Source organism: Mustelus asterias, unplaced genomic scaffold (assembly GCF_964213995.1).
Source record: "Mustelus asterias unplaced genomic scaffold, sMusAst1.hap1.1 HAP1_SCAFFOLD_124, whole genome shotgun sequence".
Lineage (NCBI taxonomy): Eukaryota > Metazoa > Chordata > Chondrichthyes > Carcharhiniformes > Triakidae > Mustelus > Mustelus asterias.
In genome coordinates, this window is record NW_027590162.1 from 684880 (window position 1) to 756968 (window position 72089).

At 45.0% G+C, this 72089-nt stretch overlaps 5 non-coding genes across 5 annotated transcripts; all 5 read right to left on the reverse strand.

Moving 5' to 3' along the window:
- Positions 1–20246: 20246 nt before the first annotated feature.
- On the reverse strand, positions 20247–20329 carry trnal-cag (transfer RNA leucine (anticodon CAG)). Its single transcript has one exon. It is a non-coding gene; the product is annotated as a tRNA-Leu (tRNA).
- A 10415-nt stretch (positions 20330–30744) lies between these two features.
- Positions 30745–30833, reverse strand: trnar-ucg (transfer RNA arginine (anticodon UCG)). The gene is given in 2 exon segments: positions 30745–30780; positions 30797–30833. It is a non-coding gene; the product is annotated as a tRNA-Arg (tRNA).
- Positions 30834–32694: 1861 nt separating this feature from the next.
- On the reverse strand, positions 32695–32766 carry trnad-guc (transfer RNA aspartic acid (anticodon GUC)). Its single transcript has one exon. It is a non-coding gene; the product is annotated as a tRNA-Asp (tRNA).
- An 8767-nt stretch (positions 32767–41533) lies between these two features.
- On the reverse strand, positions 41534–41624 carry trnar-ucu (transfer RNA arginine (anticodon UCU)). Its single transcript is given in 2 exon segments — positions 41534–41569; positions 41588–41624. It is a non-coding gene; the product is annotated as a tRNA-Arg (tRNA).
- A 30116-nt stretch (positions 41625–71740) lies between these two features.
- On the reverse strand, positions 71741–71812 carry trnad-guc (transfer RNA aspartic acid (anticodon GUC)). The gene has a single exon. It is a non-coding gene; the product is annotated as a tRNA-Asp (tRNA).
- Positions 71813–72089: the final 277 nt, after the last annotated feature.

Consider the following 72089-nt stretch of genomic DNA (forward strand, 5'->3'; position numbering starts at 1 on the left):
TAAATTTAATTCTCAGAGATGTCGGTATTTCTCCTCCTCCCCCCCATCCACCACCCCCGCCAACAATTCCGCAATATCTGTTTGGTCGGGATACATTATTGATGTTCCTAAGGAGAACATTTTTTTAATTCAATCGGTTGATTGAAATTCTGTGGAGGGAATTATAATCTCCTTCGGAAGAGGTGTAACAATTAGCTGAATGAACTGTTTTTGTTGACAGGGATGAAAGGCTATGTCACTGGGCTGGTAAACCAGAGGACCGCACGAATCTTCGGGGATACGGAGTAAATCCCACGATGGCAGCTGATGAAATTAAATTCACCGATTTCATACATAGAAACATGGATATAAAATAGAAACAGGAGTTATCCATTCGGCCGAAATAAGTCTGCAATTTTAAGCTCGTTTCAATGACGGCGGCATTGAAATTCCCGTCGATTGTTTTTCCACAGAAATCATCTTCACAGAACAACAGAGAACATTTGACACAACAGAAAAGATCGTTCCAGAGCTGAGAGAACTTCCACTCAAGACGGATCATATTTACAAAACGGGGAACACATTAACACAACAGGGAATAATTTGACACAATCACAGTGAAGATCTCTTAACGGCAGAGTCTCAGTTCCACAACAGAGAGAACATTACACAGCAGAGAGCACAGTTACACAGCAGAAAATACATTTTAAAACAGGGCCTGTATTTGCGTAATAGAAAACATCTTTTCACAAATAATCAGTTTTTTCCATCACAGTATCTTGCTGGTTTGTTCGGCACCTTTTCTGTCTGTCATTGTGTGTGTATCCTGATAGTCTCTTACTGCTTTTCTGTGTGTCTTTCTCTGTCTGTTACCTTTTGATCTTGGAGTCAGACGCGCTGTCGTTCCGTCAAAAACTCACGATGCTTACTGCCTTTTACATCTGGGTTATGTTACAACATAGACCACAGAGCAGTACAGCGCAGAACAGGCCCTTCGGCCCACGATGTTGTGCCGAGCTTTATCTGAAAACAAGTTCAAGCTATCCCACTCCCTATCATCCTGGTGTGCTCCATGTGCCTATCCAATAACCGCTTAAATGTTCCTAAAGTGTCTGACTCCATTATCACTGCAGGCAGTCCCTTCCACACCCCAACCACTCTCTGCGTAAAGAACCTACCTCTGATATCCTGCCTATATCTCCCAACACGAACCCTATAGTTATGCCCCCTTGTTATAGCTCCATCCACCCGAGGAAATAGTCTTTGAACGTTCACTCTATCTATCCACTTCATCATTTTATAAACCTCTATTAAGTCTCCCCTCAGCCTCCTCCGCTCCAGAGAGAACAGCCCGAGCTCCCTCAACCTTTCCTTATAAGACCTACCCTCCAAACCAGGCAGCATCCTGGTAAATCTCCTATGCACTCTTTCCAGCGCTTCCACATCCTTCTTATGGTGAGGTGACCAGAACTGCACACAATATTCCAAATGTGGTCTCACCAAGGTCCTGTACAGTTGCAGCATAACCCCAGTGCTCTTAAACTCCAACCCCCTGTTAATAAAAGCTAACACACTATAGGCCTTCTTCACAGCTCTATCCACTTGAGTGGCAACCTTTAGAGATCTGTGGATATGGACCCCAAGATCTCTCTGTTCCTCCACAGTCTTCAGAACCCTACCTTTGACCCTGTAATCCACATTTAAATTAGTCCTACCAAAATGAATCACCTCACATTTATCAGGGTTAAACTCCATTTGCCATTTTTCAGCACAGCTTTGCGTCCTATCTATGTCTCTTTGCAGCCTACAACAGCCCTCCACCTCATCCACTACTCCACCAATCTAGGCGTCATCAGCAAATTTACTGATCCACCCTTCAGCCCCCTCCTCTAAGTCATTAATAAAAATCACAAAGAACAGAGGACCAAGCACTGATCCCTGTGGCACTCCGTTAGCAACCTGACTCCAGTCCGAACACTTTCCATCCACCACCCTCTGTCTTCGATCAGATAGCCAGTTACCTATCCAATCGGCCAACTTTCCCTCTATCCCACAACTCCTTACTTTCATCATAAAACGACCATGGGGGACCTTATCAAACGCCTTACTAAAATCCATGTATATGACATCAACTGCCCTACCTTCATCAACACACTTAGTTACCTCCTCAAGAAATTCAATCAAATTTCTGAGGCACGACTTGCCCTTCACGAATCCGAGCTGACTATCCCGGATTAATCCGCAACTTTCTAATTGGTCATAAATCCCAACCCTAAGGACCTTTTCCATCAATTTACCAACCACCGAAATAAGACTAACCGGTCTATAATTACCAGGGTCATTTCTATTCCCTTTCTTAAACAGAGGAACAATATTCGCCACTCTCCAGTCCTCTCGCACCATCCCCGTGGACAGTGAGGACCCAAAGATCAAAGCCAAAGGCTCTGCAATCTCATCCCTTGCCTCCCAAAGAATCCTAGGATATATTTCATCAGGCCCAGGGGACATATTGACCTTCAGTTTATTCAAAACTGCCAGTACATCCTCCCTCCAAACATCTATTTCCTCCAGCCTATTAGCCTGTAACACCTTCTATTCCTCAAAACCATGGCCCCTCTCCTTGGTGAACACTGAAGAAAAGTTTTCATTCATCACCTCGCCTATCTCTACTGACTCCATACGCAAGTTCCCACTTCTGTCCTTGACCGGCCCTAACCTCACCCTGGTCATTCCTTTATTCCTCACAGAAGAGTAAAAAGCCTTGGGGTTTTCCTTGATCCGACCCGAGAAGGACTTCTCATGTCCCCTCCGAGCTCTCCTCAGCCCCTTTTTCAGCTCATTCCTTGCTAACTTGTAACCCTCAATCGAGCCATATGAACGTTGTTTCCTCATCCCTACATAAGCTTCCCTCTTCCTTTTCACAAGACATTCCACCTCGTTCGTGAACTATGGTTCCCTCACTCGGTCATTTTCTCCATGCCTGACAGGGACATACCTATCAAGGACACCCAGTATTTGTTCCTTGAAAAAGTTCCACTTTTCATTCGTGCCTTTCCCTGACAGTTTCTGTTCCCATCTTATGCCCCCTAATTCTTGCCAAATCGCATCATAATTACCTCTCCCCCCATTCTAAACCTTGCCCTGCCTTACGGCCCTATCCCTCTCCATTGCAATAACAAAAGACACCGAATTGTGGTCACTATCTCCAAAGTGCTCTCCCACAACCAAATCTAACACTTGGCCCGGTTCATTTCCCAGTACCAAATCCAATGTGGCCTCAACTCTTGTCGGCCTATCCACCTATTGTGTCAGGAAACCATCCTGCACGCACTGCACAAAAACTGCCCCATCCGAACTATTTGACCTACAAAGGTTCCAATCAATATTTGGAAAGTTAAAGTCCCCCATGACAACTACCCTGTGACCCCCACACATATCCATAATCTGCTTAGCAATTTCTTCCTCCACATCTCTATTACTATTTGGGGGCCTATAGTAAACTCCTAACAACGTGAACGCTCCTTTCCTATTTCTAACCTCCGCCCATATTACCTCAGTGTGGAGATTCCCCTCGAAGTGCCTTTCCGCAGCCGTTAAACTATCCTTGATTAACAATGCTCCTCCTCCACCTCTTTTACCAGCTTCCCTACACTTACTGAAACATCTATACCCCGGAACGTCCAACACCCATTCCTGTCCTTGTTCTACCCACGTCTCCATAATGGCCACAACATCGTAGTCCCAAGTACCAATCCACGCCCCAAGTTCATTTACCTTGTTCCGGATGCTCCTTGCATTGAAGCAGACACACTTCAACCCACCTTCCTGTCTACCGGTACTCACCGTTGACATTGATACCTTCCCCAATACCTCACCACCCTCAACACTGACTACTGGACGACAACTCCTTTTTCCCACTCCCCTGACAAATTAGTTTAAACCCCCCTGAAGAGCCGTATCAAATTTCCCTCCCAGGATATTGGTGCCCCTCTGGTTCAGGTGCACCCCGTCCTGTTTGTACAGCTCCGACCTTCCCCAGAATGTGTTCCAATTATCCACGTATCTGAAACCCTCCCTCCTACACCATCCCTGCAACCACATGTTTAACTGCACTCTCTCCCTGTTCCTCAACTCGCTATCACGTGGCACCGGTAACGTACCAGAGATGACCACATGTTTTGTTTTGGCTCTCAGCTTCCAGCCCAGCTCCCGAAATTCCTGTTTTAAATCCCCATCCCTTCCTTACCTATGTCGTTGGTACCAATGTGTACCACGACTACCATGTTCAGTGAATTCAAAATCAAACAGGGACCAGAGAGGGGAACTGCCTTTCGCTTTACTTTCTGTGGATTTACATCGAATGGAAGAGTAACAGCGATAGACAGAGATTAACGAGATTGCAGAAACACAGCATTATCCTATTGGAGAAATCTGTTCTTTTTTACGGGTGTTAAAATCACAAATGATGGCGGTCGGTGCATGTCACGAGGTGGCCGAGCCGTTAAAACGATGGACTGCTGACCGATTGTCTTCTGCACAATCCCAACCTCATGCGTGGTGTATTTGCTTTGCCTCCTTATTGAGGGTGAACTGTTGGTTCCTTTAGTGTTTTGAAGTTCACGGGACCAAGATGAAGTATGGACATAAAGTCTTGAGAGATGAGTCGGCCAGCACAATTCCATATTCCCTTAATTCTAATCCCATGAGAAAATCGATGTGACAATCAATTGAAAATTGATATCAGGGTACCAGCTTTGGGCAGGATTTTGTCACTCTGAACACATGTGGTTTCAGAAGCTCCAAAGCAGACACCAGCTTCATTTGCGGCAATCGTGGCAGATTTTGTCTTTCCAGAATCGTCAGCCATGAAAATTATTGCTGTATTAGCTGGATTGGCCATGCTAAATTGGCACGTAGTGTCAGGTGGATTAGTACGGTAAATATGTGACGTTACGGGGATACGGCCTGGGTGGGATTGTTCTCGGTGCAGGCTCGTGGGGCCGAGTGTTCTCCTTCCACACTGTGGGGATTTTATGAAGTTCGAGGCGGCAGTTTCACTTCTCTGAAAACACTGACACAGCAGTTCCTTCTTTCTTCAAATTTTACCCGAAAACCTGACTCCGATGAGGTTCGGACCCACAACCTTTGAACATCTCACAAGACAATGACTAGCAGTCCAACATGTCAATCTTAGCGCCACAGAGACAGAGCTGCAGCATCCATTCCCCATTCCCAGATGGGAATTTCTGACTTCGTCGAACAGATAGTTCAAACGTTCAGCAATTGGACAGTGACTGCATTTCAAAAATACTTTATTAAAATAGTTTGGAACGTCCTGTGGTTGTGAAAAGAGCTACAGAAATTCCAGTCGAACTCTGACAGGGCACAGACAGGTTGGTGGAATGGGAGGTCATGTGGCTGATGAAGAATGAATTGATTCATTTTGGAGGGTAGAACACAAAGTGACAGTATAAAATAAAGGATATCATTCCAAAAATGTGTGTAGCAACAGCGGGAAATGGATGGACATGTGTATAAACCATTGACGGTAATAAGAGCTTTTAATAAAACACACAGTATCCTCGGCTTTATAACCGAAAGCAAGAAGTTAATACAAATTTACTGCAAAGAAAATGCAGATGTGCTATTAGATAGCACATTAGATAATCTCAGCCTGAGGTGTGGCAATCCTGAGGCTAAATCAACACCAGTAAGCTCTGCCTGTTGACATGAGGAACAGCCGATTGTCAGATGGGATTATGGTGACTTTACCTTTATGTCCGTATCGGGTTCAGACTGTGTTTTGCATTATCTGCTGCTGTCTGAGAATTGGGATATTTCCGATTCTATTGGAGGAACTGTGCGTGTACAAAGGATTTGTACTGGCAGTCAGCTCTCGGAACTGTAAATTAGTTTGGAATTCATTCTGCATTTGCAATCTCTGGGATTTTAAACGAGTTGATGGATCTCCTCATTCTGAATCTCCGATATTTTTTTTTCAGCGTCGCTGACTGGGCCAGCAAATTTTTTCTCATTATTTCATGGGACGTGGGTGCCGCTGGGTGACCAGCATTTATTGACCAACTCTAGTTGCCCGCGGGAAATTGAGAGTCAACCACATTGCTGTGGCTCTGGAGTCAGATGTAGACCAGACCGGGAAGAACGGCACATTTCGGTCCCTGGCGGACCAGATAGATTCGGACGACAAGCGACAAAGGTTTCGTGGTCATCAGGAGATTCTTAATTCCAGATTTTATTTTTAATTGAATTCGAATTCTACAAGCTGCCGTGGTGGGATTCGAATCAGGGCCCCCAGAATAATAGCTAAGTTTCAGATTTCAGCGATAATACCACAAGGCCAAGGCCTCCAAATTTCTTCTGAATTGAGTGGCTTGGGAGGCCACCGACGACGGGAGCCACATTGCTGTTGGTCGGGAGTTACATGTAACTCAGGCCAGGTAGGAATTTCTTCCTGAAGAACATTAGTGATGGAACTGGGTTTTTTTTTGCGAAAATCGATTCGAGGTCATTTATTCCAGATGTATTTATTGATTTCGAATTTCGCCTCTGCCGTGGCAGGAGATGTGTGAGTGTTGGTCTGTGAGAGGTTGCATGTGCATGTGTGTCTGTGTGTGTCTGTGTGTATGTGTGTGTGTGTGGGGGGGGGGGGTTGTGGGGTGTGTGTGCGTGATAGAGATTCACACATTTTTATCCTGTGACTGTGAATAAACCCCTTGTATTCATACACTGACACTATGATCCCCTTGCCCTTGTGAATTCCTCAGAAATAATTATGCCACTGAGAGCCTGGTGGGCGGATGGAGGGTGTGCTGAGGGTTGAAGGCAATGCCACAAGGCGCTGAGCGTTAAAATATGTGCAGGAAAGTGAAGAGTGAACTTGTCTGCGAGAAAATCACAGAAAAGCTGTGTCTGGTGCTGTGCACTAGAGGCAAGTTTGTGTTGTCAGTAAATGAAATCCTATTCTGAAAGCACAAAATCAGAAACAGGAAATTCTGGAAGTAGTCAGCAGCTCCAAAAGAAGCTGTGGTGAGATATTGCTGTCTCGTCAATGTAACTCTCCAATTGGATACTTCGCGTTGCTCAGATCTTACACACTCAACATCTTCGTGTAAGGAACAGGTCGGGCTGGAATTGGGTCTTTGTTGATTTGAGCAAACAGAACAATGCAGCACTGAGAAGCGCTTCACCCACCGGCGGTTTGGGGAAGGATGGGACTCAGAGACAGGCATCTGGCTGGGGTTGAAAAATGCAAAAGGACATCGCGATTCAAATGTCATGAACATCAAGCCGCTGGGTTCAGGTCGCAGTCTCCTCTGGAGATGTCGGTTCAAATCCCACTCCTGACACCGATTCTTTTTGGTGCACCAGGCACCATTCAAACCCATGAAATCACTCACCTGGAAGCACAAGGGCAACAGGTGCAGAGAAACAACGACAACCTGCAAACTCCACTCCGAGACACACACTATCCAGACCTGATAATTGTAAACCAGCCGTTTCTGTGGCTGGTTTACAATCCTGGAGCTCCCTCCACAACAAAACTGTGTGTGTACATGAACTGCAGTGATTCAAGAATGAATTGACCGTCAAATTCTCAAAGATGATTAATTTTGGACAATAAATGCTTCCTGGGTCAGTGACAGGCACGTCCCTTATAATTTAAATTCTAAAAAAAACACCTCGTGTCCCAGTAGGAACGCATCTGATATCAGAGCAGAAACAGTGTTTGTGAATCACATCCTGAACACGGCTACTTCTTATACCAGATGTGTGTTTGAATACAGTAAGTGGAACCAGCTCACTATCAACCGCTCAATGTTAAGCTGACGATGTTCACTGAGTGTTGTGTGCGATTCCCGCTGATCTGTTTGTTCAATGTCGGTAAAGGCAGCTTTGAAAGGTTTACAGGGAACTCGCTGCAGTGTCGATTGGCCACTGTAGGGATTCAATTACTTTTCTTTCATGAATATATCCGAGATCCGGATGGAGTGCTAAATTGACCCTAATGTCAGGGGGATTGGCAGGGTAAATATGTGGGGTTGTGGGGATAGAGCCTGGATGGGACTGTAGTCGGTGCAGACTCGATGGGTCGAAGGCCCTCCTTCTGCACTAATGGGATTCTATTATTCTCTGACCCTGCCCCTCACAGTTTCTCCCTCCCTCCCGACAGCACTGTGCATGTACCTACTGACTGCAGCAGCTGACGCAAACAGCGCAGCACCACCTTTCCCAGGGCAATTAAGGATGGGCAATAAATTCTGCCCAAGCCAGTGATGCCCAATCCCATGAATGAACACAACAAAAGTACTGAGCAGAGATTCCTTCTCATCTCCGTCTGAAATGGGACATGTTTATTTTTTATGCTCTGTTCTTCTCGTCACATTGCCGGTGTAATTCTGAGCACAATCGAGATTGTTTGGTCAGTGCAGCCCCGTTGCAGAATTACATTGTGGTGGAATGAGCTGCCTGGCGGTGTACATGGTGGGTTCTGTCCTCATGGTTCACTGCATCCGTTTATGTATGGGCTGCCCAGGACGCAGTCATTGTGGGAATCATTTCAAAGGTTTCTTTCTCTGGTACAATTCTGTGTCTGAATTTGACTGGGGGTAATTCCGAGTGTGGCAATGATATAGATATATCGGTCAGATGCAATTTTAAGAGACCTTCTGCTGTTTGCGGAACTCAAAGTTCATTCTGTACCTGTCAGTGGAATTAATTATCTGTGTAAGTCTATGATGCTGTTTGAAATTATCGGTTTCATTTGATACTTTTCTGTCAAGTCTCACACTCTTATCTTCCATGAGTATGCTTCCCTCTGTGTGTGTCTTTGAACTCTCTCTAAATCCCTCAGTAACAACTGATGCGACAGATTTATTCCCGATCACTCAGACTCAGCTCCTGTGAGTGAGTGCAGCAGACAGTCTGTATTTTTCAGCTCCTGACACTGAACTTGTTTTTGAGAATTATTCTCTCATCTGTCAGTCTCTAAGTCTGTTCTATTGTGGGATTGACACTGTGATTATCTGATCGTGGGTGAGAATCTGGAGTGGGATTTAATGAATGCCCCTGTCAATAGTACTGATTTGGGGGTGACATGGCCCCAACATCTGTCTCTCCTGCTCTGCTTGATTGATGGATTGAAAATTGTCGACTTTGCAACTATTTCGGCTGTCTGAGACTGTGGAACTGATGAGCCGTCTGTGTCTCTGAACTCTGTCAGTGACAATGCACGGACTGTGTTTAAGAAAGAGCAGGCGACACTCTTCCCTGCACCTTCTGGAGGAAGCGTCACATTTATTCTGATTCCGACAAATATTTGTCTGTTGAAACAAAATAAATTTTGTAACTCAAATACAGATTCCGTCAGCTTAATCTCTATTAATAATCATTGTGAGCGGTTTGTGAGGCTACAGCTAAAGTCAGGCTCGGATTGGTCACTCTCATGTCAATCCCACTTTGACGCAATCGGAGAGCCAGAGAGAAGGAATTGGAAGTTTGATTGGCTTATACCTTTAAAACAAGATGTCACTTTCACCTCCCACCACTGGTGTCGCTGTCTCTCCCTCTCTCGCTCTGTCACTCCCGCCTCCCAGGGCAGAAGCCGCAGTCTCTCCCTCTCGATCTGTCACTCTCTCCTCCCGCCACTGGGGAAGCTGCAGCTTTCCCTCTCGCTCCCTCACTCTCTCCTCCCGCCGCTGGTGTCGCTGCCTCTCTGCCTCTCGCTCCGTCACTCTCTCCTCCCACCGCTGGTGTCGCTGCAGCTTTCCATCTCGCTCTCTCACTCTCTCCTCCCACCGCCGGTGTCGCTGTCTCACCCTCTCGCTCCGTCACTCTCCCTTCCCACCGCCGATGTCGCTGCTCCACTCCCTCTCGCTGTCTCGGAGAGTACGTGTGTTTCTGAGTGTGTGCAGAATCACCACAGTGCAGAAGGAGGCCATGCAACCAATTCAGTCTGCACCCAGAATCCCACCGAGGCCCTATCCCCATAAACCCATCTCCTTAACCTACACGCCTATGGACAGTTCGGGACAATTTAGCATGGCCAATCCACCACACCTGCACAGACTTTGAGTGTGGGAGGAAACTGGAGCACCCGGAGGGCACCCACTTAGATACGGGGAGAACGTGCAAACTCCACACAGATAGTGACCCAAGGTTGGAATTGAACCAGGCCCTCTGGTGCTGCGGGGCAGCAGTGTTAACCATTGTGCCACAGTATGTGTGTGAGAGCATGTGTGTGTGTGTGTGTGAGAGAGAGTATGTGTGTGCATTTCCTGTTCTCCAGTTCTTTGGCAGCTCCCCCGTGGTCAGACAGGAATTCAAACTTTGTGTCAGAGACTCTGCAATCCCATAGCATCTTGGGACACAATCATCCAGACCTGGAGACTTGTCTACGCAAGCCTTCCAACATCTCCTAAACCTTATCCCTTCCTTTGTCAATTTGCTGAAGGACCTCACAGTCTCTGTCTCTCTCCCTGCCTCACTCTCTAACTCTCTGCCCCTTTCTGTCTCTCTGCCCCCGCTCTCTCTCTCTGCCCCCTCTCACTTTCTGCACCCTTATCTCTGTTTCCCTCTTTCTCTCTCTGCCCCATCGCTCTCTCTGTCCCCCTCTCTCTCTGCCCCCTCTCTCTCGCAGCCCCCTCTCTCTCTCTGCCCCCTCTTTGCCTCCCTCTCTGCCGGCCTCTCTCTGCATGTCCCCCTGTCTCTCTCTATGCCCCCTATTTCTCTCTATGCCTCCTTTTTCTGCATGCCCCCCTCTCGCTCGGCATGCCCCTCTCTCTGCCCCCCTCTCTCTCTCTCTCTCTGCACCCCCAGCCTCTCTCTCTCTCAGACAGTAAATAGCAGAGCCATGTTGTTAATGCTGGGTGAGTATATTGTGGGATGTGTTGTGTCTCAGTTGGGGACAGGGACAGTTCAGAGGGTGAGGCCGGCTGCTGGAACCTCTCTTGGCCTAGAGGCCGAAGTTGCCGCGTGGTTTGGCACAGCCGAGCTGTGTCCAATTGGTGAGTGTGGAGAAGATGCCCAAATGGGTGTCAATCCTGATGGGCTGCTCCAGCAGTAGGACCCCATTAGCCCTGCCCAGGAGTCACTGCAACTGGTGAGCCTTCTGCACAGCCTCTGTCAAACACAACCAAAAGGTCTGCAGTTGTCAACGAGAGAGAGAGTGAAAAGCTGAGAGTCAGAGAGAGAGATTGTGTGTGTGTGAGAGAGAGAGTCAGAGAGAGTCACAGAGAGAGCACCACACAGAGAGAGTGTGCCAGAGTGTGGTGACTCGGGAGAATTTCATAGTAACTTCATTGCAGTGGCAATGCAAGCCTTACTTGTGACTAATAAATAAACTTTACTTTGCTTTACTTTACTTGAACTTTTTCTGCGACTCGTCTGCCCAGAGGACAGTCATGGAAGCATTCAGTCAGCATCTACAGATTGTTCTGAGCTCCAGTGTCTCTCAGCCTAATTCACTCAGCCTCTCCTCACGGAATAACCTCCTCATTCCCCGTGGCAATCTAGTGAACCTTATCTGTACCGCCTCCAATGCAACTCTATCATTTCTCAAATGTGGAGACAACAGCTGTAAACAGTCTTGCAGATGTGGTCTCAATAAATTCCTGTACAATTGCAGCAGGCCACCTTTCTTCATCTGCTCCAAACCACTTACAATAAAAACAAACGTGCAATTTCCTTTTCTAATTGCTTGAATGTACAATCTCGATTGTGCTCCGAATTCTCTTCAACATTTTAAAATCCGTCACATTTCCACCTCTCTTTAGCTCTGAAGAAGAGTCATACAGACTCGAAGCATTCACTTTGTTTCTCTCTCCATAGATGCTGCCAGACCTGCTGGGGTTTCTATTATTTTCTGTTTATATTTCAGCCTTCTCCCTGTAATCCTGCACATTCTTCCTTTTCAGACAACAGTCGAATCCCTTCAGAACGTTTTAATTGAATCTGTATCCACCACACTCCCCGGCAATGCATTCCACACATTAAGCATTCGCTGTGTGAAAAATGCTTTCCTCGTGTTCTTATCCCTTCCTTTGCTCAGGATGTTCAAAGTGTTCTCTCTCATTCTTCTTCATTCCACGAGTGGGAGCAGTTTGTCCCTATCCATTCTGTCCAGGCGTCCTATAACATTTAATGCCTCTAAGTGGAACCCCTGATGCGGTGGTAAGATTTTTAAACAAGTCGACATTTAGGCACTGATAAAATTAGCAGCATTCAGTGAAATGACTTCGGAAAGCGTTTTTGAGCTAACAAGAAGCAATATGAGATGCAGTAATTGATTCAAATGAGTAATTATGATTGTAAAATACATATGCTGATATTTTGAATGGATCATTATTGACTTTAAAGAAGTTACCAGTTAGCAGTAAACCAGTCCAGATGACCCCTCGAAACATCAGCTCATTTCAAAGAACAAACAAAGAACAATACAGCACAGGAACAGGCCCTTCGGCCCTCCAAGCCCGCGCCGCTCCCCGGTCCAGCATTGAATCCTGAATCCAGGATCCCCGCCCAATTGTCCAGCCTATCGACATCCTAATATCCTATCCACCGAGCTGTCCCTCACAGCTACGATGCTTTGTTCATCACAACCTATTAACTCACCCCCACCACCCCCCCATTCCAGACCATGTGATCTCCAGGAAGAGGCGAAAACCCAGAGTGAAAACCCCAGGGCCAATATGGGGGAAAAAAAATCTGGGAAATTCCTCTCCGAACCCCTGAGGCGATCGAAACGAGTCCAGGAGATCACACTGGCCCTGATCAGAAAATGCTTCCCAACCCTATTCATTTCCACTTCTGCTTTACGAACACCATCTGAATTCCCTGCCCCCGAGACAGGTTCTCAACTATCCGCAGTCTCGCTCTGTACTGGCACCAGCAAGATGATCATAGAATGAAGCCTGCTACGCTCCTTGCATTGAAGTATAAGCACTCCAGACCTCCAGGCCCAGTGAGGTCGTCCTCCCCCAGAGTGCTCTTCTTCTTTGCCAGCTTTGTTCCAGCCCCAAGCTCGTCCCCAGCCTCCACACTTGTAGACCTAATATTTTGATCCCCACCCCCCTGCCATACTAGTTTAAACCCCCCCGAACTGCACTAGCAAAGCTCCCAGCCAGGATATTTGTGCCCTTCCAACTTAGTTGTGACCCCTCCCTCTTGTACAGGTGCCATCCTCTCCTGAAAACTTCCCATTGATCTATGAAAATGAAGCCCTCCCTCCTGGAACAGTCCTTTAGCCAGGCATTCATTTGTACCAACTCCCTATTCTTAGCCTCACTGGCACGAGGCATTGGGAGCAGCCCAGAGATGGCCACCCTAGTGACCCTACTTTTTAACCTATTTCCCAACTCCCTGAATTGCTCTCTTAGGATCCCCCTACTCTTCCTATTTTCGTCATTTCCACCAATGTGTATAATGACATCCGTTTCTTTATCTTCCCCTTTTAATATGCCTCCTATCCGCTCGGAGACGTCCGTGACCCCAGCACCAGGTAGGCAGACTACCATCCTGGAGTCCCGTTCGCACCCACAGAATCGCCTGTCTGTGCCTCTAACTGATGCATCCCCCACCACTATCGCTCTCCGAACCCCTCTCTTCCCTTTCCGGGCCACAGAGCCTGACTGTGTGCCAGTGACCTGGTCACTGTGTCTTACCACTGGAGAGGCACACTCCTCCACACTATCCAAAACAATATACCCAATTTCGCTCCTTACAGATGCTGCCAGACATGCACAGATTTTCCAGCATTTTCTCTTTTGGTTTCAGATGACTGCAGCCGCAGTAATTATTTGCTTTTCTTTAAGAGTTGCAATGTTGCACCTCATTTAGAGTTGTAGGACTGTGAAGCTTCACTAATGAAATGGATTACATACTTTGGAACTGTTTTCCTTTTATTTTTCATTGTCTCTCTATAATCGTCCGACCAGAATGAATCACTTCACCATCCTCAGCTTTGAATTTCATCTATAACTTGTCCATTTCATTTTTGAAGTTTTACCCCATCCTCCTCACAGTTCACAATTCTTCTAAGTTTCACGTTATCGACAAATTCTGAAATTGTGCCCTGTGCAACATTACCTCGGACACTAATCTATCCTGGTGAATGTTCACAGTATCTACAGTTTGTGTGCACATCAAATTGATGTACTGCAGTTTGAGGCTTATAACAGAAAAGAGGAATCAATGCAAATCTCTACATATTACACGTAAATGTTGCAGAATTGCAGTCAACTGGTTTTGTTATCGTTGTTCATAGGAAATAGCAGAGAGTGGTTTCGATCCAGCGATCTCTCAGTTATGGGCACACTTCCACTGCGCCACTCTGCTCCAGTCAATGCAGCCCCAACTGCTGCCTATCAATGTAACTGATCAGATATTGACTTCTACATTGTTGTTTAACACCAGCACCAGTATCAAGAGGCTCAGTCTGGCCAGACAATTCCACTGCAGAACACCAAGAATAAAATGGACAGAGAAAGACACGCACAAGAACAGCAAAATAAACTGTTTGTGCACGTGTAACGGCAGACAAAGGTGCCGGGAAACCGGCAAGTTACGGAATTGATCACTGATGTTTTAACGGAGTTTTCTCGTGTAAATATATTTGTAAATATATTCCCTGCTGTGTAACGGTGCTCTCTGCTGTTCAAAGATGTTCACTGTTGTTGTGCAAAGTGTTTCACTGTTTGTAAATATACTTCCTGCTGTGGTCTGTGATATGGAGGTTTCCAGCATGGAAACAGGCCCATCGGCCCAACTTGTCCATGCCGCCCAGTTTTTTACCAACGGGTTGTTGCCAATTGCCCGTGTTTGTCCCATATTCCTCCAGACCAATCTTACCCATGTAACTGTCTCAATTTTTGTTCAGAGTTATTTTCTGCTGTTGAGTGAAATGCTTCCCAGTTGTCGTAAATGTGTTTCCGGCTTTGTAAATGTTTTTTTTTTCTTCTGTTCTATTCATATATATCGTGCTCTGCAAACGTGTTCCCTGTTGTGTAAGAAGATTCTCCGTGAAGTTGTTTCTGTCAGTAAATTGTTGCATATTGTGTTTACATGTTCCTTGTACTTGTTTAGAACTCTGGTTGCATATAAAAGTGATTTACTGCAGATCGAGGGTTTTGGGGGAAAGGAGAATCGATGTGAATACCTGTCTGCATATTCCACGGAGAAGTCACAAATGTTTTGCGGTTGTTGTCAAGTTGTTTCATGTTCAGTGCAAATAGGAGCAGCAGAGTATGGTTCCGATCGATCAATCTCTCTGTTAAGGGCCCAGCACTCTTCCGCTGCGCCACTCTGCGACGGTAAAAATGATCTCTGCTGCCTATCAATGTAGCCAGGCAGATTTTCGCCCCTGTATCCTTTAACACGAGTAACAGTGTCAGGAGGCTCAGCCACTGCGTCACACCGAGAATACAACAGACAGAGAAAAACAAACAATAGCAGTAATAGAGATTGTCTGGATATATCTAACGACAGACAAAGGTGCTGGGAAACTGGCAAGACACGGAATTGGAGAATCGATCACTGATATTTAAAGGAATTTTCTGTTGCAAATACATATCTGTGAATGTATTTCGTGCTGTGCATTGCCAGAGGAGAGAAGGGTAGATTTTAACGTGCTGAATGTTTAGGACCTGGAATGCACTGCCTGAGAGGGTGGCAGAGGCAGCATTAAATCAGGGTTGTCAAAGGGGAATGGGATCAGCACCTGAAATGAAAGTATTTGCAGGGTTATGAGACAAGGGCTGAGAAAGGGATGTGCCTAGTTGTTCTTTTATAGACCAGCGCACAGACAAAAAACCGAATGGTCTCCCTTTCTTTGTTAGTATCCACTCAGAGATTCTAGATGTATGAGTGTTGGACTCATTCTGTATCGCTCTGTCTCTGGTGCGACATATGTGTGCGACATTCATAATGAATCTATCTGATAGACTTTGCAAATCTGTAACATTCGACCCGGAAGATCCCTAATTGAAACCGGGAAATTTGTTCTAATTAGTACATGATTACACACGATCCTCTACTCAAAATCTTCAATGTAATATCTGCTTATCTCTAAAATTCATTCTCCATTCCCGAGATTTCTCTTTAGTACATCGATGCTAGTCGGCTCAACTGCTCCAGGTATTAGCACATTCCAAGTTATACTGACTGCATGGGAAAGTACATTAATATCGAATTTTCTGTGGGATTTAATGCTGACATCCAATCATTAATTCCTGTTTGATCTGTCTCTGCAACATCGACAGTTTATGTGATTCTTTTCCGCTCTGCTGCAGTTCTGCATTGCGGCCAGTAGATGTCAGCATACTCTGGTAGACTGATTTTTGTAACAGTTTTAACAACACCAGGTCAAAGTCCAACAGGTTTATTTGGTAGCAAATACCATTAGTTTTCGGAGCGCTGCTCCTTCGTCAGATGGAGTGGAAATGTGCTGCATCAGAGAGGGACACAACATACAAGAATTGTTCACATTATATTGAATTGGGACGGAGGAATTTCGAAATACTGAATGTGTTGGCCATATCAATTCGAAATCTACCAGTAAGCTGCTTTCCTCGGCATTCATCATTTAAATACCGATAAATCAGCAAGGCTATGGTTTTAAAGTGAAAGTATTAGCACTGGTATGTATTTTCTTTTGAACAAAGTGGCATTTTGAATCATTGTTACTTAGCATAGTTAGAATTTCAATATGCAACAGTTTCCTTATTAGTACAAACCTAGTAAAGCATGTATTACACAAACTGTTATCTATTTCCGATTGGGGATGGTATATCGAGAGAAACTTGCTTTTCTTGAGATATATTACTGACCTATATCTGGCTGCACAGGTTTCAATCTCAAAATTGGCCAGTGGTACAAAACTTGAAAATATTATGACCTTTAGTGAGAAGGATATTGATAATCTTCAAGAAGATATAGGCAGGCTGGTGAAATGGGCACAGACGTGACAGATGCAATTTAATTAATGTAAGGAAGTGTGAAGTGATGCATTTGGGTCCGAAGATCGAGGAGAGGTGATATGAAATAAAGGGTACACCTTTAGCCTTCCTAATCCCTATGGCACTTTTACCATGCCAAGATTCCACAGTCTATTCACCCATCTCAGAACACATTGAATATCCAGCCTGAAGTCTGCATTTCACCGTCCACTTGTGCAGAGATGATTAAACGTTTAGCACTCCCACTTTCCTATGTACCTTTACTCTGCAACGACCCCTGTTCCGTCTGACAACTCAGTCAACGTCGCACCTTCACTTTGAGAACTGCCCATGGTGGGTTAATCCTGCCCAGTCCCAATTGTGTTTCACTCTGCTCAGTTATATTGCCCAGATTGCATTATTTTCCAACTTTCCTATTCTCAATTAATAATAACTGAATGAATAGAACCATCCTTTGATTAAACACTGTCACCTTTCAATGTTTCGCGGGCGAGTTTAATGAAGTGCTGAAAGTTATCCAAACATATCTGCAATTTGCATTCTCATTGACAAAGAACTGAGCGGGTGATGGATACAGTTTCAATAGTCGCTTTAAAAAATAGAGAATGGATGTACAAATTTAAAATCCAAGGGTGATATCACTGCCTGAAGAGATTTTCAGGCTGTGGCGATTAGAATAACAATGCACATTATCAATTTGAATTGTTGAAAACAATAGAATGGTGCATCCATTGTGGATGAAAGGAAACTTTAAACTGTGCAGCCGTGCTGTGCTTCAGGAGCTGGTTTTACAGAAATCTCCATGAATCAAAAGTGTTGCCTCGCCTGCTGAGCATTTTCAGCATTTTCTGTGTTTGTTTCAGATTTCTAGCTTCCAGCTTTGCGTTGTGTTCTGTGCAGGTGTTTTACTGCAATTGGGAACATGTTCTAATCCGCCCTGTGACAGATGGAGTAGAATGTGTATCGTGACTCTCAAGCCTGCGAGATTCGACTCCAAGCTGTACAAGAGAATGAGGAAGAGAGATAGGGAGGATCATTCTGTGATGGACAGATTTCCTGTATAAAGGGCACAAAAATCTGTATTTCCACAGCTGTTTTAACAGACATAAGATGTCCCAACATGACTTGCAATCAATGAAGTTCCTCTTAACTGTTCCCGATGTTTTAACGATGAGATTGTTGAACTTACCAGAGTTTCTGCATTGTCAAGAATCCATATATGGACCTGTAAAATAAACTTCCAACACGCGCCATGTGGCTCTGTGGCGCAATGGATAGCGCGGTAGACTTCTAAATAATGGTAAGTTAACTACTCAGAGGTTGTTGGTTTAAATCCCACCAGAGTCGAATTTTGGATCAGATTGTTCGCAAACGGTTTGCTGCTTCATTGATGTGATTCAGCTTTGGCACCGACATTTCCTGCTCTGCCATCTCTCCATGCTGTTTCTGTTTACTCGGCTTTCAGGGAAACCACTGACTTGGGAAGAAAATGCAAACCCCAGTGGCTTTCATAAGATTTGACACAACGTTCGCTGATTGCGTTAAAAAATAGTAACATACATTTTCAGTTAGATATTTCGCTTCTTTTGGAAGAGAGCGATGTTAAAGAACGCATACACGCAACAACAACAACAACAACAACAACTTATAAATAACTACAATCAATGAATAGATATCAATGCCCTGCAACTTGGTGGTGTTATCCTGATGTGTCTGCTGCGCTCATCCTTCCAGGCTGTAGTGGTCGTGGGTTTGGAAGGTGCTGGAAAAGGAACCTTGCGGTGTTGCTGCAATGCACCTTGAGCACAGATGGTGCACACTGCTGCCTTGTGTGTCGGTAGTGGAGGGAGTGATTTTTTATTCATGCGAACCAAATGAAGTGGGCTGCTTTGTCCTGGATGGTGCCAAACCTCTGTAGTGTTGTTCAAGCTGCATTTATCCAGGCACGTTTCTCAGGAAACCAGGTGCTCCGGTTGCCTTCCCCAGTCTAAAGATGAGCAGCTTGGGTTGTTTGGCCATGATCGTTTTCCCTTGGTTCCCAAGGTGTTTGTATAGGCAGATTAGTGGGGTGGATGTGTGGCGCCGTGGGGATAGATCCTGTGTGCGATTCTCTGTCGGGGAGTCGGTACAGACTCAATGGACAGAATGGTCTCCTTTTGCACTGTTCGGATTTCATGATTCTAAGGTCATTGGACTGTGTTAGAAATTCCCTGAGAAAAAAAATGGAAAGCTGTGTTTGGAGAACTGACAGCATTGGGTTTATTGTAGATGAAATGTGTTTTACTGCAAGATTATGAAAATACCTGGATCGTGTAAATAAATATTAGAGATATTTGTGGGGATCTCGAAATATGTTTTTGTTTCATTTTGTAGATCATCCACTGTAAAGGGAAAGACAACATTGGTGAGCAAGGAAGGGATGCTGTGACTTACAAATGCCGCCTAATAGAAGTCAAACCTCTGCTGGGATTTGAACGCAGGATCTTATCATACAAGCGCCTTAACCAACTAAACCAGCTTGATGCTTCGGCTTGTACAGCGGAAACTGGAAATGCGTTCCTGATCTGGCGGTATTTGTGCAAAAAGGGACACTACCAGATCTGGAACATATCTCTGCAAATAGAGATAGTTCACATTTCAGATGCAGACCTTTCACGGGAACGACCGCTTCACTCTCCACAGATGCAATGGGATCTCGGATATATTCATGAAAGAAAAATGATTGAATCCCACAGTGGCCCATCGAGACTGCACCGATTTCCCTGAAAGCCTTTGAAACCCGCCTTTCCCGACATTGAACAAGCACATCAGAGGGAATCACAGACATCACTCAGTGCAACTCTTCCGCTAAACATTGAGTGATTTATCGTGAGCTGGTTCGATTTATTGTTTTCAGACACACATCTAGTATAAAAGTAGCCGTGTTCAGGATGTCATTCACAAACACAGCTTTCTGCTCTGACGGCAGACTTTCTCCTTCTGTGGCACAAGGTGATTTTTTTAAAAAAATACTTCATTCATGAGGGCTATGTGTGTCGCTGGCACGGGAATCATTTATTCTCCAAATTAATTATCTTTGTGTAATTGGGGACGAATTTCCTCTGTAGCCACGGCAGTGCGTGTGCACAAACACTGCTGTTCGGGAGGGAGTTCCTGGATTGTGAACCAGCCAGAGGAACGGCGATATCTTCCCAAGTCAGTGTGGTGTGGGTCTCTGAGTGGTCGTTGTTTCTCCGCATCTGCTGCCCGGTGAGAGATTTCTTGGTTTTGGATGGTGCCTCGCGAAGTAAAAACAGCTGTCAGGAGTGGGATTTGAACCCACGCTTCCAGAAAAGACTGCGACCTGAATGCAGCGCCTTAAACCGCTCGGCCATCCTGACGACATTTGCCTAAGTGTAAAATCTCTGCACAAATCGAATTGAATTCCACCTTTATTGTTATTAAATTTAAACCGCGATGCGTTTTTCCATTTTCGAACCCCAGGCAGAGGCCTGTATCTGAGTCCCATCCTTCCCCAAGCCGCCGGGAGGTGAGGAGTTTCTCATTGCTGCATTGTTCTATTTTCTCAAATCAACAAAAACCCAATTCCCGCCCTATCTGTTCCTTGCACGAAGGTGTTGAGAGTGTCAGATCTGAGCAAGGGGAAGTATCCAATTGGAGAGTTACATCCTGGCGACAGGAATATCGCTCCACAGCTACTTTCGGAGCTGCTGAATATTTCCAGCATGTCGTTTGTTCCTTCAGTTCATTCACTGACAACATAATCTTGACTCTTGGGCGCAGCTCCAGACACAGCTTTTCTGTGATCTTCGCACAGACAAGTTCACTCTTCACTTTCCTACATACATGCTTTAAAATCGACTCTTTTCACACTCAGCATCCTGCAGCATTGCCTTCAAACCTCACCCAACCCTCCACCCACCCAGCAGGGTCTCAGAGGTACAAGTGCTTCTTAGGAATTCACAAAAGCAAGGGGATCGCAGTGTTTGTGAGGGAATATAAAGGATTAATCCACACTCACACACACACACACACACACACACAGCCACAGCAGATGGTGAAATTTGACATCAATAAAAACATCTGGTATTAAAAGTCTAACGACAATCAATCGACTGCCTTAAAATAACACAACTGGTTCACTCATGTCCTTTAAGGAATGCATTTTTTTCCTGGTCTGCACCTCCATGTTGCCCCCGACGCTCAGCAACTTTGGTGACTCGAAGTTGTCCTCTGAGGGACCTACCAAGCCGCTCAGGTCAAGGGCAATTTGGGATGAGCAACAATTGCGGGCCCAGTCAACGATGCCCACATCCAAGGAATGAATAAACAAAATAAATAGCTGATTCAAAGTGAGGTGATACAGAAAGTCAGTTGCAGTATCAAAGATTGACAGATACAGAATTAAATTAGAAACTATCTTTCAGTTCTGGAAGCTGACAGTCAGAACAAGTCACTTGTAGAGGCACAGTTCAACAGATAGAATCTGTTGTAGGTAAAAAAAAAAACCTCTGACACTATTAGTGGATCAAAGTGCAGGTTTATTTTCACAATTGTGGGAGAAGTGAGGTTCCTAACAGTGGACCCCCAGCCTTCTCTTCGAACACAAGTAAGAACAGAGTTTATATATGACCCGGGCCCCACCCTCATCACATTGCAATTCTCTGAGATGTCTGTCGTTGTTCGTGGTGAGATTCGTGTTGCATCAGCAGTATCTTCCTCTGGGTAGTTTGTTCGATCTCCAAGGCCACGATTGTTCGTCATTTATATCCTTGAAACAATATCACAGGTTTTGCACAAAAAAGGTAACTAATATACATACAGGTTTGTATAATACTTTATATCAGGATAAGAGGAATAAAGTATAATGAATATATATATATATATATATATATATATATATATATATATATATATATGAATCTATGGTTATACGATCACAGAAGGCATACATGTCAACTCCATCGTGTTAAACAAAGTTACATAAAAATGGAGATTGTTTAGCTGATTTAGAACCATAGAACCATAGAAAATTGCAGCTCAGAAACAGGCCTTTTGGCCCTTCTTGTCTGTGCTGAACCATTTTATGCCTAGTCCCACTGACCTGCACTTGGACCATATCCCTCCACACCCCTCTCATCCATGAACCCGTCCAAGTTTTTCTTAAATGTTAAAAGTGACCCCGCATTTACCACTTTATCCGGCAGCTCATTCCACACTCCCACCACTCTCTGCGTGAAGAAGCCCCCCTAATATTCCCTTTAAACTTTTCTCCTTTCACCCTTAACCCATGCCCTCTGGTTTTTTTCTCCCCCAGCCTCAGCGGAAAAAGCCTGCCTGCATTCACTCTATCTATACCCATCAAAATCTTATACACCTCCATCAAATCTCCCCTCAATCTTCTACGCTCCAGGGAATAAAGACCCAACCTATTCAATCTCTCTCTGTAACTCAGCTTCTCAAGTCCCGGCAACATCCTTGTGAACCTTCTCTGCACTCTTTCAATCTTATTTACATCCTTCCTGTAACTAGGTGACCAAAACTGTTCACAATACTCCAAATTCGGTCTCACCAATGCCTTATATAACCTTACCATAACACTCCAACTTTTATACTCGATACTCCGATTTATAAAGGCCAATGTACCAAAGGCACTCTTTACGACCCTATCCACCTGTGACGTCACTTTTAGGGAATTCTGTACCTGTATTCCCAGATCCCTCTGTTCAACTGCACTCTTCAGAGTCCTACCATTTACCCTGTACGTTCTTCTTTGGTTTGTCCTTCCAAAGTGCAATATCTCACACTTGTCTGCGTTAAATTCCATTTGCCATTTTTCAGCCCATTTTTCTAGTTGGTCCAAATCCCTCTGCAAGCTTTGAAAACCTTCCTCACTGTCCACTACACCTCCAATCTTTGTATCATCAGCAAACTTGCTGATCCAATTTACCACATTATCATCCAGATCATTGATATAGATGACAAACAACAATGGACCCAACACCGATCCCTGCGGCACACCACTAGTCACAGGCCTCCACTCAGAGAAGCAATCCTCCACAACCACTCTCTGGCTTCTTCCATTGAGCCAGTGTCTTATCCAATTTACTCCCTCCCCATGTATACCTAGCGACTGAACCTTCCGAACTAACCTCCCATGAGGAACCTTGTCAAAGGCCTTGCTGAAATCCAGGTAGACAACAGGTAGATTTCGAGCTGCGTTAATCGCATTTCTTGATAACAAGTGGAGACAGCAAGAATAGCTGTTCCTCTTATCTGGCACAGACATGAAAAACACCGAACTCTGACGAAAACATGAACTCTGCAGTGTTCTCAACAAAATCACAGAGTTCGGGTCTTAATGCTGAAGTGTGACAAAGCTCATTAACCCATTCCCGTCTTCAGAATCAGAAAGATCCCTCATTGAGCACCAGATAAGGCAAAGCACAGTCTGAATACAGACAGATGCAGCAGAAAAACCATTCGTTCTGCAGCAGAAAAAGCATTCGCACACGACCAGAAGTACGTGGAGGCTTTAGAGCGAGTGCAGAGGAGGTTTACCAGGATGTTGTCTGGTATGGAAGGGCTTAGTTATGAGGAGAGATTGGGTAAACTGGGGTTGTTCTCACTGGAAAGACGAAGGATGAGGGGTGACCTCATAGAGGTGTATAAAATTATGAAAGGCATAGATAGGGTGAACGGTGGGAAGCTTTTTACCAGGTCGGAAGTGACGTTCACGAGGGGCCATAGGTTCAAGGTGAGGGTGGGGGGGGGGGGGGGGGGGGAGGGCGGGGTGGGGGAGGGGGAGGGCGGGGTGGGGGCGGGGGGGGGGATATCAGAAGGTCGTATTTTACACAGAGGGTTTTGGAGGTGGACACACTGGGAACGTTTAAGACTTATCTAGATAACCACATGAACGGAGTGGGAATGGAGGGATACAAAAGAATGGTCTAGTTTGGTCCAGGGAGCGGCGTGGGCTTGGAGGGCCGAATGGCCTGCTCCTGCGCTGTATTGTTCTTTGTTCTTTATTCTTTGTTACACAACTGGGAACATATTTGCACAACAGGGAAGAAATTGACACAAACGCAGTGAAGATCTGTCAAAGGCAGGGTGATGTGGAGATGCCGGCGTTGGACTGGGGTAAACACAGTAAGAAGTTTAACAACACCAGGTTAAAGTCCAACAGGTTTATTTGGTAGCAAAAGCCACACAAGCTTTCGAGGCTCTAAGCCCCTTCTTCAGGTGAGTGGGAATTCTGTTCACAAACAGAACTTATAAAGACACAGACTCAATTTACATGAATAACGAGTCCCAGTTCCACAACAGGGAACAGTTACACAGCAGGGAATACAATTCAAAACAGGGATTTCTTTGTGTAACAAAAAATAACTTATCATGAATAATCAATTTTTCCACATTAGTCTCTTTCTGGTTTGCTGGGCAACATTTCTTGTTTGAAATAAAAAGAGACAGTGAATAGATTCCTGGCTTCCGCGCAACAGTAATTTTCAGGAAACAACGGACCTGCGAAGCAAAGTGGCGCAGCGGAAGCGTGCTGGCCCCAAAACCCAGTGGTTTATGGATCTAAACCATTCTCTGCTGTTGTGTTTTTGCTCACGTTCAGAAAAAAGGGATATCTGGGTTTTCCCTGCAGCAAATTTGCTTCATTATCTTGCTCGACGTTTGTGAGAATATCACAGTGGCACAGTTCATTTGTCTCAGTTGCCTGGACAATTTATGCAGCCAATATCTCTGGTTCGATTCCTGTTTCGGTTGAGATTATTCATGAAGGCTCTGCCCTCTTCGCTTTGCTCCTCACCTGAGGTATGAATTATTCGGTTAAATCACCAGCAGAAAGTTCCCACTTTGATGAAACATCTGGGATTGGGACCGTTTCTTTAATTTTATAAGCAATGGCAGCATCGCATTTATGCGGCCATTTGTTCAGATATAAACCTGTGCAAAAAAAATACACAAACTGAGCATGTGAACCAGAAGAATCGCCAACAACTTCATTTCTATCGACCACAGTTTTGAAATTCATCATATCGGGGACATTTGCAAACAATCAACTTCACCAAAATACAAACAGAAACTGTGAGCCTGACGTGATTTGAACACGCACCCTGCTGATCTGGAGTCAGACGCGCCACCGTTGCGCCACCGGCTCACGTACTTCCATGATTTTACATCTGTTTTATGTTCGGTGAATTCTAAAGCATCTCGGATACTGATAGGCTAATTGTCCCCCTCTTCATTTTCTGTGGATAAACATTGAATCGAGGAGCAACAACGAACCAAGATTAACAAGAGAGTAGAAACACCACATTATTCTGCGGGAGGAAAATGTTTTTTATTACGGGTGTTAACAACACACGAGATCGATTGGGCAAAAGCCCATGTTTGAGAAGGCTGCCGCATGGTTAAGGCGGTGGACTACTAATGCGTTGTGTTTTGCACGCGTGGGTTCAAATCCCATTCTAATCGTTGATGCGTTTTCTCTGTCTCCATTTTGAACCATTTATGGAAGTTGAACCGATGATTCGTTTCGTGTTTTGCGGTTCACGGAACAAAGATAAAGTAACGACACAGACTTCGACAGGCTTGAGGGGCGAATAGTCCAGCACCATGCCATGTTCCTATCTTCCTAATCCAATGAGAAATTCGAGCTGACAATCGATTCAAATCAGGACACCAGCTTTGGACAGGAGATTGCCTCCATGAAAATATGTGGTTTCAGAAGCTCCAAAGGAAACGTCAGCTTCATTTGCACATTTTTAATTTTCCAGAATCGGCAGGTCAGCCTTGGAAATAAGTGCCGTGTTGGCTGGTTTGGCCGTGCTAAATTGCCCCGTCGTCTCAGGGCGATTAGCACGGTAAATATGGGAGCCATTGGTATCATCAGTTGTTCTTTGACTGTTTTGTGTAGCCTTTCACCAAAATTGCATTTAATCTCTCCTGTGGGAGGAAACTGGAGCATCCAGAGAAAACCCACGCAGACAAGGGGGGGGGGGGAATTCGAACTCCACACAGACTCCCACCCAAGGGCACAACCGAACCCACGTCCCTCGTGCCGTGAGACAGCTGTGCTAATCACTGCGTCACCCTCTAAACCATGGGAGTGGGATGAAGTAAAATGCTCTTTAAATGAGCCAATATGGATTCGATGGGCCAAATGGAGTCCTACTACACCGTAAAAATTCAGTGGTTTGGGAATTTAAAACATTGTTTCATTGAATGTTGGAGCAGGCTTGAGGGGCAATATGGTCTAAAGAGCAAAGAACAAAGCAAATTACAGCACAGGAACAGTCCCTTCGGCCCTCCAAGCCTGCACCGACTGATCTAAAAACCTCTACCCTTCCAGGGACCATATCCCTCTTTTCCCATCCTCGTCATGTATTTGTCCAGACACCCCTTAAAACTCACTATCGTACCTGCTTCCACGACCTCCCCGGTAGCGAGTTCCAGGCACCCACCACCCTCTGTGTAAAACACTTGCCTCGTACAACTCCTTGAAACCTTTAATAGGAACCTGAGGAAGTCTACTCCTGATCTGATACATTGTGCTGCTGTGTCCAGAAAGTAAAACTCATCCAATAATCTATTTCACATATCAGAATTCACTCCACAAACCGTGAACCATCAACTGTATCCTCACTGACAAACACTGACTCGTGGTTAAGCAATGTCTCAATCTTAAAATTCTCATCCGAGTCTTCAAGTCCCTCCATGTCCTCAGCTCTCGCTTTCTGTAATCACCTCAAGCCCATCAACCCTCTGAAACATCTGAGTTACTCTAATTCAGACCTTTTGAGCATCACTGATTCGTTTCGCTCCCCCAGTGTTGGCCCTGCCTTGAGGGCCTCGGGTCTGGAATGCCCTCTCTGCCTCTTTCTTCGTTCGTTCATCCTCCACTTTTATCGCCTTCCCTTCATTGACTTCCTCCTTTTCCCGTGGGATTTATCTTTTTCACACTCTGACTTTCGCCAGTCCTGTTTCCGTTTTAAAGTTGAACGTTTATTTGTAAGTCACAAATAAAGCTTATATGAACACTTCAATGAAGTTACTGTGAAATTACTGTGAAATCAAGTACAATCAAGAGTTATAGTTGTACACCTGTAATTCTCACCGCGATTGCGCTTGAAGATTTGTTTACCCGTCGTCAGCTCTCTGATTTCTCATTGGTTTCAGCCCCGGTTCGAATTATATGACGCAATGACGCTCGGCTGGGGATGACACGGAGGGAGTCGCCGAACAGCGCCGCATGATGAAGGATCAAGGATAAGCCTTGCAGTAACCTGGTTCAATTGGCTGAAGTTGATGTCAATTGTAATGTGGGCGTGTGTAGAGCTGAGCAAATCGCTCTGCTATTTGTCAGAATATGTAGCGTCATTTTCATTGTTCCCTCACATTTCAAACGGGAATCCTGATTGGACAAAGCAGATGTCACTCAGTTAGCGCCGAGTGTCCATTGAATAACAGGGACGTGACTTTGATCAGAGAATAGGCCGATAGAGAAGGCGGGGATTACCCGGGGCCTCTCAGACACCGGGCTGAGCGGCAGCAAATGTCCAGCCAGCGGCCTCTGTATCATAGAATTCCTAGAATACAGAGGAGGCCATTTGATCCATCGACTCTGCACCGACCGCAATCCCACCCAGGCCCTAATCCCGTAACCCCACCAATTCTCCCGATTAACCCACTGACATTCGGGTCAATTTAGCATGGCCAATCAACCTAACCCGCAGACCTTTGCACTGTGGGAGGATACCACAGCATGGGGAGAAAGTGCAAACTCCACACAGACAGTGATCCGAGGCCGGAATTGAATCAGCGTCAACATGAAGGCACTGGTAGAACGAGCAGCATTCAGTTAAATGACTTTTTTAAAAATACGTTTATGAGCTAACAAGGAGCAAGTTACACGTATGAGATTCAATAATTGATTCAAACGAGCGATTATGATTGTTCAACACATATGCGGAAATTTTGAATGGATTGTTATTGCTTTTAAGGACTATTGTTCACTTTGGCTGAAAGCAGTTTCCTGCGAGGCACCGCGGTCAAAAGACTATTATCTCTGACTAATGATGAAGCCGTATTACGAGGGAATAATTGAACCTTGTGATCAGTTAAAGCTTCGGGTGGAAGGAACGTTTCGAACACTTAATCATATTTCAGGTTTGATTGGCTTATTCGCTGCCCGCACGAGATGTTCTGGTGCCCAGCCGTGGTGCCATGAGTTAGTCTGTTTGGACAGTGACCTTTAAGGCAACGCGTGAGAATGTTTATTTGAACTCTGGGCTGAGCATTTTACTCGGCAATCAGGGAGTGGGTTCAGCCAAGATAGGAGTCAAACTCCAGATCATGGATTAGAATCTGGAATATGGATTTGTGTTCGAATATTCACCCCTCAAGCCTGTCCAAACTTCATCTTGTGTCCAAACTTCATCTTGGTTCTGTGAATCTCAAAATAACAACGAAACATCAGTTTCCCTTCAATGAAGGGGCAGAGAAAATGGATCATCAACGAGGAAGGAACTCGAACCCACGCGTGCAGAGCACAATAGATTAGCAGTCCATCGCCTTAACCACTCGGCCATCTCATCATGCAATGATAACCTTTCTGATCACCTCTTGTGATTTTAACACATGGGACAAAGAACACATTTCTCCTGCAGGATAATGTTGTTTCTGTACTTTCCCATTAATTTTGGTTCGCTCTTACTCTTTCATTCGATGTGAATCCCGAGAAAGTATAGAGGGAGGCAGTTCCCTTCACTGGTCCCTGTCCCTCACCGAACTCACCAGATGTAAAATGTCGCCAAATGCTGTGAGCTTGTGGTGCAAAGGTAGCGCGTCTAACTCGATATCAGAATGGTTGTGGGTTTAAATCACGTCAGGCTCGTGGAGCCTTTCTGCATCAGTCTTTGGATTTTGCATTTGTTGATTGTTCCAGAAATGAAAAGTCTCAAAACTGTGATAGGAATGAAATTTTAGGGATACTTCCGGTTCTCATGCTCAGTACTTGTTTGCACACTTTTACATTTGAACAACGTGTCAGGGATTTGCTTCGTACATTGCTTGTAAAGTTAAGGCAAGGTACACAGTTCCAAATGTTTCTCGGTGTCATGAAAGGGGATAGCTAACTGGTGGTAATTTAAACGAAGGAGTCACACCTCAGGCGAGGAGCAAGGCTGAGAAGCCGTGGCCTTCATGAAAAATCCCAATCGATACAAGAATTGACAGCGAGCTTTTGGCTGAATAAGCTGTCCAGCCACATAGAAAGAAAGAACCCCTACAGTGCAGAAAGAAGCCATTCGAGGCCATCGAGTCTGCAGCGACCACAATCCCACCCAGGCCCTACCCCCATATCCCTAATTATTTACCCGCAAACCCCTCTAAGCGAAGCATCTCAGGACATTGAAGGGCAATTTTAGCATGGCCAATCAACCTAACCCGCACATCTTTGGACTGTGGGAGGAAACGCACGCAGACACGAGAAGAATGTGCAAACTCCACACAGACAGTGACCCAAGCTGCGAATTGAACCCAGATCCCAGGAGCTAGGAAGCAGCAGTTCTAACCACTCTGCTACCGTACCGTCCACATGAGGCAAAGAGTAAGGATAATGAGACTGAATTTCATTTATCACAATCTGTTTTCGACCAAGCGGTTGAGGAAATTGGGCAGCAGCCGAATGTTTCTATTTGATGTGAGCGAGAATATGACAGCAAGAGGATGGTTTCAATCCAGCGATCGCTGGGTTATCGGTCCAGTGCCCTTCCGCTTTGCCAGTCTGCTCCGGAATGTCACCCGCGTCCTGCCTATTCCTACTGCGTGGGAGAGAGGAAACTATTCATTGTATTTTTATTTCAAATAAGACTCACGTGTTGGGAGGATCACCCTGGCTGGACAATAACACGTAACATCACGCCGACTGTAACAGACAGAGAAAGACACACAGAAACTCAATAAGAGACTGTCAGGACACACACACAATGACAGACAGAAAATATTCCGAGCAAACCAGCAAGCTACCGAGATGGAAAAAATGATTATGTATGAAACGGGGTTTTTTGTTCCACAAAGATAGGCCCTGTTTTGAAATGCATTTCCTTTTGCGTAACTGTGCTCTCTGCTGTGTCGCTGTTCTCTCTGTTGTGAAACTGGGATCTGCCGTTGACAGATCTTCACTGTGGTTGTATCACATTCTTCCCTGTTGTGTAGGTGTGTTCCTTCTGTGAAGATGTTTTCTGTGGAAAAACAGCCGTCGGGACTTTCAAGGCCGCCATTACAGAGACTTGCTTTCAATTCCAGACATAGATTGGCTGAATGGCCTACTCCTGTTTCAGTTTTCTATCCATGTTTCTATGTATTAAATCAGGGAATTTAAATTTGTTGGGATTTACTCCGTGTCCCCAAACATTAGTACGGGCCTCTGGATTACCAGTCCAGTGGCATGATCTTTCATCCCTGTAAACAAAATCAGTTCATTCAGCTCATTATTAAACCTCTTCCGAGCAGATTAGAATTCCCTCCACAGAATTTCATTAAACCGATTGAAACAAAGCATTTGCTTCGAGTTGAGAAAATCAATAATTTATCCAATTCAAACAGATACTGTGGAATTGTTCGGAGGTAAAATTATTAGCATGAGTCTGAATTTAATTGACAAGATAACAAGGAAATGTATTCTGAGAAAGAGCGCTGCAATGTTTGGAAGCAAAAGTGGACTTCATCTGACACGAAAGAACGAGGTTCCCAGGAAGATGCACCAGATTTCTATATAAAGCAACCGCGACAGGATTCGAACCTGCAATCTTCTGATGCCACCATGAGAAATACCGAAGTCAGACGCCTTATCCATTAGGCCACGCGGTCAACTGATGGTCACCGCCGCTGACGTTAGCATCGTGTGAGTAAGTACAGTGACAATGATATTTTTCATTCGATTCGAAGATGATCCACAGATTCCCAGGTCCCAGAAAATACAAGGGAATGCTCCAGCAACGTACGTAATATTTTTCGACATCGAAATAGCCTTTTACTCTGTGAGTCGTGAAGATACATGGAGCGTGAGGAATGGAGCATTAGTGTATGATTACAAGAGCAGCAAGGCAATGTTGGAGCTGTACAAAAATTTGCTGAGGCCACAATTGAAGTACTGATTGCAGTTCTGGTCAAATCACTATAGGAAGCATATGATTGCACTGGAGAGGGTGAAGAGGCCATTCACCTGGATGTTGACTGGAAGGGAAACTATTTAGGCTCGGGTTGTTTTCTTTAGAGCAAGGAAGGCTGAGGGGAGACTTGATGAGGTGTATAAGATTATGAGGGTTATGGACAAGGTGGATAGGAAGCAGCTGTTCCTCTCAATTTCAGTGTTGATAACAAGGGGTAGTATTTTAAGTTGAGGGACAGGAGGTTTAGAGGGGATTTGAGGGACACATTTTTTTCATCCAATGCTTGGTGAGAGTCTGGATTGCAATGCCTGGGAAGATAGTAGAGGCAGGAAAATGTCACTAAGTTTACAAAGTATGTGGATGAACACTTGAAATGTCATAATTTTCAGGACTATGGGCCACGTATTGGAAAGTAGGATTGGTGTAGATTTAATGTAGGTTTCTCGGTGCAGACTTGATGAGTTGAGGCGCCTCTTCTGTATTGCATGACTCTCGCTATTATCCTCAGACTTGGCTGTTCACTGACATGTGTCACCATCCTCTGCCTACTCCACAATCACATGCAGTCAGTGACCCTCACCAAGTGAAAAACACAAACTCCATTCAGTAAAACCTGCAGCCGAACAAGTTTGTGACTTTGTCCCATTCTCTTTTTCTTTTTCCTCACTGCAATACTGCACCTGTCAACAAGCACCTTACCCACAAGCCTGGAGATAATCAAAGGAAGGACAGGAAATTGTTCGACCTGCCCCAGCTCACTGAGCATTCCTCCTGAGAAGCAGATGAGACTTTGGTTTGTAACATTCAGAAAACTAAAGATCATTTCCAACATTCCTGACTCGGAAACGCCCCTTGAAACAGCTCCATAAAGAACTAACTGAAGGGTTACAAATTAATTGGAAAAGTCAAACCCCTCCCAGCTTCACACAGAACACTGACCATCGGAACACAAAAGTCATTTCCCACGTTGTCTGATCATTGAGGTACAGGTATCTCCTCCTGCCTGTCTACATTCGTTGATGGAACTTTTTTTCAAACAACTGCTGAAATTGCGAGCTCGAGTTTCTCATGGGATTATAAAGGTGGGTATATTGAATGGTGCTGGACTATTCACCCCTCAAGCCTATCAAACGCTGTGTCCAAATACCTTCTCCAATGCCTTCACAACCTTCGTCAAATGTGGTGCCCAGAAGCGGTTGCAGTACTCAAGATCAGGCCTATCTGGGGTATTTAAAAGCTCAACATGACCTCCATACGCATGTATCCAATCGACTATTCAGACAACTTAGGAAAATATTTGCTTCATTAACTGCTCTCTCAAGATGATCTGCCACCTTCAAGGACCCCACCCAAACATTGGTATCGCCACATCAAATGTGAGCCAAAATGCCGATGAATTGAACGAACGTTGATCTCAGGTCACGAAACGTGTCCGTAAAAATGTAAGGATTTGCATTTTTGAGTGCTTCTTTCCTTGACAGTCTTTATTTTATATTTTCAAAGCCAGAGAGCAACACAGGTTGTTCAACAACAACTTGACATAACAAAAATGCGATAAACTCCTCGTCGGGGAATTGAACCCCGGTCTCCCGCGTGACAGGCGGGGATACTAACCACTATACTAACGAGGAAATGATGATTTGCATATTGTACACTTGCCACTTACACCTTCAGAGCGACAACTGAGTTCTGACGAGATCAGTTCTTTTCCGCAATTCGGAGGACCATTGAATGCAGCAAAAAGCGGTTTTAACCAACCGACTTTTGGATTACCAGGAAAGAGAATGAGATGGATGCATGAAAAAAACAAGAATCAGATGGAGACAGAAAGGCGCGTTTGCCGTTCATTTCAAACTGCATGTTCTTATTAATTCTGGAGGAAAGACGGCGTGTCTTGAAACCTGAACATGCTGGACAATCTCAGCTGGTCTCTCTCCACAGATGCTGTCAGACATGCTGAGATATTTGTTGTTTCAGATTCCAGCATCGGAAGTATTTTGCTTTTATCTTGTCTCTAAAAACGTCTTTTTCTTCAACCCGCTGGAACTTCCAAAGTGCTTTACAGCTCAGATGCTTTTCTTTAATTCTATTGTCTTCTGTCTTGCCCGAGGTAGGTGCGGATTGAGCAAAAACGGAAATTATCATCCCCAATCTCACATAATCGTGGAAAGATTATTTCTGTGGCTTTTACCGTCTCATCAGTTGTTTGATATTGTTTCATTTGTTCAAAGCTGCCTCAGTTAAAATCTTATCAGGGCATATCTCTGTGAGCCACTGGAAAATGAATCAAGTTTCCAACCCGATTCTGAACTCATGAAGTTGTAATTAATTATTCTGTGTCTCCGATGATAATTTTAAGAAGCTCAAATAAAGCTCTACTGTCCATGGTTCGGCCACGGATTCGAAAACAAAACAGATTTCCAAGCAGTGTCTGCAACATAGAACCACGTAATCCCTGCAGCGCAAACGCAAGCTTTTCGCCAGAGTCTGATGTGATCTGATCAGTTGTTTCATTTGAATTGATTTGATTTGATTTATTTTTGTCACATGTATCAGCCATACAGTGAAAATTATTGCTTCTTGTGCGCTCTACAGACAAAACATTCCGTTCATAGGGAAGGAAACGAGAGAGTGCAGAATGTAGTGTTACAGTCATAGATAGGGTGTAGAGAAAGATCAACTTAATGCAAGGCAAGTCCATTCAGAAATCTGACAGCAGCAGGGAAGAAGCTGTTCTTGAGTCGGTTGGTACGGGATCTCTGGCTTAGGTATCTTTTTTCCCGACTGAAGAAGGTGGAAGAAAGAATGTCCGAGGTGCGTGGGGTCCTTAATTATGTTGGCTGTTTTGCCGAGGCAGCGATAAGTGTCGACAGAGTCAATTGATGGGAGGCTGTTTTGCGTGATGGATTGGGCTACATTCATAACATGTTGTAGTTCCTTGCGGCATTCGGCAGAGCAGGATCCGTACCAAACTGTGATAGAATCAGAAAAAATGCTTCTTTGTTGCATCTGTAAACGTTGGTGAGAGTCATAGCTGACATGCCTAATTTCTTTTGGGAAGAAGTTCCTTTGTTTTGGGAATGGAAAGTAACTTGCCTGACTGGGAATCGAACACAGGCCACGGCGGTGAAAGTGCCGAATCCTAATCACTGGACCATCGGAAAGTGCGTGCAGCCTCACCAAGCTGCAGTATTGTCTTCCAATCGGGCACCACTTCCGCAGTCAAGGGCACTCAGCCTCCGATCTTCGGTTGTCTTCAGGACACACGACAAAGCAGAATCGCCGAGCAGAAACAGACAGGCAAGTTCCACATGCATGAGGAAAGCCTCAACTGGGATCTTGGATTCAAGCCACAGGACACACAACCCTCACCATACACTCTGAATTTGAAAAATCCTTCATACTCTCCTGATCTGAGAGAATTCACACCTCTTTAACCGGTGATTATCCCTCTCTCCACCCTTGCTCTCTATGTCTTTAACGAATTGATTCCCTGAAAAGTCTCGCATTCTAACCATTGTTCACACTCCAATCTGTAATTATCGTACTATTGTGTTTGTGTCTATCGATGTCGTGTTTGTCAACCTCCCTCAACTCATCTGATGAAAGAGCAGCTCTCCTAAAGCTCGTGATTCCAGCTTTAACCTGGTGTTGTGAGAATTCTTATTGTGTCCACCTTTTCAACGCCGGCACTTCCACATCAACACGAGTGCGAGCAGATCATCTGTTGAGCGAATAGGGAAATAGATCAGAATTGTTGGTGTGATGTGTTCCATTATCCGTCCTCACGCAGTCCAGGTATATACCAACTATCAACGACACGTATGAGAGGGTAAGATACATTATTCTCTGCCCTTCTCTGGTCCATTTTATCGAAATGATATTTTTCAAAATCTTCCAATAATTTAAAGCCCAGCATCAGGCCACCCCTCAGCCTTGTCATTATAAGAAAAGAAAGATGCAAGCAGTCAAAACTTTACCAGGTCTTTCCTTTGTTCTCAGTGACACTACTTTTTATGGGCTATGGGTGTCACTTGCAGGACCAACATTTGTTGCCTTTCCCTAATTGCCCTTCAACTGAGAGTGGCTTACTCGGCCACTTCAGAGGGCAAGTAAGAGTCACCCACATTGCTCTGTGTCTGGAGACAGATGTACGCCAGACCAGGCAAGGCGGGCAGACTTATTTATCTAAAGTGCACTGGTGAACCAGATGAAGTTTTATAACAATCGACGGTAGTTTCAAGGCGGCCATTACTGAGACCAGTTTTTCAATTCCAGATTGATCAAATCAGTGAATTTAAATTTCACCAGCTGCCATGGTAGAATTCACTCCACGTCCGCAAATATTAGTGCTGGCCCCAATTATTGGACGATTTTTAAAAGAAACATCGATTTGTTTGCAAAATTCTCTAATCTCTGAATATATTCCACCAATTTATCGCTCGTGTTTAGAATCCTTGGCAAAGTGGCCATTTAATCCAGAAATTTTGAAATCAATTCTAACTTGGAATTTCCACTGATGTCTTATTGTTCTCAAAAACCTCTTTCACTAACGTTCCAATGACTATTCCTCCCTACGTTTCACCTGCTCCTTCCATTCACAAACTGTTCTCACTAGGAATACCGGACGCCCAGCTTGTTGCAATTTGTTTGAATGAACACGATGTCATATAATCGAAGCAGCATTTTGAAATTCTCATTTATTCAACGTATTCTGGTGACTTGCTTTTCTTATGTTTTATGTGCCATTACATAAGAATCTTACTCTGACATGAGACCACGTTTTGCTCTTTTGCTGCTATGTTTCTTTCCTCTCACGCCATGATTTTTCTCATGGAATTTACAGCACAGAAGCCATTCGGCCCATCTTGTAGATGCTAGGTGAGAACACACTGGTGCCCATTGCAATACCAACTTCCTGCTCCCGGCCCACAGCACAGATCCAGATCTTTATAGAAAAAAGACCACTGAAAATTACGATTCATTCTCATGGGCTGCCCTGGAAGAACTAATTAAACATTTCAAAGGGAACCGCTGCGAACACGTTTCTGCCCTGCGCGTGGAATCCGTACTGGGTGTCGAGATCAACACCTCAACTGCTCGGCCACGACAGAGGTTTGCCTGTTAGAATGATTTACCCAAATCAGAAATATTTGTAGTAACTTCAATAGGCAGCTAGATTATGCAGAGCAGTGTCTGAGCTGAAATCTGTTCGTCTCCCTCTTTTTGGTATCTTTTTCTTTGAAAGTCCCACATGGCAGGTTGGTTAAGAAGGTTAAGGCTCATGGGATACAAGGAGAAGTGTCTAGATGGGTGGAGAACTGGCTTGGCCATAGGAGACAGAGGGTAGTGGTCGAAGGATCTTTTTCCGGCTGGAGGTCGGTGACCAGTGGTGTTCCGCAGGACTCTGTACTGGGACCTCTGCTATTTGTGATATATATAAATGATTTGGAAGAAGGTGTAAATGGTGTAATCAGCAAGTTTGCGGATGACACGAAGATGGCTGGACTTGCGGATAGCGAAGAGCATTGTCGGGCAATACAGCAGGATATAGATAGGCTGGAAAATTGGGCGGAGAGGTGGCAGATGGAGTTTAATCCGGATAAATGTGAAGTGATGCATTTTGGAAGAAATAATGTTGGGATGAGTTATACAATAAATGGCAGAGTCATCAGGAGTATAGAAACACAGAGGGACCTAGGTGTGCAAGTCCACAAATCCTTGAAGGTGGCAACACAGGTGGAGAAGGTGGTGAAGAAGGCATATGGTATGCTTGCCTTTATAGGACGGGGTATAGAGTATAAAAGCTGGAGTCTGATGATGCAGCTGTATAGAACGCTGGTTAGGCCACATTTGGAGTACTGCGTCCAGTTCTGGTCGCCGCACTACCAGAAGGACGTGGAGGCGTTAGAGAAAGTGCAGAGAAGGTTTACCAGGATGTTGCCTGGTATGGAGGGTCTTAGCTATGAGGAGAGATTGGGTAAACTGGGGTTGTTCTCCCTGGAAAGACGGAGAATGAGGGGAGATCTAATAGAGGTGTACAAGATTATGAAGGGGATAGATAGGATGAATGGTGGGAAGCTTTTTCCCCGATCAGAAGTGACGTTCACGAGGGGTCACGGGCCCAGGGTGAGAGGGGCGAAGTATAACTCAGATATTAGAGGGATGTTTTTTACACAGAGGGTGGTGGGGGCCTGGAATGCGCTGCCAAGTAGGGTGGTGGAGGCAGGCACGCTGACATCGTTTAAGACTTACCTTAATAGTCACATGAGCAGCCTGGGAATGGAGGGATACAAACGATTGGTCTAGTTGGACCATGGAGCGGCACAGGCTTGGATGGCCGAAGGGCCTGTTTCCTGTGCTGTACTGTTCTTTGTTATTTGTTCTTTGTTCTTTGATTGAGAATTCATTTATTAGTTGAGAGACTTTTAGTTTATTTCAATATTTTTCTTCAGTATATAGAAATTGAAGCCGAATTTAACGTCCGAAAAAAATAAAATTGAAACATTTAAATCAATTTCATTTCATGAGCGGCAAATATTGAGTCGAACTGTTTGTGCCCACATGCTTTGAAACGCAAGAGACAGTGGATAAAGTTCTTAATAAATGATCAATGCAAAAGACGGGAATCGAACACGGGCCAACTGTTTGGAAGGGAGCTATGCTCACCACTATATCACTATCACTTGCTCTACTGCAGGACTCGTCATTTTCATTAGATATAATTACAGAACTACCTGAGTTGCTGATTTCATCACACACCAGGCGTGTCCATAGCACAGTTTGGAAACTGAACTTGGCTTGCATCGTATTTCCGGACTGTTTAACTTACCTTTTTTACTGTTGTTTCTGACTGAGAACTCATGGATTGAGGCCTGTTGTTGCATTGAAACATTGAAGCAAATTGCAGCTGGATTTTCCGTTCGTAACTCATTGATACTAAGAATATTCAGTGAATTTAGTTTTAGGAGTGACCCGCTTCTGTTCTGAATGCGATTGCTACTTAAATCAGTCACCACTGTGATGGTCAGGAACTGGCACTCGGTCAAATGCTCGCACAGTCACCACTGCACCACCATCGCTCACCTGACTCTGCCACTCCCTCTGTATTTACGGAATGAACAAACAAGCAACGAAGTGGCATAGAAATCAGAGATTATGGAATCCAATAGCCGACATTGCATTTCTGGGAGTCTTACATTTTCCATAGATCGGGGTGAGCAGGATCGCCCAATCAGAAAGCAGATCTCTGGAACATGGAATTTGATTAATATCATGTTTTGCAGTCATTTTCGTCGGCAAGAACCATGTTGATGTGATTTCACTCCAATCCAAAAGGGTTCTGAATGAATCGCGACCTTGTTGCACAACTCGCGTTCAGCCAGAGATGGCAGCAGTGAATAATAAATTGGATTTACTGTTTGCGTCAAGACATCTGGACAGGAATGGAGCTACTGGTGCCGCGGAGCTGGCCAAGCAATATCCTGACCAACTGCACCCGCTCCAAATAGATTCATAAAATTACTGAACAAATCTATGACAGTCTCTAAAAGCATTGTATTAACACCTTTTAAATAATCAATTTGCTGTAACTAATTCAATATGAACCGTTTCAATGTCAGCCCTATTCAAGGCCAGTTCTTAAACAGGCATTAACTGGTTAGAAGTTGTAATGCAATCAGAGAACAGTCATCAATATTCTCAGAGAAGTGAAATTGCGGCCCCGAACTTCACAGAAAATCTACAGTACAGAAGGCCATTCGACCCATCGAGCCTGTGCCAACAACAATCCCATGCAGGCCCTATCCCAGTAACCCCACGTATTTAACACACTAATACTCTTGATACTAATGGACAATTTAACATGACCATTCCACCTAGCCCGGCACTAATTTTCATGGCGGAACGACCGATTCTGGAAAGGCAAAATCTGCCACTAATGCCGCAAATGAAGCTGACGTCTGTTTTGGAGCCTCTGAAACCACATGTTTTCATGGTGGCAAACCACTACCCAAAGCTAGTGTCCTGATTTGAATCGATTGCCAGCTCGAGTTTCTCATTTGTATGAAGAATATTCAGCCCTTAAACCTGTGGAACTCTGAGTCTTACCTTCACCTTGGTCCGTGAACCTTAAAATAAGTGATCAGTTTACCGTCAATCAGTCAATGGGGAGACAGAGTTTTAAATGTCATAACAATAAAGATGGAATTCAAATCGATTTGTGCAGAGATTTTACACTTTGGCCTATAGTCTGGGTGGCCGAGCGGTCTAAGGCGCTGCGTTCACGATTTGTTTCTTCGCGAGGCACCATCCGAACGCAGGGAAATCTCTCACCTTGCAACACAAGGCCAGCAGATGCAGAGAAACAACGACGACCTCGAAGTTCCACTCCGAGACGCACATCATCCTGACTTGGCAACATATTGCCGTTCCGATGGTTCACAATCCGAGAAATCCCTCCCGAACAGCAGTGTGTGCGCGCACACACAACATGAACTGCAGTGGCTCCAGAATGAATTCATCGCCAATTACTCAAAGGTGATTAATTTGGAGAATATATTCTTCCCGGGTCAGCGACAAACATATCTCGTATGAATGAAGTATTTAATGAAAGTCATCTCGCGCCACAGAAGGGGCCTGTCTGCCTTCAGAGCAGAAAACTGTGTGCATGAATCACACCCCGAACACGGCTACTTTTATACCAGATGTGTTTCTGAAAACAGTAAATAGAACCAGCTCACGATAAACCGCTCAATGTTTAGCGGAAGAGTTTCACTGAGTCATGTGTGCGATTCCCGCTGATGTGCTTGTTCACTGTCGGGGAAAGGCAGATTTGAAAGGTTTGCAGGGAAATCTGTGCAGTTTCGATGGGCCGCTGTAGGATTCAATTATTTTTCTTTTAATAATCTATCCGAGATCACATCGCATCTGTGGAGAGAGAAACGGCCGTTCCCGTGTAAGGTCTGCATCTGAAATGTGAACTATCTCTATTTTCCCGGATACTTTCCAGTACTGGTCGTATCTCTTTTTTCACAAATACCACCAGATCTGGAACATATTTCCAGCATTCCGCTGTACCACGGGTAGCAATGTCAGGCTCTGTGGCAAAGTTGGTTAAAGCGCCTGCGTAGTAGCAGGCATATCCTGGTTTCAAATCAGTGTGCATATGCACTGTTAGTATCACTAGTTTTCACAAATACCACAAGATCGAGAAGGTTTTTCCAGCATTTGACCTTACAGAGAGCCTGTGTGGTTTAGTTGTTTAAAGCGCGTTTCTCGTACACAGGTGGTCTGGCCTTCAAATCCCAGTTAAGCCTGGATTTCTTTCACGTGATATTTGCAATTGTGCAAGTCACAATGCCGTTTTCTTCCTCGGCAATATTATCTTCCCTTCACAGTGGATGGTCTACAAAGATGAAACAAAAGCATATTTCGAGACTCCCCACGAATATCCCGACTGTTTATTTACAAAATCCAAGTATTTTCATCATGTTGCAATAAAAAAAACATTTACTTTGCAATAAACCCAATGGTGTAAGTTCTACAAACACAGCTTTCCATTTTTTTCCCCACAGAGAATTTCTAACACAGTCAAATGACCTTAGAATCATACAATCGCGACAGTGCTGAAGGAGACCATTCTGCTCATCGAGTCTGTACCGACTCTCCGACAGAGAATCGCACCCAGGACCTTTCCCCGCGGCGCCACGCATGCACCACACTAATCTGCCTATACAAACACCTTGGGGACCAAGGGGTAATCTAGCATGGCCAATCCACCAACCTGCTCATCTTTTGGGAGGAAACCGGATCACCTGGTTTCCTGGGTGAATGAAACTTGAACAGCACTCCAGACGTTTGGCACTATCCAGCACAAAACATCCCACTTCATTCGCTTCTTATGCATAAACGTTCACTCCCTCCACTACCGACACACAATGGCAGCAGTGTGCCCCACCTACAAGATGCACTGCAGCAACACAGCAAGACTCCTTTGCCAGCACCTTCCAAACCCACGGCCACGACAGCCTAGCAGGGCAAGCGCAGCAGACACATCAAGATAACACCACCACGCTGCAGTGCACTGATATTTATTTATTGATTGTAGTTATTTATAAGTTGTTGCTGCGTGTGAGTTTTTTTATCTTGTTTATCTTCCAAAAGAAACGAAATATCTAATTGAAAATTATGGTACTCCTTCTAAAGCAACCAGCGAATGTTGTGTCACACTTTAAGAAAGCCACTGGGGTTTGCGTTTTCTTCTCGAGTCAGTGGTTTTCCTGGGAGCCGAGTAAACAGGAACAGCACGGAAAGGTGGCAGAGCAGAAAATGTCGGTGCCGAAACTGAATCACATCAAAGAAGAAGCAAACCGTTTGCTACTAATCTGATCCAAAATCCGACTCTGGTGGGACTCGAACCCACAGCCTTTGAATGGCTAACTTGCCCTTATTTAGAAGTCCAACGCGCTATCCATTGCGCCACAGAGCCACGTGCCAATAGATTAATTTACAGGTCCATATGTGGATTCTTGACAATGTAGAAACTACTGATAAGTTCACAAATCTCGTATTTAAAACGTCGGTAACAGTTAGGAGGAACGTCGCTGATTGCAAGTCATGTTGGGACATCTTATGTCTGTTAAAACAACTGTGGAAATATCTCTTTTATACAGGAAATCTGTCCATGACGGAATGATCCTCCCTTCCTCTCCTCCTCATTCTCTTCAACAGCCTGGAGTGTAATCTCGCAGGCTTCATAGTTGGGCGACACATTCTGCTCCATCTGTCACAGAGCGGATCAATTGCAGTAAAATATCTACACAGAACACAACGCAAAGCGGGAAGTTGGAAATCCGAAGCAAAAACAGAAAATGCTGCAAATGCTCAGCAGGTGAGGCAACACTTATGATTAATGGAGATTTCTTTAAAACAAGATTTTGAAGCACAACACAGCTACACAGTTTAAAGTTTCCATTCATCCACAATGGATGCTCCATTCTATGATTTTGAACAATTCAAATTGATAATGTGCATTGTTATTTTTGTCGCCACAGCCTGAAAACCACTTCAGGCATTGATGTCACCCTTGGATTTTAAATTTGTAAATCCATTCTCTATCTTTTTAACGCCACTATTGAAACATTATCCATCACCCGCTCAGTTCTTTTTCAATGAGAAGGAGAATTGAAGATATAATTAGATAACGTTATTTGACAAAATTTGTACAGAAGCATAGAGGCGGGAATCACACACAGCGCTTCATTAAACTCAAACGCTAAACATTGAAATGAGAGAGTTATTAATCAAGGGATGGTTCCATTTATTCATTTATTATTTATGCAGAATAGAAAAGTTGGAACAGTATGCAATCTGGACAGCGTAACTGAGCAGAGTGAAACACAATGGGGACTGGACAGGATAAGCCGACCATGGGCAGTGCACAAAGAGAAGGTGCAACGTTGACTGAGTTATCAGACGGAGCAATGAGTCGTTGCAGAGGGAAGGTACATCGGAACGTGGGAGTGCTAAATGTTTAATGATCACTGCACAAGTGGACGGTGAAATGCAGACTTCAGGCTGGATATTCAATTGGTTCTGTGAAGGGTGAATAGACGGTGGCATCTTGGCATGGTGAAGGTGCCAAGGGACGAGGAACACTAAAGGCATACACTTTATTTTATCTCACCTCTCCTCGATCTTCGGACCAAAATATAACACTTCACACTTTCTTACATTAATTAAATTGCATCTGTCACGTGTCTGTCCATTCCACCAGCATGTCTGTATCTTCTTGAAGATTATCAATATCCTTCTCACTAAAGTTCATAATATTTTCAAGTTTCGCACCACTGGCAAATTTTGAGTTTGAAACTTAGTCATGATGTGGAGATGCCGGCGTTGGACTGGGGTAAACACAGTGGAAAAGAACAGATTTCCACTCCATCTGACGAAGGAGCAGCGCTCCGAAAGCTAATGGCATTTACGACCAAATAAACCTGTTGGACTTTAACCTGGTGTTGTTAAAACTCTTACACAGGTATTTGTCAGTGATATATATGAAGAAAAGTAGGTTTCTCTCTATATACCATCCCCAATGAGAAATAGGTAAAACTTTGTGTAATATATGCTTTAATAGGTTTGTACCAATAATTAAATTGTTGCATAATGAAATTCTAACTCTGCTAAACAACAGTGATTCAAAATGCCACTTGGTTCAAAAGAAAATACAGACCGGTACAAATACCTTCACTTAAACAGCATAGCCTTGCTGATTTATCGGTATTTAAATGATGAACACAGAGGAAAGCAGCGTACTTGTAGATTTCGAATTGATATGGCAAACAAATTTAGTATTTCGAAATTCCTCCGTCTCAGTTCAATATAATGTGTACAATTCTTGTCTATTCTGTCTCTCTCTGATGTCTAAAGTTCAGTCTGCCAGAGTATGCTGACCTCTACTGGCCGCAATACAGAACTGCAATTGTGCGGAAAAATAATCACATCACTGTCGCTGTTGCAGGGACAGATCAAATAAGAATTAATGATTGGATGTCAGCGTTAAATCCCAATAGAAAATTCAATATTCATGTACTTTCCCATGTCGTCAGTATAACTTGCAATTTGTTATTACCTGGGGCAGCTGAGTCGACTAGCACAGATGTACTGAAGGTAAATCTAGGTTATGCGACGATGGAGAATGAATTTCAGAGATAAGCAGATGATGTTACATTGAAGATTTTGAGTAGAGGATCGTGTGGAATCATGTGCTAATTAGAACAAAAGGCCCGGTTTCAATTATGTACCTTCCAGGTAGAATGTGTACAGATTTGCAAAGTCTCTCAGATAGATTTATCATGAATATCACACAGATACGTCGCGCCAGAGACAGAGCGATACAGAATGAGTCCAACACTCATACATCTAGAACCTTAGAATGGATACAACAAAGAGAGAGGGAGACCATTCGGCCCTTTGTCTGTGTGCTGGTCTGTACAAGAACAACTCAGCGCATCCCTTTCCCAGTCCTTTTCTCATATCCCTGCAAATACATTGACTTCAGGTGCTGAACCCATTCCTCTTTGAGAGCTCTGATTTGATGCTGCCTCTGCCACACTCTCAGGCAGTGCATTCCAGGTCCTAAACACTCAGCGCATTAAAATCCATCCTGATCTTCTCTGGCAATGGGAGCAATATTTTTTCATATATTCTTATTAGATTGCACCCACAAACCCACCACCTCTACAATCTCGAAGAACAGCGGCAGCAGATACATGGCAGCACCAGCGCTGCAAGCTCCCCCCAAACCACTCACCGACCTGACTTGGAAATACGTCACGGCTCCTTCACTGTCTCAGTAGCAAATCCTGAAAGACTGTTAGGCTAACAGCACTGTGGCTGGACCGACATCCCAGCAACTGCAGCAGTTCAGGAAAGCAGCAAACCATCACCTTCTTAAGGTCAGTTCGGGATTGGCAATGAATGCTGGCCTCGTCAGTGATGCCCACCTCTCGAAATGAATAAAACAAATAAAAACTCGCAACAACAACCGGAGACGGACAGATACAGAACAAATCTCACTCACATGCATCTGTTGGATACAATATGAATCCCCAGTCACATTCACTAACAGAGGGTAAAAGACAGTCGAAATATGGCGATCGTAATCCAATTGCAGTTTAACCAGAGTTTCTCAAGAACAGGGAACATGTTAGCACAACATGCAACATTTTAACCTAATATGGAGCATCATGAGACCAGATAATTAACTTTCTGCCGAACAGAAAACATTTTCACGGAGAATATTTTGACACAACAAGGAACACGTTTACAGTGCAGGGCATTTATTAACAGAACATTTAATAAATAATACACAAGATGGATCGTATTTTCACAGCCGGAAAGACATTTACAGCATCAGGGAAGCATTTTACACAACAGCAGAAAACATCTCTCAACAACAGGCAGAGGACAGTTACACAAAAGGAAATATATTTGCAAACTTGCACTTCCAACAGAAAATTCCTTTCAATATCAGTGATCGATTCTGCAATTCCGTGTCTTGCCGGTTTCCTCGCACCTTTGCCTGTCGTTACACATGTCCAGACAATCTCTTTAACTGCTCTTGATTGTTTTTATCTGTCTGCTGTATTCTCAGTGTGATGCAGTGGCTGAGCTTCCTGACAGCGGTGCTCGTGTTAAACGATACAGGGGCGAAAATCTGCCTGGCTGCAATTGATAGGCAGCAGAAGTGATGCGTACCGTAGCAGAGTGGCGCAGCGGATGCGTGCTAGGTCCATAACCCAGAGGTCGGTAGATCGAAACCATCCTCTACTATTCCTAATAGCACTGGGAATGAAACAACTTGGCAGCAACCATGAAGCATTTTGTGACTTTACGTCGAGTATCGAGACAAGCATTTTTCTCGGATTCTCTTTTCCCCGAAAAACCTCGATCTGCAGTAAACCTCTTTTTATGTGCAACCAGAGTTTTAAACAAGTACAAGGAACATGTAAACACAATATGCAACAATTTACTGACAGAAACATCTTCACGGAGAGTCTTCTCACACAATAGGGAACACGTTTGTCGAGCAGCAGACATATTAACAGAACACTTACACAGCCGAAAACACATTTACAACAACTGGGAACCATTTTGCACAACAGTAGAAAACAACTGTCCACAACAATTGAGACAGTTACATGGGTAAGATGGTCTGGAGGGATATGGGGCAAATACGGGCAATTGGGAATAGCTCGGTGGCAAAACACTGGGCGGCATGGACAAATTGGGCCGATGAGCCTGTTTCCATGCTGGAAACCTCTATATTACAGAGCACAGCAGGAAGTATATTAATAAACAGTGAAACACTTTGCACAACAACAGTGAATATCTTTGAACAGCAGAGAGCACCGTTACTCAGCAGGAAATATATAATTAGAAACACATTTACACTAGAAAACTCCTTTATAACATCAGTGATCATTTCCGTATCTTGCTGGTTTCCCGGCACATTTCTCTGTCGTTACACGCGTACAAACAGTCTATTTTGCTGCTTCTGTGCGTATATTTCTCTGTCCATTGTATTCTTGGTGTTGTGCAGTGGAAATGTGTGGCCAGACTGAGCCTCCTGACGCTGGTGCTGGTGTTAAACAACAATGTCGAAGACAATATCTGATTGGCTACATTGATAGGCAGCAGGTGGGGCTGAATTTACTGGACCAGAGTGGTGCAGCGGAAGTGTGCTGGGCCCATAACTCAGAAGTAGCTGGATTGAAATCATTCTCTGCTATTTCCTATTAACAATGGTAACCAAACCAGTTGACTACAATTCTGCAACATTTACGTGGAATATGCGGACATTTGCATTGGTTCCTCTTTTCTGTTATAAGCCTCAAACTGCAGTTGATCACCTTGATATGCACAAAAGCTGCAGATACTGTGAACATGCACCAGGATGTGTTAGTGACCGAGGTAATGGTGCACGGGGCACAATTTCAGAATTTGTAGATAACGTGAAACGTGGAAACATTGTGACCTGTGAGGAGGATGGTGTAAAAGTTCAAAAAGGACAGGGACAAGTTACAGATGAAGTTCAAAGCTGAGAATTGTGAAGTGATTCATTCTGGTAGGAAGATTACAGAGAGACAATGAAAAGTAAAAGGAAAACAGTTCCAAAGTATCTAATCCATTTCATTAGTGAGGTTTCTCAGACCAACAACTCCAAATGAGGTGCAACAGTCCAACTCTAAAATAACAACAAATTACTGCGGATGCTGTCATCTGAAACCAAAAGAGAAAATGCTGGAAAATCTCTGCAGGTCTGGCAGCATCTGTAGGGAGTGAAATGAACTAATGTCTCGAGTCCAGATGACCCTCTGACAAAGTGTCATCTGGACTGGTTTACTGCTGGCTGCTAACTTCCTTAAAGTCAATAATAATCCATTCAAAATATCAGCATATGTGTTTTACAATCATAAGGAAAAATGTGCAGGGTTACAGGGAGAAGCTGGAAATCTTTATTGTACTGAACATCGAAAGGCAGCCTGTTGAGGGGATATCCCCTCAATACAGATTTCATTTCTGTGTCTTCCTGACCGCCTTTTCGTCATATATTTGTTATTTTTTTTAACTCTGCCGTTGGACTTAGGCCACCAAATCTATTTTCATATAATTATTCCTGCACTTCTCCTTGTTTAGAAACGACGAGAGAACAGTTCATAATCGATGAATGATGAATGAGAAATGATGTGAGCAGTTGTGACAGAAAATAAAGATTTCCAGCTTCTCCCTGTAACCCTGCACATTTTTCCTTTTTACATAACAGTCTAATCCCTTGAGAACATTTCAATTGAATCTGTATCCATCACAATCTCCGGCAGCGCATTCCACACATTAAGCACTCCTCGTGTTCCTATTCCTTCCTTTGGCCATGATGCTCAATCTGTTCTCTCTTATTCTTCATCATTCCATGAGTGGGAGAAGTTTGTCCCTATCCCCTCTGTCCAGACGTCTCATGACATTAATATCTGTAAGTGGGACCCCTGATGGAGTGGTCAGATTTTTAAGCCAGTCGACATTAAGCCACTGATAAAAGTAACAGCATTCAGTTAAGTGACTTTTAAATGGGTTTATGAGCTAACAAGAATCAATATGACTGCAGTAATTGATTCAAATGAGTAATTATCCAGTGCCCATGCAGGGCACCATTTTCAGTTCTAATCAGCAGGTCTGGGAGTATCTATGGAGAGCGAAACAGAGTGAATGCATCGAGTCTGTATGACTTCTTCAGAGTTAAGGAGAGGTTGAAATGTGACGGATTTTAAAATGTTGAAGAAAATTCGGAGCACAATCGATATTATTCATTCAAGCAATTAGAAAAGCAAAGGGCACATTTGTTTTTATTGCAAGTGGATTTGAGTAGATGAAGAAAGGTGTCTTGCTGCAATTGTACAGGATTTTATTGAGACCACCGCTCCAATACTGTGTACAGCTATTGTCTCCACATTTGAAAAATGATACACTTGCATTGGGGGCGGCACAGAGAAGGTTCACAAGATTGCCCCGGGAAATAAGGAGGTTGTTCTGTGATGAGAGGCTGAGGGAATTAGTCTGAGAGACCCTGAGGCTCAGAACAATGTGTAGATGCTGAGTGAATGCTTCCATTGGTGTCCTCTGGGCAGACGAGTAGCAGATAAAGTTTAAGTAAAGTAAAGGTAAGTTGAAGAGAAGTTTATTTATTTGTCACAAGTAAGGCCTGTATTGATACTGCAATGAAGTTACAGTGAAATTTCCCTAGTCACCACATTCTGACTCACTCTCGCTGTGTGATTCTCTCTCTCTGACTCTCTCTCTCTCGCTCTCTCTGACTCACAGGTTTTCACTTTCTCTCTCTCTCTCTCGTTGACGACTGCACACTTTGTGGTTGCGTTTGACAGAGGCTGTGCAGGAGGCTCACCAGTTGTAGTGACTCCCGGGCCGAGTTAATGGGGTCTTGCTGCTGGAGGAGCCCATCAGGATTGACAACAATCGGGGCATCTTCTACTCACTCACCAACTGGATACAGCTCGGTTGTGCCAAACCTCACGGCACCTTCGGCTTCTAGGCCAAGAGAGGGTCCAGCAGCCGGCCTCACCCTCTGAACTGTCCCTGTCCCCAACTAAGACACAACACATCCCTCAATAAACTCACCCAGCATTAACAACTTGGTCCTGCTATTTACTGTCTGAGGGAGACAGGGGGACAGAGAGAGAGGGGGGGTGCAGAGAGAGAGGGGGCAGAGAGGGGGGCATGCCGAGCGGGAGGGGGGCATGACGAGAGAGGAGGCATAGATAGAAATAGGGGCATAGAGAGAGGGGGGCGGGGGGTGACATGCAGAGAGAGGTCAACAGAGAGAGAGGGAAGCAAAGAGGGGGGCAGAGAGAGAGGGTGGGCAGCGAGAGAGAGGGGACAGAGAGAGAATCATAGAACCATAGAAACCCTACAGTGCAGAAAGAGGCCATCTGGCCCATCGGATCTGCACCGACTACAATCCCACCCAGGCCCTACCCCCATATCTCGACACATTTACCCGCTAATACCTCTAACCTACGCATCTCAGGACACTAAGGGACAATTTTAGCACGGTCAATCAACCTAACCCGCACACCTTTCGACTGTGGGAGGAAACCGGAGCACCCAGAGGAAACACACGCTGTCACGAGGAGAATGTACAAACACCACACGAACAGTGACCTAAGCTGGGATTCGAACCTAGGTCCCAGGAGCTATGAAGCAGCAGTGCTAACCACTGTGCTACCGTGCCGCCCTAACCGTGCTACCCACTGTGCTACCGGACCCTGCCGAGAGAGCGGGGGCAGAGAGACAGAAAGGGGCAGAGAGTTAGAGAGGAGAGGCAGGGAGAGAGTCAGAGACTGTGATGTTCTTCAGCCAATTGACAAAGGAAGGGACAAGGTTTTGGAGGTGTTGGGAGGCTTGCTTGGACAAGTCTCCAGGTCTGGGGGATTGTGCCTCAAGATGCTTTGGGAGGCAAGGGAGGAGATTGCAAGATCTCGGACCCAAAGTTTTAATTCCTGCCTGACCACGGGGGAGCTGCCAAAGAACTGGAGAACAGCTGATGCAAACACATACTCTCTCACACACACATGCTCTCACACACATACGGTGGCACAATGGTTAACACTGCTGCCTCACAGCACCAGAGGCCCTGGCTCAATTCCAACCTTGGGCCATTGTCTGTGTGGAGTTTGCACTTCCTCCCCGTATCGAAGTGGGTGCCCTCCAGGTGCTCCAGTTTCCACACACATTCAATTTCTGTGCAGGTTAGGTGGATTGGCCATGCTAAATTGTCCAGAACTGTCCATAGGTGTGCAGGTTAGGGAGATAGAACATAGAACATAGAACAGTACAGCACAGAACAGGCCCTTCGGCCCACGATGTTGCGCCGAGCTTTATCTGAAACCAAGATCAAGCTGTCCCACTCCCTATCATCCTGGTGTGCTCCATGTGCCTATCCAATAACCGCTTAAACGTTCCTAAAGTGTCTGACTCCACTATCACTGCAGGCAGTCCATTCCACAGCCCAACCATTCTCTGCGTAAAGAACCTACCTCTGATATCCTTCCTATATCTCCCACCATGAACCCTATAGTTATGCCCCCTTGTAATAGCTCCATCCACCCGAGGAAATAGTCTTTGAACGTTCACTCTACCTATCCCCTTCATCATTTTATAAACCTCTATTAAGTCTCCCCTCAGCCTCCTCCGTTCCAGAGAGAACAGCCCTAGCTCCCTCAACCTTTCCTCATAAGAACTACCCTCCAAACCAGACAGCATCCTGGTAAATCTCCTCTGCAATTTTTCCAGCGCTTCCACGTCCTTCTTATAGTGAGGTGACCAGAACTGCACACAATATTCCAAATGTGGTCTCACCAAGGTCCTGTACAGTTGCAGCATAACCCCACGGCTCTTAGACTCCAACCCCCTGTTAATAAAAGCTAACACACTATAGGCCTTCTTCACAGCTCTATCCACTTGAGTGGCAACCTTTAGAGATCTGTGGATATGGACACCAAGATCTCTCTGTTCCTCCACAGTCTTCAGAACCCTACCTTTGACCCTGTAATCCACGCTTAAATTAGTCCTACCAAAATGAATCACCTCACATTTATCAGGGTTAAACTCCATTTGCCATTTTTCAGCCCAGCTTTGCATCCTAACGATGTCTCTTTGCAGCCTACAACAGCCCTCCACCTCATCCACTACTCCACCAATCTTGGTGTCATCAGCAAATTTACTGATCCACCCTTCAGCCCCCTCCTCTAAGTCATTAATAAAAATCACAAAGAGCAGAGGACCAAGCACTGATCCCTGTGGCACTCCGGTAGCAACCTGCCTCCAATCCGACAATTTTCCATCCACCACCACCCTCTGTCTTCGATCAGACAGCCAGTTACCTATACATTCGGCCAACTTTCCCTCTATCCCACACCTCCTCACTTTCATCATAAGCCAACCGTGGGGGACCTTATCAAACACCTTACTAAAATCCATGTATATGACATCAACTGCCCTACCTTCATGAACACACTTAGTTACCTCCTCAAAAAATTCTATCAAATTTGTGAGGCACGACTTGCCCTTCACGAATCCGGCCTGACTATCCCGGATTAATCCACATCTTTCTAAATGGTTGTAAATCCCATCGCTAAGGAACTTTTCCATCAATTTACCAACCACCGAAGTAAGACGAACCGGTCTATAATTACCAGGGTCATTTCTATTCCCTTTCTTAAACAGAGGAACAACATTCGCCATTCTCCAGTCCTCTGGCACTATCCCCGTGGACAGCGAGGACCCAAATATCAAAGCCAAAGGCTCTGCAAGTTCATTTCTTGCCTCCCAAAGAATACTAGGATATATTTCATCAGGCCCAGGGGACTTATCGGCCTTCAGTTTATTCAAAACTGCCAGAACATCCTCCCTCCGAACATCTATTTCCTCCAGCCTATTAGCCTGGAACACCTTCTCTTCCTCAAAAACATGGCCCCTCTCCTTGGTGAACACTGAAGAAACGTATTCATTCATCACCTCGCCTATCTCTACTGACTCCATACATAAGTTCCCACAACTGTCCTTGACCGGCCCTAACCTCACCCTGGTCATTCTTTTATTCCTCACATAAGAGTAAAAAGCCTTGAGGTTGTCCTTGATCCGACCCTCCAAGGACTTCTCATGTCCCCTCCTAGCTCTCCTGAGCCCCTTTTTCAGCATTCCTTGCTAACTTGTAACCCTCAATCGAGCCATCTGAACCTTGTTTCCTCATCCCTACATAAGCTTCCCTCTTCCTTTTCACAAGACATTCCACCTCGTTCGTGAACCATGGTTCCCTCACTCGGCCATTTCCTCCCTGCCTGACAGGGACATACCTATGAAGGACACCCAGTATTTCTCCCATGAAAAAGTTCCACTTTTCATTAGTTCCTTTCTCTGACAGTTTCTGTTCCCAACTTATGCCCCCTAATTCTTGCCTAATCGCATCATAATTACCTCTCCCCCAATTGTAAACCTTGCCCTGCCGTACGGCCCTATCCCTCTCCATTGCAATAACAAAAGACACCGAATTGTGGTCACTATTTCCAAAGTGCTCTCCCACAACCAAATCCAACACTTGGCCCGGTTCATTTCCCAGTACCGAATCCAATGTGGCCTCACCTCTTGTCGGCCTATCCACATATTGTGTCAGGAAACAGTCCTGCACACCCTGCACAAAAACTGCCCCATCCGAACTATATGACCTACAAAGGTTCCAATCAATATTTGGAAAGTTAAAGTGCCCCATGACAACTACCCTGTGACCCCCACACATCTCCATAATCTGCTTAGCAATTTCTTCCTCCACATCTCTATTACTATTTGGGGGCCTATAGTAAACTCCTAACAACGTGACCGCTCCTTTCCTATTTCTAACCTCAGCCCATATTACCTCAATGTGCTGATCCCCCTCGAAGTGCCTTTCCGCAGCCGTTAAACTATCCTTGATTAACAATGCCACTCCTCCACCTCTTTTACCAGCTTCCCTACATTGACTGAAACATCGATACCCCGGAACGTCCAGCAACCATTTCTGTCCTTGTTCTACCCACGTCTCCGTAATGGCCACAACATCGTATCCCAAGTACCAATCCACGCCCCAAGTTCATCTACCTTGTTCCGGATGCTCCTTGCATTGAAGCAGACACACTTCAACCCACCTTCCTGTCTATCGGTACCCACCCTTGACCCTGATACCTTCCCCAATACCTCACCACCCTCACTGACCTTTGGACGACAACTCCTTTTCCCACTCCCCTGACAAATTAGTTTAAACCCCCCTGAAGAGCCGTATCAAATTTCCCTCCTAGGATATTGGTGCCCCTCTGGTTCAGGTGCACCCCGTCCTGTTTGTATAGGTCCCACCTTCCCCAGAATGTGTTCCAATAATCCACGTATCTGAAACCCTCCCTCCTACACCATCGCTGCAACCACATGTTTAACTGCACTCTCTCCCTGTTCCTCAACTCGCTATCACGTGGCACCGGCAACGTACCAGAGATGACCACATGTTTTGTCTTGGCTCTCAGCTTCCAGCCCAGCTCCAGAAGTTCCTGCCTTAAATCCCCGTCCCTTCTCTTACCTATGTCATTGGTACCAATGTGTACCACGACTTGTGACTGTTTCCCCTCCCACTTCCGAATCCGGAAAACACGGTCTGAGACGTCACGGACCATGGCATCTGGTAGTCAACATAGTATCCGTGAGCCTCTTTTGCTGCCACAGAACCTCCTATCTATCCCTCTAACTAACGAGTCCCCAATAACTATTGCCCTCCCGCTCTGCCCCTTACCCTCCCGAGCCACAGAGACGGACACAGTGCTGGAGATCCTCTCACTGCGGCTCACTACTGGTATGTCATGCCCCTCAACCGTATCCAAAGCGGAATACTTGTTGCTAAGGGGAACGACCACAGGGGATCCCTGCACGGACTGCTTCCTCCCAGCCCCTCTCAACGTCACCCATCTGTTTTCATTCCTCGGAGTAACTGTATTCCTAAAGCTTCTGTCTATGGCCAGCTCTGCATCCCTAATGATCCTAAGTTCATCCAACTCCAGCTCCAGTTCCCTCACACGGTTTTGGAGGAGCTGCAGATGGGTGCACTTCCCACAGATGCAATCAGCAGAGACACTGTCGTCGTCCCTCACCTCAAACATAGTGCAAGAGGAACACAGCACTGCCTGCAGACCCATCCCCTCTAGATACCTTGCCAGTACCAGGTAGAAACAGCAAAAATGAATTAAACTCACCCCTGCTCGCCCTTTCTGCCTAAGCCCTGTGAGCCAAAGCCTTATAGCTCACACTCTGCTTCCCACGCACTCCACTGCTCGCTCCCGACGCTGCCCGCTGTATACTGCAGCCTACCCTTTATACTTCGCGCGCTTAAAAAACCCTTCCCAGACTCCTTAGCAGCCCACTTCCAGTTTTCACTTTAAACTTAAAATACTACCACAAAAGCAAAGGCCAAAACAAAACACACACTAGCTAACTAATTAAATAAATAAAGAATTCAATCAATCTCTCACCAGCACTCCTGCCTCCAATCACTCCCTCTCAGCTTGCTCCATTGGAACAATGAGAGGGAACTTCCCAGGTAACTGACTTTTAAAGTTAAAATAAAAACCCTTCCCAGACTCCTTAGCAGCCCACTTCCAGTTTTCACTTTAAACTTAAAATACTACTGCAAAAGTAAAGGCCAAAAAAAAAGACACAGACTAGCTGACTAATTCAATAAATAAACAATTCAATCAATCTCTCACCAGCACTCCTGCCTCCAATCACTCCCTCTCAGCTTGCTCCAGTGGAACAAAGTGGAGATTAGTGTGGTAAGTAGATGGGCTTATGGGGATAGGGTGTGGTTGGGATTCTGCGTGTCGATTGAATTTGCTGAATGGACTCCTTCTGCACTGTGGTGATTCTGCACAAACTCAGAAACACACATACTCTCAGAGACAACGAGAGGGAGTGGAGACAGCGACATCAGCGATGGGAAGAGAGAGGGACGGAGCGATAGGGTGAGACAGCGACACCAGCGGTGGGAGGAGAGAGTGAGAGAGCGAGGGGGAAAGCTGCAGCGACACCAGTGATGGGAGGAGAGAGTGACAGACCGAGAGGGAGAGACTGCGGCTTCTGCCCTGGGAGTCCAGTGTGACAGAGCGAGAGAGGGCGAGACAGCGACACCAGCGGTGGGAGGTGAGAGTGACATCTTTTTATAAAGATTTCAACCAATCAAACTTCCAATTCCTTCTCTCTGACTCTCCGATTGGTTCAAAGTGGGATTGAGATGAGAGTCACCAATCCGAGTGTGACTTTTGCTGCAACCTCACAAACCGCTCTCAATGATTATTAATAGAGATTAAGCTGACGGAATCTGTATTTGAGTGACAAAATATCTTTTGTTTCAACAGACAAATATTTGTCGGAATCAGAATAAATGTGACGCTTCCTCCAGAAGTTGCAAGGAAGAGTGTCGGCTGCTCCTTCTCACACACAGTCCGTGCATTGTCACTGACAGAACTCAGAGATACAGACGGCTCATCAGTTCCACACTCTCAGACAGCAGAAATAGTTACAGAGACGACAATTTTCTATTCCTCAATCAAACAGAGCAGGAGAGACAGATGTTGTGACCATGTCACCCCCAAATCAGTACCATGGACAGGGGGGTTCTTAAATCCGAGTCCAGATTCTCACCCACTACCAGATAATCATCGTGTCAATCCCACAATAGAGCAGACTTAGAGACTGACAGATGAGAGAATAATTCTCAAAAACAAGTTCAGTGTCGGGAGCTGAAAGATACAGACTGTTTGCTGCCCTCACTCACAGGAGCTGAGTCTGAGTCATAGGGAATAAATCTGACATATCAATAGTGTCACTGAGAGATTTAGAAAGAGCCCAGGAAACACAGCGAGAAAAGCATACTAATGGAAGATAAGATAGTGAGACATGACTGAAAAGTATCAAATTAAACCTATAATTTCAAACAGCATCATAGACTTACACAGAGAATTAATACCACTGGCAGGTACATAATGAACTTTGAGTACCACAAACAGCAGCACGGCACTTAAAATTGCATCTGACCGATAAATCTATATAATTGATACCCTCGGAATTACCCCCAGTCAAATTCAGATACAGAATTGTACCAGAGGCAGAAACTTTTGAAATGTTTCCCACAGTGACTGTGCCCTGGGCAGCCCATACTTAAGTGGATGCAGTGAACCATGAGGACGAAACGCACCATTTACACCACCAGGCAGCGCATTCCTCCACAATGTAACTCTGCAATGAGGCTGCACTTACCAAACAATCTCGATTGTGCTCAGAATTACACCGGCAATGTGACTCGGAGAACAGCGCATACGAAATAAACATCTCCCATTTCAGACGAAGATAAGAAGAAACCTCTTTGTTCAGTATTTTTGTTGTGTTCATTAATGGAATTTGGGCATCACTGGCTAGGGCAGAATTTATTGCCCATCCATAATTGCCCTGGGAAAGGTGGTGCTGCGTTGTTTGCCTCAGCTGCTGCAGTCAGTAGACACATGCACAATGCTGTCGGGAGGGAGTGGGAAGGTGGGAGGGGCAGGGTCAGTGAATCATAGAATCCCTCCAGTGCAGAAGGAGGGCATTCCGCCCATCGAGTCTGCACCGTATACAGTCCCATCCAGGCTCTATCCCCATAACCCCACATATTGACCCTGCCAATCTCCCTGACATTAGGGTCAATTTAACAATCTATCCGGATCTCGGATACATTCATGAAAGACAAATAGTTGAATCTCTACAGTGGCCCATCGAGACTGCACCGAGTTCCCTGTAAACCTTTCAACTCTGCCTTTCCCGACATTAAACAAACACATCGGAGGGAACACACACATCACTCAGTGAAAATGGTCAGCTAAACACTGAGCGATTTATAGTGAGCTGGTTCCACTTACTGTATTCAAACACACATCTGGTATAGAAGTAGCCGTGTTCAGGATGTGATTCACACATACTGTTTCTGCTCTGAAATCAGATGCGTTCCGACTGTGAGACGAGGTGATTTTTTTGTTAGAATTTATATTATAAGGGATATACCTGTCACTGACACAGGAAGCATTTCTTGTCCAAAATTAATTATGTTTGAGAATTTGGCGGTGAATTCATTCTTGAATCACTGCAGTTTATGTCCACACACATTTTTGTTAGGGAGGGAGTTCCAGGATTGTAAACCAGCCACAGAAACGGCGATATATTTTCAGGTCAGGATCGTGTGTGTCTCGGAGTGGAGCTGCATGTGGTCGTTGTTTCTCTGCATCTGTTGCCCTTGTGCTTCTCGGTGAGAGATTTCATGGGTTTGAATGGCACCTGGTGCACCAAAAAGAATCGATGTCAGGAGTGGGTTTTGAACCCACATCTCCAGAGGAAACTGCTACCTGAATCCAGCGGCTAGATCTTCATGACGTTTGAATTTCGACGTCCTTTTGCATTTTTCAATCCCACCCAGATGCCTGTATCTGAGTCCCATCCTTCCCCAAACCGCCGGTGGGTGAAGAGCTTCTCATTGCTGTATTGTTCTGTTTGCTCAAATCAACAAATACCCAATTCCCGCCCTACCTGTTCCTTACACGAGATGTTGAGAGTGTAAGATTCTGAGCAACGCGAAGTGTCCAATTGGAGAGTTACATTGACGCGACAGGAATATCTCTCCACAGCTGTTTTCGGAGCTGCTGACTATTTCCAGCATTTCCTCTTTCTGATTTTGTGCTTTCATGACAGGATCTCATTTACTGACAGTACAAACTTGTCTCTCGGGCACAGCACCAGACACAGCTTTTCTTTGATCTTCTCGCAGACAAGTTCACTCTTCACTTTTCTACACACAGGCTTTCACTCTCAGCACCCTGTGGCATTGCCTTCAATCCTCAGCCCACCCTCCATCCGCCCACCAGGGTCTCGGTCGTATAATTATTTCTTAGGAATTCACAAGGGCAAGGGGATCATTGTGTCAGTGTATGAATACAAGGGGTTATTTCACACTCACAGCCTATAAATGAGTGAATCTCTGTCACCCAACTCCCCCCCCCCCCCCCACACACACACACACACAAGTACACACACACGCACACACACACACATACACATGCAACCTCTCACAGACCAACACTCACACATATCCTGCCACGGCAGATGGAGAAATTCGAAATCAATAAAAATATCTAGAATTAATGACCTTGAATCGATTTTCTTAAAAATAAACAGTTGAATCACTAATGTTCTTCAGGGAAGAAATTCTTACCTGGCCTCAGTTACATGTAACTCCCGACCAACAGCAATGTGGCTGACCTCGTATTTCAGAAGAAATTTCGAGGCCTTGGACTTGTGGTATTATCGCCGAAATCTGAAACTCAGCTAGTGTTCAGGAGACCCTGACTCGAATCCCACCACAGCAACTGGTGGAATTCGAATTCAATTAAAAATAAAATCTGGAATTAAGAATCTCCTGATGACCATGAAACCTTTGTCAATTGTCATCTGAATCTATCTGGTCCGCCAGGGACCGAAATCTGCCGTTTTTCCCCCGGTCTGGTCGACATCTGACTCCAGAGCCTCAGCAATTTGGTTGACTCTCAACTGCTCGCGGGCAACTAGAGTTGGTCAATAAATGCTGGTCAGCCGCATTTCACGTCCCATGAAATAATGAGAAAACAATTGCTGGCCCAGTCAGCGACGCTGAAAAAAATACATCGGAGATTCAGAATGAAGAGATCCATCAACTCGTTTACAGTTCCAGAGATTGCAAATGCAGAATGAATTCCAAACTAATTTACAGTTCCGGGAGCTGACTGCCAGAACAAATCCCTTCTACACGCACAGTTCCACTGATGGAATCAGAAATATCCCAATTCTCAGACAGCAGCAGATAATGCAAAACACAGCCTGAACATGATACGGACATAAAGGTAAAGTCACCATAATCCCATTTGACAATCGGCTGTTCCCCATGTCAACAGGCAGAGCTTACTGGTATTGATTTAACCTCAGGATTGCCACACCTCAGACTGAGAATATCTAATGTGCTATCTAATAGCACATCTGCATTTTCTTCGCAGTAAATTTGTATTAACTTCTTACTTTTGGTTGTAAAGTCGAGGATACGTTTTTTTATTCAAGGCTCTTATTACCGTCAATGATTTATACACATGTCCACCTATGTCCCGCTGTTCCTGCACACACCTTTGGAATGATACCCTGTATTTTATGTTCTCTCTTTGTGTTCTTCCCTCCAAAATGAATCAATTCCTTCTTCATCTCCCACATGACCTCCCATCCCACCAACCTGTCTGTGCCCTGTCAGAGTTCGACTGGAATTTCTGCTGCACTTTTCACAACCACAGGACGTTCCAAACTATTTTAATGCCGATAAAGTATTTTTGAAATGCAGTCACTGTCCAATTGCTGAACTGTCTGTTCGACGACGTCAGAAATTCCCGTCTGCGAATGGGGAATGGATGCTGCAGCTATGTCTCTGTGGCGCTAAGATTGACATGTTGGACTGCTAATCATTGTCTTGCGAGATGCTCAAAGGTTGTAGGTCTGAACCTCATCGGAGTCAAGTTTTCGGGTAAAATATGAGGAAATAAGGAACTGCTGTGTCAGTGATCTCGGAGAAGTGAAACTGCCGCCTCGAACTTCATCGAATCCCCACAGTGTGGAAGGAGAACATTCGGCCCATCGAGGCTGCGCCGACTACAATCCGACCCAGTCCGTATCCCTGTAACCTCACATATTTACCGTGCTACTCCCCCTGACACCAAGTGCCAATTCAGCCTGGCCAATCCAGCTAATACAGCACTAATTCTCATGGCTGACGATTCTGGAAAGAGAAACTGCCACTATTGCCACAAATGAAGCTGGTGTCTGCTTTGGAGCTTCTGAAACCACATATTTTCATGGTGACAAAATCCTGCCCAACGCTGGTACCCTGATTTCAATCGATTGTCAGATCGAGTTTCTCTTAGGATTAGAATTATGGGGACATGGAATTGTGCTGGACGACACATCTCTCAAGCCTCTGTGTCCATACTTCTTCTTGGTCCCGTGAACTTCAAAACACTAAACGAACCAGCAGTTCACCCTCAATAAGGAGGCAGAGCAAATACACCACCGATGAGGTTGGGATTGTGCAGAAGACAATGGGTTAGCAGTCCATCGTTTTAACCACTCGGCCACCTCGTCACATGCACCAACCGCCATCTTTTGTGATTTTAACACCCGTAAAAAAGAACAAATTTCTCCAATAGGATAATGCTGTGTTTCTGCACTCACGTTAATCTCTGTTGATCGCTGTTACTCTTCCATTCGATGTAAATCCACAGAAAGTAAAGAGAAAGACAGTTCCCCTCTCAGGTCCCTGTTTGATTTTGAATTCACTGAACATAACCCAGATGTAAAAGACAGTAAGCATCGTGAGGTTTTGGCAGAACGGTAGCGCGTCTGACTCCAAGATCAAAAGGTTGCGTGTTCAAATCATATGAGACTCACGGAGCTTTTCTGCGTCGGGCTTTGGATTTTGTATCTGGTGCAAGTCGGTTGTTTCCGATTGTTCCTGAAATGACAAGTTTCGAAACTAAGACGGAAAAGATATATCAGGGATGGTTCCGGTTCGCATGCCCAGTGTTTTTTTTAGCACAGTTTTATATCTGAACGATGTGTCAGGGATGTGATTCGTCCATTGCTTGTAAATTTCAAGTAAGATTCACAATCCCAGATGTTTCTCGGGGCATCAAAGGGGGGAGCTGACTGGTGGTGATTTCACTGGAGGATTCGCACCTCAGGCGAGGAGCAAGGCTGAGAAGGTGGGGCCTTCATGAACGTCCTTAGAAAATACAGGAATTGATCACGAGAGTTTGGTTTCATAAGCTGTCCAGTCAACTGAGCTAAACTTGCACAAATGCGTTCACGGTAACGGAAATCAAGATGATGAAGCAAATGAACTGTCTGGAAAATACAGATATCCCATTGGGCAGCAGCCGAACGTTTCCATTTGATGTGAGAGAGAATATGACAGCAAGAGGATGGATTCGATCCATCGACCGCTTCGCGAAGGACCTAGCACGCTTCCGCTGCGCCACTCAGCGCCGGGGTGTCAGCTGTTCCTCCCTTTCACTGTTGTGGGGAAGCCAGGAAACGATTCACTGTCTCTTTTTATTTCAAGCAAGACCTACGTGTTGGGAAACTCACCCTGGCTGGACAATAAACATCACGCCGACTCCATCAGACAGAGAAAGACACACAGAAAAGCAGTAAGAGACTATCAGGACAAACACACACAATGACAGACAGAAAAGGTGCCGAGCAAACCATCAAGATACTGAGATGGAAAAAACTGATTATTTGTGAAAATATGTTTTCTATTACGCAAATACAGGCCCTGTTTTGAAATGTATTTTCTGCTGTGTAACTGTGCTCTCTGCGGTGTAATGTTCTCTCTGTTGTGCAACTAGGACTCTGCCGTTAAGAGGTCTTCACTGTGATTGTGTCAAATTTTTCCCTGTTGTGTTAATGTGTTCCCCGTTATGTAAATATGATCCGTCTTGAGTGGAAGTTTTCTCAGCTCTGTAACGATGTTTTCTGTTGTGTCAAATGTTCTCTGTTGTTCTGTGAAGATGATTTGTATGGGAAAACATTCGACGGGAATTTCAATGGCGCCGTTTTTGAAACTAGCTTAAAATTGCAGACTTATTTCGGTCGAATGGGATACTCCTGTTTCTATTTTATATCCATGTTTCTATGTATTAAATCAGTGAATTACAATTCATCAGCTGCCGTGGTGGGATTTACTTCGAGTCCCCGTAGATTTGTGCGGTCCTCTGGATTACCAGCCAAGTGACATAATCTTTCATCCCTAAAAACAGAAACAGTTCATTCAGCTAATTGTTACACCTCTTCCGAAGGAGATTATAATTCCCTCCACAGAACTTCAATCAACCAATTGAATAAAAAAAAAATGCTCTACATAGGAACACCAATAATGTATCCCGACCAAACAGATATTGCGGAATTGTTGGCGGGGGGTGGGGGGCGGGGGGTGGTGGGTGGGGAGGAGGAGAAATACCGACATCTCTGAGAACTAAATTTACAAAATAACAAGGAAATACATTCTGAGAAAGAGCCCGGCAGTGCTTGGAGGAAAAGGTGTGTTTCAGCTGACGGGAAAGAACTCTGTTCCATGGGAGTTCCACCAGATTCCTGACACAAGCGACCGCGACTGGACTCGAACCTGCAAACCATCACGAGAAAAATCGAAATGAGACGCCTGATCCATCAGGGCACGTTGTCAACGCATCGACTGCTAACCTGATGTTAGCACAATGTCAATCAATATTGTGATTATATATGTTTTTTAGTTCTATTCTTAGATCGCCCAGTTATTCCTAGATCCTCGAAAATACAAGGATAAGCTCCAGCTCCCGGGGATAATGTTTTTCGATGTGGAAAAAGCCGTTTGATCTGTGAGTTGTTAAGATACAGGGAGCGTAAGGGATGGAGCATTAATGTATGATTCTAAGAGCAGGAAGATTCAGTTGGAGCTGGACAATACTTTGGTGAGGTCACAGCAGGAGGACTGTGTGCATTTCTGGTCACATCGCTATATTAAGGACGTGATTGCACTGGAGAGCGTGCAGAGTCTATTCACCAGGATGTTTCCTGTTTGGAGAATATGAGCTACAAAGAGACATTGGATATGCTCGGGTTGTTTTCTTTAGAGCAGAGACGGCTGCGGGAAGACCTGACTGAGGTGTATAAGATTATGAGGCGTATCGACAGGGTGGATAGGAACCAATTGTTCGTCTTACTTGCAGGCTCGACAACAAGGGGACACAATATTAAGGTGAGGATCAGAAAGTATAAAGCAGATTTGAGGGAACAATATTTTTTCATCCAGAGGACGGTGGGAGCCTGGATTGTACTGCCTGGGAAGATAGTAGAGGCCAGAAACGTCAAAATTGCTATTTCCTTCTGTATCATTGGATGCCGATCACCCAGTCGCAGTGTCTAAGTCAGTGCAGAAAACCTCTCTGAAACCTAATTGTGTGAATTACTTCGGGACTGGAATGCCGAACAACATCAAAAAATTCACTTCCTGCTCAGTAAAACCTCTCAGTTAGAATATAATCAATTCAAAACCAAACTCCACCCCCCGCCCCTCCTGCCCCCAACCCCCCCCCCCCCCCCCCCCCACCCCGATTGGTTTATTGAGATATGTTTGCAGTCCGGTTACGTGCGAAAACATTCTTTAAAACCTTCCCACATTTTCTCCACGTGTGCAGTTTTGAGAAAGTTGCTGCAATGCGTTGCAGGTTCCAAAACCTCATCTCGAAATAGGGAAACCCCGTGTCTGAAACGTAACATTTGTTTTCAAATAAACAATCGGCAGTTGGGACCAAAACTGGCAACAGGTCAGTGCTCGTCCCGGATTTGAATCTGGGACCTCTCGCACACTCATTCTCTGTGGAGAAATGGCTTAAAGTTGATATTAATTTATTAGTCATAAGAAGGACTTAAATTATCACTGCAATGAAGTTACTGTGAAATTCCACCAGTCGCCACACTCCGGCGCCTTTTCGGGTCAATGCACCGAACCAACACGTCCTTCAGACTGTGACAGGAAATGTAAGCAGACACGGGGAGAAGTGCGAAATCCACACAGAGAGTGACCTAAGCACGGGAATCAAACCCGGGTCCCTGGCGTTGTGAGGCAGCAGTGCGAAACACTGTGCTACCATACGGCTGCAGGTGGGAATTGAATGTCGCGGCGGATTCAACGTTTAGGAAGGACAGACATAAAGGAAAAAAGTGGTGTAGTGTCACTGCCGGTTAAAGAGGAAATTAACACAATAGTGAAAAAGGATATTAGCTCTGGCAACGTGGAGTGTGTATGCATAGAGTTGCGAAATACCGAGGGGCAAAAAGCATGCTTGAGTGTCATATATACACTCCCAACCTGCAGTGGCGATGATGGGATTGACATTTAACACGAAATTAGAGATGCATGTGATAAGGGGATATCGGTGATCATGGGTGATTCTAATCTGCACATGGATTGCACAAATCAAATGAGCCGCAGTGGAAAAGATGAAGAATTCCTGGAGCGCATACTGGATGGTTTTCTTTAAAAATATGTCCAGGAACCAACGAGAGAGCAAGTCATCTCAGACTGAGCACTGTTTAATGAGGAGGGAATCATTGCCAATCTAGCTGGACAAGACCCTTGGGGGTGAGTGACCATAACATGAGAACATTTTTTATCAAGATGGAGAGTGAGGTTGTTGGTTCGGAGACTATGGTGTTGAATCATAATAAAGGACACTATGAGAATATGAGGCTTGAGTTGGCCTTGATAGAATGGGGAGAGTTAATTGAAAGGAAGACAATGACAAACATTCAAGGAACATATGGGGGAACTGCAGCAACTGATTGTTCATGTCCGGCACAAAAGCAAAATGGCGAAGAGGGCCAATCCATGTCCTACAAAGGAAATTAGAGACAGTATCCAATCCAAAGAAGAAGCATACAGATTGGCCAAGACAAATAATAGGTCTGAGGATTGGGAGCAGTTCAGAATTCAGCAAAGAAGGACCAAGGGATTGATTAAGAAGGGGAAAATACAGTACGAAAGTACGCTTGCAGGAAACATAAAGACTGACGATTAGAGTTTCTATAGATGCGTGAGGAGAAAGAGGTTGGTGAAGACAAATGTAGATCCTCTGCAGACAGAAATGGGGAATGTATAATTGGGGGAAAAGAAATGGCCGAGCAACTGAATGCATACTTTGGTTCTGACTTCACAAAAGAAGACATAAATCAAATGCCAGGCATGTTGGAGAATGCCAGATTTAGTGAGAGGGAAGAACTGAGGGAGATTAATATCAGTAGATAAATGGTGCTGCGAAAATTGAAGGGATTAAAAGCGGATAAATCCCCAGGGCCTCATAATCTACATCCCAGAGTACTTAAAGAAGTGGCTCTCGAAATAATGGATGCATTGGTGGTCATCTTCCAGGATTCTATAGATTCTGGAACAGTCCCTGCTGATTGGAGGGAAGTGAATTCCTTTCCAATATTCAAAAAGGGAGGTAGAGAGAAAACAGGGAATTATGGAACAGGAAGCTTAACATCGAAATGTGGGAAAAAATTTCGAATCCCTTATCAAGGGCTTTATTGCAGAGCATTTAGAAAGCAGCGGCAGGATCAGACAGAGTCAGCATGAAGTTATGAATGGGAAATCATGCTTGACAATCTTCTGACATTCTTTAAAGACGTAACTAGTAGAGATGACAAAGGGGAACCAGTTGATGTGGTATATTTGGACTTTCAGTAAGCGTTTGACAAAGTCCTGCACGAGAGATTATCGTGCAAGATTAAAGCACATGGGACAGGGGAAAGTATAGAACATAGAAAAAATACAGCACAAACCGGCCCTTCCGCCCACAATTTGCACCGGTCATGTCCGTACCTATTGAGGCTTATATATAGGCTTACCTATAACCCTCAATGCTATTACGTTCCATGTACTGATCCAGAAGTCTCTTAAAAGACCCTATCGAGTTTGCCTCCACCACTACTGACGGCAGCCGATTCCACTCACCCACCACCCTCTGAGTCAAAAACTTACTCCTGACGGTGCGGGACCCCTGACAGTTATCCTGACGGGGCGGCACGGCAGGAAAGTGGTTAGCACTGCTGTTTCACAGCTCCAGGGACCTGGGTTCGATTCCTGGCTCGGGACACTGTCTGTGTGGAGTTTGCACATTCTCCTCGTGTCTGCGTGGGTTTCCTCCGGGTGATCCGGTTTCCTCCCACAGTCCAAAGATGTGCGGGTTAGGTTGATTGGCCATGCTAAAAGTACCCCTTAGTATCCTGAGATGCGTTGGCTAGAGGGATCAGCGGGTAAAATATGTAGGGATATGGGGGCAGGGCCGAGGTGGGATTGTGGTTGGAGCAGACTCGATGGGCCGAATGGCCTCTTTCTGCACTGTAGTGTTCTATGATCCATGATCTCTTCTGTACCAACTCCCCAGCACCTTAAACCTGTGTCCTCTCGTAGCAGCCATTTCAGCCCTGGGAAAAAGCCTCCGAGAATGCCCCTGATCTATACATCTCAACATCTTGTCCACCTCTATCAGGTCACCTCTCATCCTTCGTCTCTCCAAGGGGAAAAGACCGAGCGCCCTCAACCTGTCCTCATAGGGCATGCCACCCAATCCAGGCAACATCCTTGTAAATCTTCTCTGCACCCTTTCAATAATTTCCACATCCCTCCTGTAATGAAGCGACCAGAACTGAGCACGGTACTCTAAGTGGGGTCTGACGAGTGTCTCATAAAGCTGCATCATTATCTCTCGACTGCTAAACTCAATCCCTCGATTGATGAAGGCCAGCACACCATACGCCTTCTTAACCACCTCCTCTACCTGTGAGGCCGATTTAAGAGACCTATAGACCCGGAACCCAAGGTCCTTCTGATCCTCTACACTGCTAAGAATCTTACCCTTAATATTATACTCCTTCATCCCATTTGACCAGCCAAAATGGACCACTACACATTTATCCGGGTTGAGGTCCATCGGCCACTTCTCTGCCCAGTCTTGCATCCTATCTATGTCACGCTGCAGCTTCTGATATCCCTCCAAACCATCCACAACATCACAAACCTTCGTGCCGTCGGCAAACTTTCCAATCCATCCCTCCACTTCCTCATCCAGGTCATTTATGAAAATGACAAACATCAAGGGTCCAAGAACAGAGCCCTGGGGCACAGCTTACCATGTTGATTCCAAGGATGGCGGGACAGATGTATGAGGGGAGACTGACTAGGTTAGGATTGCTTTCGCCGGAGATCAGACGAATCAGGTGGGATCTCATCGAGGCTTATAAAATTCGAACAGGACTCGACAGGATAGATGCAGGTCGAATTTCTCCGATGGTTGGGGAGTCCAGAAACTGGGGTCACAGTCTGAGGATTCAGGGGAGACCATTGAGGACAGAGGTGAGGAGATATTCCTTCACCCAAAGAGTAGTGCGCCTGTGGAATTCATTACCACAGGAAGTAGTTGATGCCAAAGTATTGAATGCATTCAAGAGGCGGCTAGATATAGCACTTGGGGCGAATGGGATCAGAGGTTATGGGAAAAAGCGGGATGAGGCTATTGATTTGGAGGTTTAGCCATGATCGTAATGAATGGCAAAGCAGGTTCGAAGGGCCAAATGGCTTCCTCCTGCTCCTTTCTTCTATGTTTCTATGAAGCCCCCAAAGCGAGAATCATACCACGAGATCAACGAGCCGGTGACATGCAAGGAGCTGAGCCGATCAATATATGTTCCACTTAAAGCAGACCAGCTGTCTTTGCAGACCATGATAGAGTAATAGAAAATTGAGGACAACAGAGCAGATTCACAGGGAAATGTGATTCTCTTTGTCTTACATCTTGAGTATTGAACGAAAAGTTCAATGTTGGGATTGTATTTTCTCTCAGCTAAAGGGACTCCAATCACATCAGTTCAGACATTGTCGTGAAGAGCCGCCAAGAAACAAAATGTGGAATAACACAGCTACATGTGTTCAAATGCAGAGAAGCAATGTATGAAACGTTCCATAGATTGATGATGAGAGTGGGTTTTGCACCCACCCGTGCAGAATGCAATCGATTAACAGACCATCGCCAAAACCACTCGACCATCTCAGCAACTACACAGAAACTTGTAAGCCGTCTTCATCCATTTGATTTTCTATCCATGAAGAGTTGGGGAAGAAGGTCTCCCTCACCATCGCTCCTGGATGATCAGCTAGATGGAACATGCTGGAAATGTAGCTGCTGCAAACAGAAGAAATTTCCATTCCATCAGGTCAGGGAATGTTGGGAATGGAGTCGGGTGAAACATTCCCAGACCATGTCCCACATGTTTCTCCTCAGCATGAAAACTCACCGCGGAAAGACTGAAACAGACACTCATTTGATCACATCATGATTCGCATCACTCATACTTTAACCATGAGGCCACTGATGAAGCCAGGATGACTTCGAATTTCTACTAAAATGCCAACTGAACTCACTGACTGGCAGAATGACATTACCCACGGGACTGGTGAGTCACAACCACAGGCCGACTTGGCGATTGGTGAAAACAGATATCACTGCTTCTGACCTTCAACAGAACACACAGTGAAATGAACCACTGCTCATTAACATCGCTGATGCGTTGAGAAAAGATAGTCGATAAACAATTGCGTTGCTGAACTTTGGGATCCATCGAAAAGTTGTTTTCAGTGGGTGGGCTGCAGTGGGTGGGCTGCAGTGGGTGGGCTGCAGTGGGTGGGCTGCAGTGGGTGGGCTGCAGTGGGTGGGCTGCAGTGGATGGGCTGCAGTGGGAGGCTCGTTGGTCTACGGCTATGATTCTCGCTTTGGGCGTAGTATTGAAATGCGAGAGATCCCAGGTTCAAATCCCAGACGAGCCCCAAAAATGTTTTTTAAACGTAATTATTTGCAATGAAAACGGCGACAATGAGCGAAAGCTGAAACAATGGTGAGTTCCCGAGAACTCATTGCAGAGAAAATATCGCTGCAGAAGTCGAAAAGCAACCATGCAGTCTGACAGAACTGGGAATCCCACGGTCTGATTTTCATTTTTCCGTGTTTTAGTTTAATTCCGGTGCTCTGGGTGAACCGTGAGTATTGGTGCTTTTCAGCAGTCCTGTTCAGGGGAAATTTACAATCAGGCGACGGACACACGAACAGAACAGAGGAAGTAAGGGGAGAAGAAGGCCATTCGGCCCCACAAGATTGCCCCGCCATTCACTAAGATCATGGCTGATCTGTTCATGTTTCGATTTCCATCCGTCCCCGACAACCTTTGATTCTGTTGCCAAATAGGAATTACCTACCTCACGCTAAAAAATATTCAATATCGTCGCGTCCACCGCCTTCTGAGGCAGCGTTCCAAAGTCGCGCAACGTTCCGAGAGAACAGAATTCGCCGTCCGAAAAGAGGAAGCTCAGTTTTCTTTAAGTGCCCGTTGTTCTGCATTCACTCACAAGAAGATACATCATTTCCACGTGCAATTGTGAAGACCATTCAAGGTCTGATATGCTTTGAACAAGGTACCTCCTACTCGGAGTATCTCCGGTGCAAAGATGCCCAAACAGAGGAAATTCTTTCCTCTTCGCAATCTGGTAAATCTCCTCTGCATTGTCGAACGATTCAAGTTATCAACCTGGTAATCTCTTCTGGACCGTTTGCAACGCACTTACATCCTTTATTCGATGTGGATCCCAAAACTTCAGATAATATTCGAGATACTTCATTAATGACCAAAACAACTGAAGCATAACATGATTTTCTGACATGGTCAAATGCTTGAAACAAAGCAAACATTCCATTGACCTTTTTTATTACTTGCTGTACCCGCTCACTAAATATTTGTGACTCGTACACTCGAAAAACGAGATCCCTTTGCATCTGGGGAAGTTTGCAGCCCTTCTACAATTGACTAATAATCTGATTTTGTTCTCTTCCCGCCAAAGTGAATAACTTCACATTATATTCCAGTTGCCACGTTTCTACACATGCACCAAACCTGTCTATAACTATCTCCTTACGTCCTCTCCTCTCCACAAGTTACTTTACGACATATACTGTGTCTTCTGCAAATTTTGCTGCCGTGCTTTCAGCTGTGGGCTGCGATAGCTGAGCTTCTATGGAGATGACAACTCCCAGACACAAAGTGTCCGATTATTTTTTCCTGCGCTGTAACTATTCTGTGTGTATGGGTGTGAAAACCATTCTGTGTCCCTTGGTGTGTGATGCAGGAATTTCGAGTGGAATTCATTGTCCATCTGTCAGTCTCTGTGGGTGTATATGAGTGAATGATGCATTCTGTATCACTCTGTATTTTGTTCACACTGTGATTGCGGATGTATTGTTTGTCTCCCAGTCTCTGAGCCACTTTGTAGATCTGGGATAATTCAATAAAAAATAGACCTCAATGAAATTGGGACCATTATTTTCTCACTGATAAAGTGCTCAACACGATCCTCCATCCAAACTATTTCATCTTTTTGTCTCTGAAATCCATTCACCCTCAAACACGTACCCAGTTTTTCATTAAATACAGCTGTGCTAATCGTCTCCAATCATAGAATCCATCCCGTGCAAAAGAAGGCCATTTGGCGCATCGAGTCTGGACCGACCACATTCCCACCCACGCCCCGGTGCTAACACCCTCATTTACCTTGATGATCCCCCTGACACGAGGGTCAACTTAACATGGCCAATCAACCTCGCCCGCGTATCTTTGGGTTATGGGAGTAAACCCACGCAGATGTGGGGAAACGTGCAAACTGCACACAGTGAAACGAGGCCGGAATTGAACCTGGGACCGTCGCTGTGAGGCAGTACTGCTAACCATTGTGCCACCGTGCCGCCCAAAATTCTTTCCAGTTTGTTGGCAAATTTCCTGTCTCGTATCCTTCCGTATCTTTGTTTGGACAACCGAAATTTAAATCGTGTAATCGTTTCTTCTTGTGTTCTGCAGTGATATCTTCACTGCTGGGAATTCTTTTGAGCTCAAACCTGCTCCCGATTTAATAAACGGTTGTTCGGCTTGTCCGTGATTGTGAACCCGGGATCTCTGACATGCTAATACTCCCCCAAGCGAGAATCATACCCCAAGGCCAAGAAGCCAACTGCCAACGCTTTAGCCGATTGCAAATTGCAAATGCTGCCAACTCAATGATAATTTAAGAGTAATTTCTATAGTGGATTTAATGATTAAATTACGAGGCCTATCCTATCACACCCCAGCATTAATTCTTCATATTGACCGAACCACTAGACCATCAGGGAGCACACAAGACACGTTCGGAATGATCAGGCAGCAGTGTCACTTTCTACCCACATCATGCCTGCAGCGGAAAATGTAGCCAATTTATCCTCTCGCGTCAGGGCAGCCGATTCCCCATTTCCCCACCGCCTTCTATCCCAAAACTTTGCTCGGGTAAATAATGGAGACGCTGACAGGTGGGCCACTTATCAGCATGACTTGACATCCCAAATACAGTTGGTAGTTCAACAAACATTTGAATTATTGTAAAACAGACGTTACAAACACAAGATCTCTTTCAAAGCCCGATGTGGAGTGATCATTTGGTCTGGGAATGAACATAACATTCGCTGAGGGGGAATCGAACCCGGGCCGCGGGAGCGCCGAATCCTAACCACTAGACCATTAGGGAGCCCAAGAGACACGTTCGGAATGATCAGGCAGCAGTGTCACTTTCTATTCGGGGAAGACATCAGCAGTGTCGGTCATTCAGCCTCCCATCTTCGGGTCAGCGTTCTCCAAGGCGACCTTCATGACACATGACAACGCAGAATTTCCGAGCAGAAACTGACAGGAAAGTTCCACATACTTGGCTTTAGGTCGCACGACTCCAAACCCTCGCCATGCTGCCCGCATTTACAATATCTTAATAACTGCACTCGCATCAGTCAATTCACACATCAGTATCCAGTCATCCCTCTCCTCACTCGCATTGTCTGTACCTTTCAACACTGGATAAACTGTAAAGACTCACATTCTAACCATTGTTCACAATCCAAATGGTAATTGTTTTCCGATTGTTTCTTGGCCTGACGATGCCGTGATGTGAACATCCCTCCGTTCACCTGGTGGAGGGGCAGCAATCCGACATCTCGCGATTCCAAATCAACCCTGTTGGATTTTAAGCTGTTTTTCTGAGACTTCTTACAGTAACCCCGCCAATCCAACGCCGGCATGCCCACATCAGAGGTGAGTAAAAAGTTGTTGAATTGAAAGAAGGTTGATCTGCAGCGACGAGAAATGTCCAAGGCATGGAAAGAATCGCATTTTGGAAAGCATTTTGACTGGAGAGTCATTTTTGTGACATTAAAATGTCGGCGATCTCAAACGGACAACGTGAGGTACCGAAATTAAGATAAACTCCCCGTCGGGGAATTGAACCCCGGTCTCCCGCGTGACAGGCGGAGATACTAACCGCTATACTAACGAGGAAACAATGCTCCGCGGAGGTAGGCGCATTGAGCTCAGGTACGCATTGTACATTTGTTGCCGAGGAACGACAGAACTGTGCCGAGATGTGTTATTTTAGCAGATTACGGAGTGCCATTGAATGGAGCGAACTGCAGGTTTACCCAGTTGACTTCGTCTTGTGGATTAGCCGTAAAGAGATTCAGAGGGACGCATGAAAACTTCAAGAAAGTTGAGATCGAAAGTTGCGCGTGCATGTTCTTTTGCCATTTCGATCAAAGATGGCATGTCTACAAATCTG